Raw genomic sequence first — 55006 nt, 5'->3', positions numbered from 1 at the left:
GGGGCGAGAGAGAGAGACGGGGCGAGAGAGAGAGACGGGGCGAGAGAGAGAGACGGGGCGAGAGAGAGAGACGGGGCGAGAGAGAGAGACGGGGCAGAGAGAGAGACGGGCGAGAGAGAGAGACGGGGCGAGAGAGAGACGGGGCGAGAGAGAGAGACGGGGCGAGAGAGAGAGACGGGGCGAGAGAGAGAGACGGGGCGAGAGAGAGAGACGGGGCGAGAGAGAGAGACGGGGCGAGAGAGAGAGACGGGGCGAGAGAGAGAGACGGGGCGAGAGAGAGAGACGGGGCGAGAGAGAGAGACGGGGCGAGAGAGAGAGACGGGGCGAGAGAGAGAGACGGGGCGAGAGAGAGAGACGGGGCGAGAGAGAGAGACGGGGCGAGAGAGAGAGACGGGGCGAGAGAGAGAGACGGGGCGAGAGAGAGAGACGGGGCGAGAGAGAGAGACGGGGCGAGAGAGAGAGACGGGGCGAGAGAGAGAGACGGGGCGAGAGAGAGAGACGGGGCGAGAGAGAGAGACGGGGCGAGAGAGAGAGACGGGGCGAGAGAGAGAGACGGGGCGAGAGAGAGAGACGGGGCGAGAGAGAGAGACGGGGCGAGAGAGAGAGACGGGGCGAGAGAGAGAGACGGGGCGAGAGAGAGAGACGGGGCGAGAGAGAGAGACGGGGCGAGAGAGAGAGACGGGGCGAGAGAGAGAGACGGGGCGAGAGAGAGAGACGGGGCGAGAGAGAGAGACGGGGCGAGAGAGAGAGACGGGGCGAGAGAGAGAGACGGCGAGAGAGAGAGACGGGGCAGAGAGAACGAGAGAGAGAGACGGGGCGAGAGAGAGAGACGGGGCGAGAGAGAGAGACGGGGCGAGAGAGAGAGACGGGCGAGAGAGAGAGACGGGGCGAGAGAGAGAGACGGGGCGAGAGAGAGAGACGGGGCGAGAGAGAGAGACGGGGCGAGAGAGAGAGACGGAGCGAGAGAGAGAGACGGGCGAGAGAGAGAGACGGGCGAGAGAGAGAGACGGAGCGAGAGAGAGAGACGGAGCGAGAGAGAGAGACGGAGCGAGAGAGAGAGACGGAGCGAGAGAGAGAGACGGAGCGAGAGAGAGAGACGGAGCGAGAGAGAGAGACGGAGCGAGAGAGAGAGACGGAGCGAGAGAGAGAGACGGAGCGAGAGAGAGAGACGGAGCGAGAGAGAGAGACGGAGCGAGAGAGAGAGACGGAGCGAGAGAGAGAGACGGAGCGAGAGAGAGAGACGGAGCGAGAGAGAGAGACGGAGCGAGAGAGAGAGACGGAGCGAGAGAGAGAGACGGAGCGAGAGAGAGAGACGGAGCGAGAGAGAGAGACGGAGCGAGAGAGAGAGACGGAGCGAGAGAGAGAGACGGAGCGAGAGAGAGAGACGGAGCGAGAGAGAGAGACGGAGCGAGAGAGAGAGACGGAGCGAGAGAGAGAGACGGAGCGAGAGAGAGAGACGGAGCGAGAGAGAGAGACGGAGCGAGAGAGAGAGACGGAGCGAGAGAGAGAGACGGAGCGAGAGAGAGAGACGGAGCGAGAGAGAGAGACGGAGCGAGAGAGAGAGACGGAGCGAGAGAGAGAGACGGAGCGAGAGAGAGACGAGCGAGAGAGAAGACGGAGCGAGAGAGAGAGACGGAGCGAGAGAGAGAGACGGAGCGAGAGAGAGAGACGGAGCGAGAGAGAGAGACGGAGCGAGAGAGAGAGACGGAGCGAGAGAGAGAGACGGAGCGAGAGAGAGAGACGGAGCGAGAGAGAGAGACGGAGCGAGAGAGAGAGACGGAGCGAGAGAGAGAGACGGAGCGAGAGAGAGAGACGGAGCGAGAGAGAGAGACGGAGCGAGAGAGAGAGACGGAGCGAGAGAGAGAGACGGAGCGAGAGAGAGAGACGGAGCGAGAGAGAGAGACGGAGCGAGAGAGAGAGACGGAGCGAGAGAGAGAGACGGAGCGAGAGAGAGAGACGGAGCGAGAGAGAGAGACGGAGCGAGAGAGAGAGACGGAGCGAGAGAGAGAGACGGAGCGAGAGAGAGAGACGGAGCGAGAGAGAGAGACGGAGCGAGAGAGAGAGACGGAGCGAGAGAGAGAGACGGAGCGAGAGAGAGAGACGGAGCGAGAGAGAGAGACGGAGCGAGAGAGAGAGACGGAGCGAGAGAGAGAGACGGAGCGAGAGAGAGAGACGGAGCGAGAGAGAGAGACGGAGCGAGAGAGAGAGACGGAGCGAGAGAGAGAGACGGAGCGAGAGAGAGAGACGGAGCGAGAGAGAGACGGAGCGAGAGAGAGAGACGGAGCGAGAGAGAGAGACGGAGCGAGAGAGAGAGACGGAGCGAGAGAGAGAGACGGAGCGAGAGAGAGAGACGGAGCGAGAGAGAGAGACGGAGCGAGAGAGAGAGACGGAGCGAGAGAGAGAGACGGAGCGAGAGAGAGAGACGGAGCGAGAGAGAGAGACGGAGCGAGAGAGAGAGACGGAGCGAGAGAGAGAGACGGAGCGAGAGAGAGAGACGGAGCGAGAGAGAGAGACGGAGCGAGAGAGAGAGACGGAGCGAGAGAGAGAGACGGAGCGAGAGAGAGAGACGGAGCGAGAGAGAGAGACGGAGCGAGAGAGAGAGACGGAGCGAGAGAGAGAGACGGAGCGAGAGAGAGAGACGGAGCGAGAGAGAGAGACGGAGCGAGAGAGAGAGACGGAGCGAGAGAGAGAGACGGAGCGAGAGAGAGAGACGGAGCGAGAGAGAGAGACGGAGCGAGAGAGAGAGACGGAGCGAGAGAGAGAGACGGAGCGAGAGAGAGAGACGGAGCGAGAGAGAGACGGAGCGAGAGAGAGAGACGGAGCGAGAGAGAGAGACGGAGCGAGAGAGAGACGGAGCGAGAGAGAGAGACGGAGCGAGAGAGAGACGGAGCGAGAGAGAGACGGAGCGAGAGAGAGAGACGGAGCGAGAGAGAGACGGAGCGAGAGAGAGAGACGGAGCGAGAGAGAGAGACGGAGCGAGAGAGAGAGACGGAGCGAGAGAGAGAGACGGAGCGAGAGAGAGAGACGGAGCGAGAGAGAGAGACGGAGCGAGAGAGAGAGACGGAGCGAGAGAGAGAGACGGAGCGAGAGAGAGAGACGGAGCGAGAGAGAGAGACGGAGCGAGAGAGAGAGACGGAGCGAGAGAGAGAGACGGAGCGAGAGAGAGAGACGGAGCGAGAGAGAGACGGAGCGAGAGAGAGAATCAGAGCGAGAGAGAGAGAGACAGAGCGAGAGAGAGTCAGAGCGAGAGAGAGACAGAGCGAGAGAGAGAGACAGAGCGAGAGAGAGACAGAGCGAGAGAGAGTCAGAGCGAGAGAGAGACAGAGCGAGAGAGAGAGACAGAGCGAGAGAGAGAGACAGAGCGAGAGAGAGACAGAGCGAGAGAGAGAGACAGGGCGAGAGAGAGACAGGGCGAGAGAGAGACAGAGCGAGAGAGAGAGAGACAGAGCGAGAGAGAGAGACAGAGCGAGAGAGAGACAGAGCGAGAGAGAGACAGAGCGAGAGAGAGACAGAGCGAGAGAGGGTGTCGGCCTGAAAGGGAGAACCCGGCAATAATGGAAAGAAACATCCTCACCACGATATCGAAGTCCACCTCGCCCGGCTCTCGCTTGCGGGTTGGGTCCTTACATGGTTTGGCTCGAGGCAGTCGGCGTGGCAACTCTGAGGATAGAACACGTGCATAGTTTGTTGAAAGCGGTGTCACAGGTAGACCGGGCAGTGAAGAAGGCGTTTAGACACTGGCCTTCCTCAGTCAGAACACTGAGTATCGGAGTTGGGACATTATTGTACAAGTCCTTGGTGAGGCCACACTTGGAGTATTGTGTATAGTTTTGGTCACCCTTTCGGAAAGACACTGATAAACTGGAAACATAGAACATAGAACATAGAAAGCCACAGCACAAACAGGCCCTTCGGCCCACAAGTTGCGCCGATCACATCCCCACCTCTAGGCCTATCTATAGCCCTCAATCCCATTAAATCCCATGTACTCATCCAGAAGTCTCTTAAAAGACCCCAACGAGTTTGCCTCCACCACCACCGACGTCAGCCGATTCCACTCACCCACCACCCTCTGAGTGAAAAACTTACCCCTGACATCTCCTCTGTACCTACCCCCCAGCACCTTAAACCGGTGTCCTCTCGTAGCAACCATTTCAGCCCTTGGAAATAGCCTCTGAGAGTCTACCCTATCCAGACCTCTCAACATCTTGTAAACCTCTATCAGGTCACCTCTCATCCTTCGTCTCTCCAGGGAGAAGAGACCAAGCTCCCTCAACCTATCCTCATAAGGCATGCCCCCCAATCCAGGCAACATCCTTGTAAATCTCCTCTGCACCCTTTCAATGGCTTCAACATCTTTCCTGTAATGAGGTGACCAGAACTGCGCGCAGTACTCCAAGTGGGGTCTAACCAGGGTCCTATAAAGCTGCAGCATTATCTCCCGACTCCTAAACTCAATCCCTCGATTAATGAAGGCCAGTACGCCGTACGCCTTCTTGACCGCATCCTCCACCTGCGAGGCCGATTTAAGAGTCCTATGGACCCGGACCCCAAGGTCCTTCTGATCCTCTACACTGCTAAGAATGGTACCCTTCATATTATACTGCTGCTTTATCCCATTGGATCTGCCAAAATGGATCACCACACACTTATCCGGGTTGAAGTCCATCTGCCACTTCTCCGCCCAGTCTTGCATTCTATCTATGTCTCGCTGCAACTTCTGACATCCCTCCAAACTATCCACAACACCACCTACCTTGGTGTCGTCAGCAAACTTACCAACCCATCCCTCCACTTCCTCATCCAGGTCATTTATGAAAATGACAAACAGCAAGGGTCCCAGAACAGATCCCTGGGGCACTCCACTGGTCACTGACCTCCATGCAGAGAAAGACCCCTCCACAGCCACTCTCTGCCTTCTGCAGGCAAGCCAGTTCTGGATCCACAAGGCAACAGCCCCTTGGATCCCATGCCCTCTCACTTTCTCAAGAAGTCTTGCATGGGGGACCTTATCGAACGCCTTGCTGAAGTCCATATAGACCACATCCACCGCTCTTCCTTCGTCAATGTGTTTGGTCACATTTTCAAAGAACTCAACCAGGCTCGTAAGGCACGACCTGCCCTTGACAAAGCCGTGCTGACTACTTTTGATCATACTAAACTTCTCTAGATGATCATAAATCCTGTCTCTCAGGATCCTCTCCATCAACTTACCAACCACTGAGGTTAGACTCACCGGTCGGTAATTTCCCGGGCTGTCCCTGTTCCCTTTCTTGAATATAGGGACCACATCTGCAATCCTCCAATCCTCCGGAACCTCTCCCGTCTCCATCGACGATGCAAAGATCATCGCCAAAGGCTCCGCAATCTCCTCCCTCACCTCCCACAGTAACCTGGGGTACATCCCATCCGGTCCCGGCGACTTACCAACCTTGATGCCATTCAATAGTTCCAACACATCCTCTTTCTTTATGTCCACATGCTCGATCCTTTCTGTCCACCGCAAACCAGCAGTACAACCACCCAGATCCCTTTCCACCGTGAATACCGAGGTAAAGTATTCATTAAGCAGCTCCGCCATTTCTAACGGTTCCGCACAAACTTTTCCCCCTTCACCTTTTAAGGGTCCTATGCCTTCACATCTCATCCTTTTACTCTTGACATATTTGTAGAAAGCCTTGGGATTCTCCTTAATCTTACCCGCCAAGGCCTTCTCATGACCCCTTCTCGCTCTCCTAATTTCCTTCTTAAGCTCCTTCCTACATCCCGTATACTCCTCTAAATCCTTAACTCCTCCTAGCTCTCTGAACCTTCTGTACGCCTCTCTTTTCTTATTCACCAGGTTCATCACAACCTTCGTGCACCACGGTTCCCGTACCCTACCAACACCCCCCTGTCTCATCGGAACGTTGTCATGCAGAGCTCCAGACAAACATTCCTTGAAAATCCTCCACTTTCCTTCGGTACTTTTCCCCAAGAATGCCTCCTTCCAATTTACCCGTCTAATTTCCTCCCTGATGACACTGTATTTCCCTTTACTCCAGAGAAACACTTTCCTAGCCTGCCTGATCCTATCTCTTTCCAATGCTATCGTGAAGGAGATAGAATTATGATCGCTATCCCCAAGATGCTCACCCACCGAGAGATCCTCCACCTGTCCAGGCTCATTAGCCAGCACCAGATCAAGTACAGCCTCTCCTCTAGTAGGCTTATCCACATACTGTGTCAGGAAAGAGTGCAGAGAAGATTTCCCAGGATGTTGCCAGGACTACTGGGGCCTGAGTTATAGGGAGCGGTTGGCCAGAATGGGACTTTATTCCTTGGAACGTAGGAGAATGAGGGGTGACGTTACTGAGGTGGATAAACTCATGAGGGACAGAGATAGGATGAACGCCCGGAGACTTTTTCCCAGGGAAGGGGAATTGAAAACTAGAGGGCAGAGGTTAAAGGTGAGAGGGGAAAGATTGCAAAGGGACCTGAGGGGCAACTTCTTCACGCAGAGGGTGGTGTGAATGTGGAATGAGCTGCCAGAGACAGTGGTTGAGGCGGGTTCGACAGCAACATTTAAAAAGCATTTGGATAAGTACATGGATGGGAAAGGATTCGAGAGGGATATGGGCCAAACGCGGGCAATTGGGACTAGTTGGAGGGGCAGCATGGACTGGTTGGGCCGAAGGGCCTGTTTCCGTGCAAATGCTGGGAACTGACTGCATTCAAACAAAAGCAAGTGATGTCTTGGCAACCACGAAACCATGTTGTAAAAACTCATCTGGTTCACTAATGTCCCCTTTAGAGAGAAGGAAATCTGCCATCCTTACCCGGTCTGGCCTACCTGTGACTTCGGATCCCACATAGCAACGTGGCTGCCTCCTAACTGCCCCTCTGAAATGGCCCGAGCCAGCCAGTCAGGTTAGGGGGCAATCAGGGAGGGACAACAACTGCGGTCCCAGCCCTGCGAAGTCTACGTTCCGCGAAAGAATGAATGTTAGAAAACCTAGTGGCGAGAGCCGGTAACTGCAGTGTGACAGATAAATGTTTACATCCTGGACTGCCATTTACTTATTTCCTGGGGAACAGTTTCAGCATTACTGGCAGGAAGGAAGGCAGGAGTTTGGACAACAAATGCTACTGTGTTGAAGATGTTAAATAGGGAGGTGGAGGGACAACGATGTATTATCATCAGTCACATTATTTCATCCAACCTGCAGCTTTGGGCTCCTGTTCAGGCTGCTGACTCACACGGGACACGACAGGTTGAGTGGCCAAGATTACATATCAGGCAAGGTCAGCGTGAGCCGGTGTTGACCCCTCGCCCACCCTACTCCACCCAGTTACCCCCTCAGCTTTTATCCACAGCACTCCCTCCCCCCCCCCCCCCCAACACCCCGGGCCCGGGCTGATACTCGCAGCGGCAAATTGGCCACACGTATCCAGACTTAGAACAATGACCATGGTTGGGTTGGCTGTGTCGGGCTTTGGCATGTCCCGAGCTGGGGAAAGAAGCCATGGAACTGCAGATTTTCCATGTTTCCCGGTCTGGAGTGCTCGAGGAGGTGCTGGATATTCAGAAGAAGCATGAGTAGACCGTCGAGCCTGCTCCACCATTCAACACAATCATTAAGCTGACCTTTCTCTGCACCCTAGCTATGAGTGTACCACTACAATCTGCATCCTCTCCTTTCCTTCTCCCCTCTGTACTCAGTAAACGGGATGCTTTGTCTGGATAGTGCGCAAGACACAATACTTTCCACTGTGTTCCGATGTGACAATAATAAATCAAATTACGTCAGTGGGGATCGAGCTATCCATACGGATTAGATAATCTTTCACGGTGGGAGCGCGGGGATGGGGTTGATGTGGAGAGGTTTATAAAGAGCAGGATCTTACTCAGCAGCTTCTTTGTGGCGTTCATCGCCCTGCGTTCCTTGCGTGGCGTCTCATCGATCTGTAAATCGTCCTCGGAATCATAGTCGTACTCATCCTTGATGCAGCGTTTGACCCCCTTCAGCATGCCAAAGAGCGGCTCAAATGTCCCTGGGGCTGTCTGAAACCTCACCCCCTTGTTACTGGAGGAGGAGGAGGAGAGTTAGAGCGCTCACACAATACCGTGCTTAGCTTAGGCCCCCTTATCCGCGGGAAGATGTATCATTGTCAGAGGAAGCACGGAGGAGCTTTACCAGGATGATCCCAGGTACGGAGAGAGTGCCATATGAGGAGAGGTTGGGTGTGAACTCCTTTGGGAGTTCAGAAGGACGAGACACGATATGATTGAAGTGACCCTCAGGGGGTTTAGACAAATGTCGGGAGGTGTTTCCATTGCACCGCCCCAGCGACGGGTCTGGAGAAGAATCCCTTCAGCGGGATTTTCCAGCCACTCTCGCCCCAAGGCCAGAATTTCCCACCCGGAGTCAACGGACCTTTGCATGACCCACCCCTGCCCCCTACGATTCCCGGGGCAGGCGGGACGGAGAAATTCTGCCCGGTCTCTCAAAGGAACGTGAATCTTAGGAATTCTTTCCCCCGGGAATCTGTGGGAGCCGGGTCTGTGAGCACTATCAATGCTGGGATTGGGGAATTGAGGGCTGTGGAGAGAAGGGGTTCTGTAAAGCAAGGAGATTTCCCTCCCAGGCTAACTCACCCTATTCAGCGCCTGTTCGGAGAATTTAGCATGGCCAATGCACCCTAACCCGCACATCTTTCAGACTGTGGGAGGAAAATGGAGCACTTGGAGGAAACCCACGCAGACGCGGGGAGAACGTGCAAACTCCACACAGACAGTGACCTAAACTGGGAATCGAACCCGGGTCCCTGGCGCTGTGAGGCAGCAGTGCAAACTATTGTGCCACCGTGCCGCCCTATGGCGTGGCCACAGACGCATTGGCACGTTGAGACCTGAGGGTGTGGGGGTCTGAGCACTGGTGGGAAACTGGCAGACTTCAGGTGTGGTGGGGGGCTGGTTTGGGGAGGTTGGCCGTGTGAGTGAGGGCGTATGCGGGAGCAGGGGCGGGGGGGGGGGGGGGGGGGGGGGGGGGGGGGAGGGAGGGTTGAGGGGATGGCAGGTGAGCACAAGAGTGTACGCACGTGATGATGGATGAGTGCAAGAATGTGTGTAAAACAGAATAAGAGTGTGAGGGAAGGGTAACAGAGTGTGAAAGAGATAGTTACAGCACAGACACAACTAGCCTCAGCCAGTTTGAAGGTCAGGTAGAGCGGTGCGAACATGAACTGGCGTGGCTGCAATGCCCAAGTCCCCAGTTCAGTGAATAGGGCGGCACGGTGACACAGTGGCCAGCGACCCGGCTCTGGGTGACTGTCTGGAGTTTGCACGTTCTCCCCGTGTCTGCGTGGGTTTCCTCCGGGTGCTCCGGTTTGCTCTCTCAGTCCGAAGGTGTGCCACTTATGTGGATTGGCCGTGTTAAATTGCCCCTTAGATGTGTAGGTTAGGGGAGGTAGCGGGGCAAACAGATTACGGGAATAGCGCCTGGGGAGGAGGCTTTGTCTGGGCAGACTCAATGGGCCAAATGGCCTCTTTGTGCACTGCAGGGATTCTATGATTGTAAGTAGAGAGACACTGGGGAAAGCTACAGCACCGCTCCAGCTGGTAGCCACAGCGTGCAACTACAACCTGACAACTGATATCGGAAAACGTTCCAGGGAGAGGTTGATGTGGAAAGCATGACCAATGCTTGTGGCAATGGGCTCCCCCCCGGAGATGAGGGGAATGACCGAAGCAGCCACTTGAACTTGCCTCATGATCTTGCCGTTGGAAAGCACGAAGCGTAACTTGCTGTCATCCAGGCCGACTGAGGCATCCATTGCCAGCTCCCCCTCGAACGCCTCCACCTGCAGCTGGGAGCTGGGCACGTCGCGCTGTGAACAGGACACAGGAGAGGCGTCAGGAAGACAAAGGGAGGCCAATGGCCCTTCATTTCTTTTCCAGGCAGTGCAGGGCTCGAGCACGTGACCTCTCGTACATCCCTCCAAGGTTTCAGTAAAGGGGGGGGGGGAAGAGAGAGAGAGAGGGGGAGAGAGAGAGAGAGAGGGGGAGAGAGAGAGAGGGGGTCGGGGGGGAGAAAGAGAGAGAGGGGGTCGGGGGGGAGAAAGAGAGAGGGGGGGTCGGGGGGGAGAAAGAGAGAGAGGGGGTCGGGGGGGAGAAAGAGAGAGAGGGGGTCGGGGGGGAGAAAGAGAGAGGGGGGTCGGGGGGGAGAAAGAGAGAGAGGGGGTCGGGGGGGAGAAAGAGAGAGAGGGGGTCGGGGGGAGAAAGAGAGAGGGGGGGTCGGGGGGGAGAAAGAGAGAGAGGGGGTCGGGGGGGAGAAAGAGAGAGAGGGGGTCGGGGGGGAGAAAGAGAGGGGGTCGGGGGGGGGGGGAAGAGAGGGTCGGGGAGCGGGGCGAGGGGGAGCGGGGCGAGGGGGAGCGGGGCGAGGGGGAGCGGGGCGAGGGGGAGCGGGGCGAGGGGGAGCGGGGCGAGGGGGAGCGGGGCGAGGGGGAGCGGGGCGAGGGGGAGCGGGGCGAGGGGAGCGGGGCGAGGGGGAGCGGGGCGAGGGGGAGCGGGGCGAGGGGGAGCGGGGCGAGGGGGAGCGGGGCGAGGGGGAGCGGGGCGAGGGGAGCGGGGCGAGGGGGAGCGGGGCGAGGGGGAGCGGGGCGAGGGGGAGCGGGGCGAGGGGGAGCGGGGCGAGGGGGAGCGGGGCGAGGGGGAGCGGGGCGAGGGGGAGCGGGGCGAGGGGGAGCGGGGCGAGGGGGAGCGGGGCGAGGGGGAGCGGGGCGAGGGGGAGCGGGGCGAGGGGGAGCGGGGCGAGGGGGAGCGGGGCGAGGGGGAGCGGGGCGAGGGGGAGCGGGGCGAGGGGGAGCGGGGCGAGGGGGAGCGGGGCGAGGGGGAGCGGGGCGAGGGGGAGCGGGGCGAGGGGAGCGGGGCGAGGGGGAGCGGGGCGAGGGGGAGCGGGGCGAGGGGGAGCGGGGCGAGGGGAGCGGGGCGAGGGGGAGCGGGGCGAGGGGGAGCGGGGCGAGGGGGAGCGGGGCGAGGGGGAGCGGGGCGAGGGGGAGCGGGGCGAGGGGGAGCGGGGCGAGGGGAGCGGGGCGAGGGGGAGCGGGGCGAGGGGGAGCGGGGCGAGGGGGAGCGGGGCGAGGGGGCGGGAGGGGGAGCGGGGCGAGGGGGAGCGGGGCGAGGGGGAGCGGGGCGAGGGGGAGCGGGGCGAGGGGGAGCGGGGCGAGGGGGAGCGGGGCGAGGGGGAGCGGGGCGAGGGGGAGCGGGGCGAGGGGGAGCGGGGCGAGGGGGAGCGGGGCGAGGGGGAGCGGGGCGAGGGGGAGCGGGGCGAGGGGGAGCGGGGGAGCGGGGCGAGGGGGAGCGGGGCGAGGGGGAGCGGGGCGAGGGGGAGCGGGGCGAGGGGGAGCGGGGCGAGGGGGAGCGGGGCGAGGGGGAGCGGGGCGAGGGGGAGCGGGGCGAGGGGGAGCGGGGCGAGGGGGAGCGGGGCGAGGGGGAGCGGGGCGAGGGGGAGCGGGGCGAGGGGGAGCGGGGCGAGGGGGAGCGGGAAGAGGGGGAGCGGGAAGAGGGGGAGCGGGAAGAGGGGGAGCGGGAAGAGGGGGAGCGGGAAGAGGGGGAGCGGGGAAGAGGGGGAGCGGGAAGAGGGGGAGCGGGAAGAGGGGGAGCGGGAAGAGGGGGAGCGGGAAGAGGGGGAGCGGGAAGAGGGGGAGCGGGAAGAGGGGAGCGGGAAGAGGGGGGAGCGGGAAGAGGGGGAGCGGGAAGAGGGGGAGCGGGAAGAGGGGGAGCGGGAAGAGGGGGAGCGGGAAGAGGGGGAGCGGGAAGAGGGGGAGCGGGAAGAGGGGGAGCGGGAAGAGGGGGAGCGGGAAGAGGGGGAGCGGGAAGAGGGGGAGCGGGAAGAGGGGGAGCGGGAAGAGGGGGAGCGGAAGAGGGGAGCGGGAAGAGGGGGAGCGGGAAGAGGGGGAGCGGGAAGAGGGGAGCGGGAAGAGGGGGAGCGGGAAGAGGGGGAGCGGGAAGAGGGGGAGCGGGAAGAGGGGGAGGGGGAAGAGGGGGAGGGGGAAGAGGGGGAGGGGGACGAGTGGGAGGGGGAAGAGTGGGAGGGGGAAGTGTGGGAGGGGGAAGAGTGGGAGGGGGAAGAGTGGGAGGGGGAAGAGTGGGAGGGGGAAGAGTGGGAGGGGGAAGAGTGGGAGGGGGAAGAGTGGGAGGGGGAAGAGTGGGAGGGGGAAGAGTGGGAGGGGGAAGAGTGGGAGGGGGAAGAGTGGGAGGGGGAAGAGTGGGAGGGGGAAGAGTGGGAGGGGGAAGAGTGGGAGGGGGAAGAGTGGGAGCGAGAGGCTGGGTGGGAGTGACAATCCCTGTGACCCCACATTTCTCCACATTCAGAAGGTTACCCGAGCAGGGGAGACACTGCCCGCCGCAGGGAAACACCCTCACCTTCTCCTTTTTGGGAGACCCCAGTTTCTGCAGCGTCTGTTTGGTGTGCATCTCCAGGAGATCCAGGTCTGGTGTCAGCAATCCCACCGGCTCCTTCCCTCTCTTTCCCTTCCTCTTGCCGCTGTCCTTCGGCAGGCCTCCCTTCTTACGGCCGGGTTTCTCGTTGTTGCCGGGGGTGATGAGCGTCTGTGGGCTGCGGTGTAGGCCGAACGGCCCACCCACCTTCCCTGCGGTCTGACAAAACACAGCGGGACACTGGATAAGCTTTCAAATAGTCCCCGGCAGGCAAACAGTTAACAGAGCGGCACCGAGGGAGCACGGGACTGTGGGAGGGTCAGTGCTGAGGGAGCGCCGCACTGTGGGAGGGTCAGTGCTGAGGGAGCGTCGCACTGTGGGAGGGTCAGTGCTGAGGGAGCGCCGCACTGTGGGAGGGTCAGTGCTGAGGGAGCGTCGCACTGTGGGAGGGTCAGTGCTGAGGGAGTGCTGCACTGTGGGAGGGTCAGTGCTGAGGGAGTGCTGCACTGTGGGACGGTCAGTGCTGAGGGAGCGCCGCACTGTGGGAGGGTCAGTGCTGAGGGAGCGCCGCACTGTCGGAGGGTCAGTGCTGAGGGAGCGCCGCACTGTGGGAGGGTCAGTGCTGAGGGAGCGCCGCACTGTGGGAGTGTCAGTGCTGAGGGAGCGCCGCACTGTGGGAGGGTCAGTGCTGAGGGAGCGCCGCACTGTGGGAGGGTCAGTGCTGAGGGAGCGCCGCACTGTGGGAGGGTCAGTGCTGAGGGAGCGCCGCACTGTGGGAGGGTCAGTGCTGAGGGAGTGCTGCACTGTGGGAGGGTCAGTGCTGAGGGAGTGCCGCACTGTGGGAGGGTCAGTGCTGAGGGAGCGCCGCACTGTGGGAGGGTCAGTGCTGAGGGAGCGCCGCACTGTGGGAGGGTCAGTGCTGAGGGAGCGCCGCACTGTGGGAGGGTCAGTGCTGAGGGAGTGCTGCACTGTGGGAGGGTCAGTGCTGAGGGAGCGCCGCACTGTGGGGAGGGTCAGTGCTGAGGGAGCGCCGCACTGTGGGAGGGTCAGTGCTGAGGGAGTGCTGCACTGTGGGAGGGTCAGTGCTGAGGGAGCGCCGCACTGTGGGAGGGTCAGTGCCGAGGGAGTGCTGCACTGTGGGAGGGTCAGTGCTGAGGGAGCGCCGCACTGTGGGAGGGTCAGTGCCGAGGGAGTGGTGCACTGTGGGAGGGTCAGTGCTGAGGGAGCGCCGCACTGTGGGAGGGTCAGTGCTGAGGGAGCGCCGCACTGTGGGAGGGTCAGTGCTGAGGGAGTGCTGCACTGTGGGAGGGTCAGTGCTGAGGGAGCGCCGCACTGTGGGAGGGTCAGTGCTGAGGGAGCGCCGCACTGTGGGAGGGTCAGTGCCGAGGGAGTGCTGCACTGTGGGAGGGTCAGTGCTGAGGGAGCGCCGCACTGTGGGAGGGTCAGTGCTGAGGGAGCGCCGCACTGTGGGAGGGTCAGTGCCGAGGGAGCGCTGCACTGTGGGAGGGTCAGTGCTGAGGGAGCGCCGCACTGTGGGAGGGTCAGTGCTGAGGGAGCGCCGCACTGTGGGAGGGTCAGTGCCGAGGGAGTGCTGCACTGTGGGAGGGTCAGTGCTGAGGGAGCGCCGCACTGTGGGAGGGTCAGTGCCGAGGGAGTGCTGCACTGTGGGAGGGTCAGTGCTGAGGGAGTGCTGCACTGTGGGAGGGTCAGTGCTGAGGGAGTGCTGCACTGTGGGAGGGTCAGTGCTGAGGGAGCGCCGCACTGTGGGAGGGTCAGTGCTGAGGGAGCACCGCACTGTGGGAGGGTCAGTGCTGAAGGAGCGCCGCACTGTGGGAGGGTCAGTGCTGAGGGAGCGCCGCACTGTGGGAGGGTCAGTGCTGAGGGAGCGCCGCACTGTGGGAGGGTCAGTGCTGAGGGAGCGCCGCACTGTGGGAGGGTCAGTGCTGAGGGAGCGCCGCACTGTGGGAGGGTCAGTGCTGAGGGAGCACCGCACTGTGGGAGGGTCAGTGCTGAGGGAGTGCCGCACTGTGGGAGGGTCAGTGCTGAGCGAGTGCCGCACTGTGGGAGGGTCAGTGCTGAGGGAGCACCGCACTGTGGGAGGATCAGTGCTGAGGGAGTGCCGCACTGTGGGAGGGTCAGTGCTGAGGGAGTGCCGCACTGTGGGAGGGTCAGTGCTGAGGGAGTGCCGCACTGTGGGAGGGTCAGTGTTGAGGGAGCGCCGCACTGTGGGAGGGTCAGTGCTGAGGGAGCGCCGCACTGTGGGAGGGTCAGTGCTGAGGGAGCGCCGCACTGTGGGAGGTCAGTGCTGAGGGAGCGCCGCACTGTGGGAAGGTCAGTGCTGAGGGAGCGCCGCACTGTGGGAGGGTCAGTGCTGAGGGAGCGCCGCACTGTGGGAAGGTCAGTGCTGAGCGAGTGCCGCACTGTGGGAGGGTCAGTGCTGAGGGAGCGCCACACTGTGGGAGGGTCAGTGCTGAGGGAGCGCCGCACTGTGGGAGGGTCAGTGCTGAGGGAGTGCCGCACTGTGGGAGGGTCAGTGCTGAGGGAGTGCCGCACTATGGGAGGGTCAGTGCTGAGGGAGCGCCGCACTGTGGGAGGGTCAGTGCTGAGGGAGCGCCGCACTGTGGGAGGGTCAGTGCTGAGGGAGCGCCGCACTGTGGGAGGGTCAGTGCTGAGGGAGTGCCGCACTGTGGGAGGGTCAGTGCTGAGGGAGCGCCACACTGTGGGAGGGTCAGTGCTGAGGGAGCGCCGCACTGTGGGAGGGTCAGTGCTGAGGGTGGGTCAGTGCTGAGGGTGGGTCAGTGCTGAGGGAGGGTCAGTGCTGAGGGGGCGCCACACTGTGGGAGGGTCAGTGCTGAGGGAGCGCCGCACTGTGGGAGGGTCAGTGCTGAGGGAGCGCCGCACTGTGGGAGGGTCAGTGCTGAGGGTGCGCCGCACTGTGAGGGGGTCAGTGCAGAGGGAGCACCACACTGTGGAAGGGTCAGTGCTGAGGGAGCGCCGCACTGTGGGAGGGTCAGTGCTGAGGGAGCGCCGCACTGTGGGAGGGTCAGTGCTGAGGGAGCGCCACACTGTGGGAGGGTCAGTGATGAGGGAGCGCCCACTGTGAGGGGGTCAGTGCTGAAGGAGGGCCGCACTGTGAGGGGGTCAGTGCTGAGGGAGCGCCGCACTGTGAGGGGGTCAGTGCTGAGGGAGCGCCGCACTGTGAGGGGGGTCAGTGCTGAGGGAGCGCCGCACTGTGAGGGGGTCAGTGCTGAGGGAGCGCCGCACTGTGAGGGGTCAGTGCTGAGGGAGCGCCGCACTGTGAGGGGGTCAGTGCAGTACGGAGGGCAGTGCGGAGGGGGTGGAGCTAGTACAGGTGAAACCTTCGCCCCAGCGAAGTATGGAAAGAGTTGGAAATACAGCAGACGCACAGTGTATAACACTCACATCCACCAGGCGAATCTCTTTGGCGAGATCTTTGATGAGTTGTGCAGTCCGAATGGTCTCAGGAATTTCATCCTCGTGCTCAGAGAGAGCCTAACATACAGAAAATAAATCAGCAGGAATTAAATCATTTCGCTGTGAAAACCTCTCAACCTCACTGACATTATGAGACTAGTGGAGGCCATTCAGCCCCTCTCCATGATCTCCAAGGTAGCACGGGGACGTGGCAACTTCTTCCAAGCTGTTCCCAGCATTACCTCTAATTCTATATTTTACTCTTGTTCCATGTTTCTCAAACTACATTCTGACTGTTTTAAACAGTACATTCTGCACCCACTTCTTTCCTGCTCTGTGTCTGGTCTGCTTTGCCCTGTATCCCAATACACGTGACAATAATAAAACAAACCAAATGTACAGGAACAGGAGGAGGCCATTCAGCCCCTCTCCATCCTGATATACAGGAACAGGAGGAGGCCATTCAGCCCCTCTCCATCCTGATATACAGGAACAGGAGGAGGCCATTCAGCCCCTCTCCATCCTGATATACAGGAACAGGAGGAGGCCATTCAGCCCCTCTCCATCCTGATATACAGGAACAGGAGGAGGCCATTCAGCCCCTCTCCATCCTGATATACAGGAACAGGAGGAGGCCATTCAGCCCCTCTCCATCCTGATATACAGGAACAGGAGGAGGCCATTCAGCCCCTCTCCATCCTGATATACAGGAACAGGAGGAGGCCATTCAGCCCCTCTCCATCCTGATATACAGGAACAGGAGGAGGCCATTCAGCCCCTCTCCATCCTGATATACAGGAACAGGAGGAGGCCATTCAGCCCCTCTCCATCCTGATATACAGGAACAGGAGGAGGCCATTCAGCCCCTCTCCATCCTGATCTACAGGGACAGGAGGAGGCCATTCAGCCCCTCTCGAGCCCATTCCACCCGTGAATTCAATCCAGGCTGGTCGATATCTTCATTCCATCTCCCCGCACCCTCAATCTTGTTTTGAATTCTCCGATTGGTCCCCAGTCTCAGCAGCTTGGGAGAGGGTTGCAGATTCCTGGTGCCGTGTGTGAGAGGAAGTACTTGCTGACGCCAGCCTCTCATTTTCAGGTTATCCCCCCACTTGTTCGAGCCAGCCCCGCGCCCCCCCTCTGCTCTAACCCGCGCCGCACCCCCCCTCTGCTCCAACCCGCCCCGCACCCCCCCTCTGCTCGAACCCGCCCCGCGCCCCCCCTCTGCTCTAACCCGCCCCGCACCCCCCCTCTGCTCCAGCCCGCCCCGCACCCCCCCTCTGCTCCAGCCCGCCCCGCAACCCCCCTCTGCTCTAACCCGCCCCGCACCCCCCTCTGCGCTAACCCGCCCCGCACCCCCCCTCTGCTCTAACCCGCCCCGCGCCCCCCTCTGCTCCAGCCCGCCCCGCACCCCCCCCTGCTCTAACGCGCCCCGTGCCCCCCCCTGCTCTAACCCGCCCCGTGCCCCCCCTTGCTCTAACCCGCCCCGCGCCCCCTCCCGCTCTAACCCGCCCCATGCCCCCCCCTGCTCTAACCCGCCCCGCGCCCCCCCTCTGCTCTAACCCGCCCCGTGCCCCCCCCTCTGCTCTAACCCGCCCCGTGCCCCCCCCTCTGCTCCAGCCCGCACCGCGCCCCCCTCTGCTCCAACCCGCCCCGTGCCCCCCCTCTGCTCTAACCCGCCCCGTGCCCTCCCCTCTGCTCCAGCCCGCCCCGCGCCCCCCCTCTGCTCTAACCCGCCCCGCACCCCCCCTCTGCTCCAACCCGCCCCGCGCCCCCCCCTCTGCTCTAACCCGCCCCGCGCCCCCCCCTCTGCTCTAACCCGCCCCGCGCCCCCCCTCTGCTCCAGCCCGCCCCGCGCCCCCCCTCTGCTCCAGCCCGCCCCGCGCCCCCCCTCTGCTCTAACCCGCCCCGCGCCCCCCCTCTGCTCCAGCCCACCCCGTGCCCCCCTCTGCTCTAACCCGCCCCGCGCCCCCCCTCTGCTCTAACCCGCCCCGCGCCCCCCCTCTGCTCTAACCCGCCCCGCACCCCCCCTCTGCTCTAACCCGCCCCGCACCCCCCCTCTGCTCTAACCCGCCCCGCGCCCCGCCTCTGCTCTAACCCGCCCCGCGCCCCCCCTCTGCTCTAACCCGCCCCGCGCCCCCCCTCTGCTCTAACCCGCCCCGCGCCCCCCCTCTGCTCTAACCCGCCCCGCGCCCCCCCTCTGCTCTAACCCACCCCGCGCCCCCCTTCGGCTCTAACCCGCCCCGCGCCCCCCCCTCTGCTCTAACCCACCCCGCGCCCCCCCCTCTGCTCTAACCCACCCCGCGCCCCCCCTCTGCTCTAACCCACCCCGCGCCCCCCCTCTGCTCTAACCCACCCCGCGCCCCCCCTCTGCTCTAACCCACCCCGCGCCCCCCCTCTGCTCTAACCCACCCCGCGCCCCCCTCTGCTCTAACCTGCCCCGCACCCCCCCCTGCTCTAACCCGCCCCGCGCACCCCTCTGCTCCAGCCCGCCCCGCACCCCCCCTCTGCTCTAACCCACCCCCGCCCCCCCCTCTGCTCTAACCCACCCCGCGCCACCCCCTCTGCTCTAACCCACCCCGCGCCCCCCCTCGGCTCTAACCCGCCACGCGCCCCCCCTCTGCTCTAACCCGCCCCGCGACCCCCCTCTGCTTTAACCCACCCCGCGCCCCCCCCTCTGCTCTAACCCTCCCCGCGCCCCCCCTCTGCTCCAACCCACCCCGCACCCCCCCCCCTCTGCTCTAACCCGCCCCGCGCCACCCCTCTGCTCGAACCCGTCCCGCGCCCCCCTCTGCTCTAGCCCGCCCCGCGCCCCCCCTCTGCTCTAACCCGCCCCGCACCCCCCCCTCTGCTCTAACCCGCCCCGCGCCCCCCCTCTGCTCTAACCCGGCCCGCGCCCCCCCTCTGCTCGAACCCGGCCCGCGCCCCCCCTCTGCTCTAACCCGCCCCGTGCCCCCCCTCTGCTCTAGCCCGCCCCGCGCCCCCCTCTGCTCTAACCCGCCCCGCAACCCCCCTCTGCTCTAACCCGCCCCGCACCCCCCCTCTGCTCCAGCCCGCCCCGCGCCCCCCCTCTGCTCTAACCCGCCCCGCAACCCCCCTCTGCTCTAACCCGCCCCGCGCCCCCCCTCTGCTCCAGCCCGCCCCGCACCCCCCCTCTGCTCTAACCCGCCCGCACCCCCTCTCTGCTCTAACCCGCCCCGCCCCTCTGCTCTAACCCGCCCCGCGCCCCCCCTCTGCTCTAACCCGCCCCGCGCCCCCCCTCTGCTCCAGCCCGCCCCGCACCCCCCCTCTGCTCCAACCCGCCCCGCGCCCCCCCCTCTGCTCTAACCCGCCCCGCGCCCCCCCCTCTGCTCTAACCCGCCCCGCGCCCCCCCTCTGCTCCAGCCCGCCCCGTGCCCCCCCTCTGCTCCAGCCCGCCCCGCGCCCCCCCTCTGCTCTAACCCGCCCCGCGCCCCCCCTCTGCTCCAGCCCACCCCGTGCCACCCTCTGCTCTAACCCGCCCCGCGCCCCCCCTCTGCTCTAACCCGCCACGCGCCCCCCCTCTGCTCTAACCCGCCCCGCACCCCCCCTCTGCTCTAACCCGCCCCGCACCCCCCCTCTGCTCTAAACCGCCCCGCGCCCCCCCTCTGCTCTAACCCGCCCCGCGCCCCCCCTCTGCTCTAACCCGCCCCGCGCCCCCCCTCTGCTCTAACCCGCCCCGCGCCCCCCCTCTGCTCTAACCCACCCCGCGCCCCCCTTCGGCTCTAACCCGCCCCGCGCCCCCCCCTCTGCTCTAACCCACCCCGCGCCCCCCCCTCTGCTCTAACCCACCCCGCGCCCCCCCTCTGCTCTAACCCACCACGCGCCCCCCCTCTGCTCTAACCCACCCCGCGCCCCCCCTCTGCTCTAACCCACCCCGCGCCCCCCCTCTGCTCTAACCCACCCCGCGCCCCCCTCTGCTCTAACCTGCCCCGCACCCCCCCCTGCTCTAACCCGCCCCGCGCACCCCTCTGCTCCAGCCCGCCCCGCACCCCCCCTCTGCTCTAACCCACCCCCGCCCCCCCCTCTGCTCTAACCCACCCCGCGCCACCCCCTCTGCTCTAACCCACCCCGCGCCCCCCCTCGGCTCTAACCCGCCACGCGCCCCCCCTCTGCTCTAACCCGCCCCGCGACCCCCCTCTGCTTTAACCCACCCCGCGCCCCCCCCTCTGCTCTAACCCTCCCCGCGCCCCCCCTCTGCTCCAACCCACCCCGCACCCCCCCCTCTGCTCTAACCCGCCCCGCGCCACCCCTCTGCTCGAACCCGTCCCGCGCCCCCCTCTGCTCTAGCCCGCCCCGCGCCCCCCCTCTGCTCTAACCCGCCCCGCACCCCCCCCTCTGCTCTAACCCGCCCCGCGCCCCCCCTCGCTCTAACCCGGCCCGCGCCCCCCCTCTGCTCGAACCCGGCCCGCGCCCCCCTCTGCTCTAACCCGCCCCGTGCCCCCCCTCTGCTCTAGCCCGCCCCGCGCCCCCCTCTGCTCTAACCCGCCCCGCAACCCCCCTCTGCTCTAACCCGCCCCGCACCCCCCCTCTGCTCCAGCCCGCCCCGCGCCCCCCCTCTGCTCTAACCCGCCCCGCAACCCCCCTCTGCTCTAACCCGCCCCGCGCCCCCCCTCTGCTCCAGCCCGCCCCGCACCCCCCCTCTGCTCTAACCCGCCCGCACCCCCTCTCTGCTCTAACCCGCCCCGCCCCTCTGCTCTAACCCGCCCCGCGCCCCCCCTCTGCTCTAACCCGCCCCGCGCCCCCCCTCTGCTCCAGCCCGCCCTGCACCCCCCCTCTGCTCCAGCCCGCCCCGCGCCCCCTCTCTGCTCTAACCCGCCCCGCCCCGCCCCTCTGCTCTAACCCGCCCCGCACCCCCCCTCTGCTCCAACCCGCCCCGCGCCCCCCCTCTGCTCTAACCCGCCCCGCGCCCCCCCTCTGCTCTAACCCGCCCCGCGCCCCCCCTCTGCTCCAGCCCGCCCTGCGCCCCCTCTCTGCTCTAACCCGCCCCGCGCCCCCCCTCGGCTCTAACCCGCCCCGCGCCCCCCCTCTGCTCTAACCCGCCCCGCACCCCCCCTCTGCTCCAGCCCGCCCCGCGCCCCCCCTCTGCTCTAACCCGCCCCGCGCCCCCCCTCGGCTCTAACCCGCCCCGCGCCCCCCCCTCTGCTCTAACCCGCCCCGCGCCCCCCCTCTGCTCTAGCCCGCCCCGCGCCCCCCCTCTGCTCTAACCCGCCCCGCACCCCCCCTCTGCTCTAACCCGCCCCGCACCCCCCCTCGGCTCTAACCCGCCCCGTACCCCCCCTCTGCTCCAGCCCGCCCCGCGCCCCCCCTCTGCTCCAACCCGCCCCGCACCCCCCCTCTGCTCCAACCCGCCCCGCACCCCCCCTCTGCTCTAACCCGCCCCGTGCCCCCCTCTGCTCCAACCCGCCCTGCACCCCCCCTCTGCTCCAACCCGCCCCGCACCCCCCCTCTGCTCTAACCCGCCCCGTGCCCCCCTCTGCTCCAACCCGCCCCGTGCCCCCCTCTGCTCCAACCCGCCCCGCGCCCCCCCCTCTGCTCTAACCCGCCCCGCACCCCCACTCTGCTCTAACCCGCCCCGTGCCCCCCCTCTGCTCTAACCCGCCCCGTGCCCCCCCTCCTGCTCCAGCCCGCACCGCGCCCCCCTCTGCTCTAACCCGCCCCGTGCCCCCCCTCTGCTCTAACCCGCCCCGTGCCCCCCCCCTCTGCTCCAGCCCGCCCCGCGCCCCCCCTCTGCTCTAACCCGCCCCGCACCTCCCCTCTGCTCAAACCCGCCCCGCGCCCCCCCCTCTGCTCTAACCTGCCCCGCGCCCCCCCCTCTGCTCTAACCCGCCCCGCGCCCCCCCTCTGCTCCAGCCCGCCCCGCGCCCCCCCTCTGCTCCAGCCGGCCCCGCGCCCCCCCTCTGCTCCAACCCGCCCCGCGCCCCCCCCCTCTGCTCCAGCCCACCCCGTGCCCCCCCTCTGCTCCAACCCACCCCGCGCCTCCCCTCTGCTCTAACCCGCCCCGCGCCACCCCTCTGCTCCAGCCCACCCCGTGCCCCCCCTCTGCTCGAACCCGCCCCACGCCCCCCCTCTGCTCTAACCCGCCCCGCACCCCCCCTCTGCTCTAACCCGCCCCGCAACCCCCTCTGCTCTAACCCGCCCCGCACCCCCCCTCTGCTCTAACCCGCCCCGCACCCCCCCCCTCTGCTCTAACCCGGCCCGCGCCCCCCCCCTCTGCTCTAGCCCGCCCCGCCCTCCCCCTCTGCTCTAACCCGCCCCGCACCCCCCCTCTGCTCTAACCCGGCCCGCGCCCCCCCTCTGCTCTAGCCCGCCCCGCGCCCCCCCTCTGCTCTAACCCGCCCCGTGCCCCCCCTCTGCTCTAGCCCGCCCCGCGCCCCCCCTCTGCTCTAACCCGCCCCGCGCCCCCCCCTGCTCTAACCCGCCCCGTGCCCCCCTCTGCTCTAACCCGCCCCGCAACCCCCTCTGCTCTAACCCGCCCCGCGCCCCCTCTCTGCTCGAACCCGCCCCGCGCCCCCCCTCTGCTCCAGCCCGCCCCGCACCCCCCCTCTGCTCTAACCCGCCCCGCGCCCCCCCTCTGCTCCAGCCCGCCCCGCGCCCCCCTCTGCTCTAACCCGCCCCGCAACCCCCCTCTGCTCCAGCCCGCCCCGCGCCCCCCCCTGCTCTAACCCGCCCTACACCCCCCCTCTGCTCTAACCCGCCCCGCGCCCCCCCTCTGCTCTAACCCGCCCCGCACCCCCCCTCTGCTCTAACCCGCCCCGCGCCCCCCCTCTGCTCTAAACCCGCCCCGCACCCCCCCTCTGCTCTAACCCACCCCGTGCCCCCCCTCTGCTCTAACCCGCCCCGCACCCCCCCTCTGCTCTAACCCGCCCCGCGCCCCCCCTCTGTTCTAACCCGCCCCGCAACCCCCCTCTGCTCTAACCCGCCCCGCACCCTCCCTCTGCTCCAGCCCGCCCCGCGCCCCCCCTCTGCTCTAACCCGCCCGCAACCCCCCTCTGCTCTAACCCGCCCCGCAACCCCCCTCTGCTCTAACCCGCCCCGCGCCCCCCCTCTGCTCCAGCCCGCCCCGCAACCCCCCTCTGCTCCAGCCCGCCCCGCGCCCCCTCTCTGCTCTAACCCGCCCCGCCCCTCTGCTCTAACCCGCCCCGCACCCCCCCTCTGCTCCAACCCGCCCCGCGACCCCCTCTGCTCTAACCCGCCCCGCGCCCCCCCTCTGCTCTAACCCGCCCCGCACCCCCCCTCTGCTCCAGCCCGCCCCGCGCCCCCTCTCTGCTCTAACCCGCCCCGCCCCTCTGCTCTAACCCGCCCCGCACCCCCCCTCTGCTCCAACCCGCCCCGCGCCCCCTCTCTGCCCAACCCGCCCCGCACCCCCCCTCTGCTCCAGCCCGCCCCGCACCCCCCCTCGGCTCTAATCCGCCCCGCGCCCCCCCCTCTGCTCTAACACGCCCCGCGCCCCCCCTTTGCTCTAGCCCACCCCGCGCCCCCCCTCTGCTCTAGCCCGCCCCGCGCCCCCCCTCTGCTCTAACCCGCCCCGCACCCCCCCTCTGCTCTAACCCGCCCCGCACCCCCCTCTGCTCCAACCCGCCCCGCACCCCCCCTCTGCTCCAACCCGCCCCGCACCCCCCCTCTGCTCTAACCCGCCCCGTGCCCCCCTCTGCTCCAACTCGCCCCGCACCACCCCTCTGCTCTAACCCGCCCCGCGCGCTCCCGCTGCTCTAACCCGCCCCGCACCCCCCCTCTGCTCTAACCCACGCCGCACCTCCCCTCTGCTCTAACCCACGCCGCACCCCCCCTCTGCTCTAACCCGCCCCGCGCCCCCCTCTGCTCTAACCCGCCCCGTGCCCCCCCTCTGCTCCAACCCGCCCCGCACCCCCCCTCTGCTCTAACCCGCCCCGTGCCCCCCTCTGCTCCAACCCGCCCCGCACCCCCCCTCTGCTCTAACCCGCCCCGTGCCCCCTCTGCTCTAACCCGCCCCGCGCCCCCCCCTCTGCTCTAGCCCGCCCCGCACCCCCCCTGCTCTAACCCGCCCCGCGCCCCCCCTCTGCTCTAACCCGCCCCGCGCCCCCCCTCTGCTCTAGCCCGCCCCGCACCCCCCCTCTGCTCTCACCCGCCCCGCGCCAACCCGCCCCCCCCTGCTCTAACCCGCCCCGCGCCCCCCCCTCTGCTCTAGCCCGCCCCGCGCCCCCCCCTCTGCTCTAGCCCGCCCCGCGCCCCCCCCTCTGCTCTAACCCGCACCGCGCCCCCCCCTGCTCTAACCCGCCCCGCGCCCCCCACCTCTGCTCTAACCCACCCCGCCCCCCCTCTGCTCTAACCCGCCCCGCACCCCCCCCTCTGCTCTAACCCGCCCCGCCCCCTCTGCTCTAACCCGCCCCGTGCCCCCCCCCGCTCTCGCCCGCCCCGCACCCCCCCCTCTGCTCCAACCCGCCCCGTGCCCCCCCTCTGCTCTAACCCGCCCCGCGCCCCCCCCACTGCTCCAGCCCGCCCCGTGCCCCCCCCTCTGCTCTAGCCCACCCCGCCCCCACTGCTCTAGCCCGCCCCGCGCCCCCCCCCTCTGCTCTATCCCGCCCCGCGCCCCCCCCTCTGCTCTAACCCGCCCCGCGCCCCCCCACTGCTCCAGCCCGCCCCGTGCCCCCCCCTCTGCTCTAGCCCACCCCGCCCCCACTGCTCTAGCCCGCCCCGCGCCCCCCCCTCTGCTCTAGCCCGCCCCGCGCCCCCCCCTCTGCTCTAACCCGCCCCGCGCCCCCCCCTCTGCTCTAACCCGCCCCGCGCCCCCCCCTCTGCTCTAACCCACCCCGCCCCCCCCTCTGCTCTAACCCGCCCCGCGCCCCCCCCTCTGCTCTAACCCGCCCCGCGCCCCCCCCTCTGCTCTAACCCGCCCCGCGCCCCCCCCTCTGCTCTAACCCACCCCGCCCCCCCCTCTGCTCTAACCCGCCCCGCGCCCCCCCCTCTGCTCTAACCCGCCCCGTGCGCCCCCCACTCTGCTCTAGCCCGCCCTGCGCCCCCCAGTCTGCTCTAGCCCGCCCTGCGACCCCCCCTCTGCTCTAGCCCGCCCCGCACCCCCCCTCTGCTCTAACCCGCCCCGCGCCCCCCCCTCTGCTCTAACCCGCCCCGCGCCCCCCCCTCTGCTCTAGCCCGCCCCGCACCCCCCCCTGCTCTAACCCGCCCCGCGCCCCCCCCTCTGCTCTAACCCTCCCCGTCCCCCCTCTGCTCTAACCCGCCCCGCGCCACCCCCCTGCTCTAACCCACCCGCACCCCCCCTCTGCTCCAACCCGCCCCGCGCCCCCCCTCTGCTCTAACCCACCCCGCACCCCCCCTCTGCTCCAACCCGCCCCCCCCCCTCTGCTCCAACCCGCCCCGCGCCCCCCCTCTGCTCTAACCCACCCCGCCCCCTCTGCTCTAACCCGCCCCGTGCCCCCCCCCGCTCTCGCCCGCCCCGCGCCCCCCCCTCTGCTCTCGCCCACCCCGCGCCCCCCCTCTGCTCTAACCCACCTCGCCCCCTCTGCTCTAGCCCGCCCCGCGCCCCCCCCCCCTCTGCTCTAGCCCGCCCCGCGCCCCCCCCTCTGCTCTAACCCACCCCGCCCCCTCTGCTCTAGCCCGCCCCGTGCCCCCCCCTCTGCTCTAGCCCGCCCCGCGCCCCCCCTCTGCTCTAACCCGCCCCGCGCCCCCCCCTGCTCTAACCCGCCCCGCGCCCCCCCCTCTGCTCTAGCCCGCCCCGTGCCCCCTCCTGTGCTCTAACCCGCCCCACACCCCCCCCTGCTCTAACCCACCCCGCGCACCCCCCTCTGCTCTAGCCCGCCCCGTGCCCCCCCTGCTCTAACCCACCCCGTGCCCCCCCCTCTGCTCTAGCCCGCCCCGTGCCCCCCCCGCTCTCGCCCGCCCCGCACCCCCCTCAGCTCTAACCCGCCCGGTGCCCCCCCCGCTCTCGCCCGCCCCGCACCCCCCTCTGCTCTCGCCCGCCCCGCACCCCCCTCAGCTCTAACCCACCCCCCCCTGCTCCAACCCGCCCTGCGCCCCCCCCGCCCCGTGCCCCCCCCGCTCTAACCCGCCCCGTGCCCCCCCCCCCCCCCCCGCTCTCGCCCGCCCCGCACCCCCCTCAGCTCTAACCCACCCCGCCCCCTCTGCTCCCACACCACCTCCTGACCATCGGAGGAAATAGATTCCCTCTATTGCAATCAGCAGAAAGCCCTCAATCACATCATCCTCTTCAGCATCTGCACTTTCAGACCGTGATATAGAAATGTGGAAAATAGGAGCAGGAATGGAGTCTGCACATTCTCCTCGTGTCTGCGTGGGTTTCCTCCGGGTGCTCCGGTTTCCTCCCACAGTCCAAAGATGTGCAGGTTAGGTTGATTGGCCATGCTAAAATTGCCCCTTAGTGTCCTGGGATGCGTAGGTTAGAGGGATTAGTGCGTAAATGTGTCGGGATATGGGGGTAGGGCCTGGGTGGGATTGTGGTCAGTGCAGACTCGATGGGCCGAATGGCCTCTTTCTGGACTGTAGAGTTTCTATGATTGTATGAGTTGGCCATTCGGTCCATCGAGACTGATCCACAATTCAATATGATCATGGGTCATCCACAATCCCACTGCCGCACGGTGGCACAGTGGTTAGCACTGCTGCTTCATAGCGCCAGGGACCCGGGTTCAATTCCCAGCTCAGGTCACTGTCTGCGTGGAGTCTGCATGTTCTCCCCGTGTCTGCGTGGGTTTCCTCCGTCAGTCTGAAAGACGTGCTGGTTAGGGTGCATTGGCCGTGCTAAATTCTCCCTCAGTGTACCCGAACAGGCGCCAGAGTGTGGCCACTAGGGGATTTTCACAGTAACTTCATCGCAGTGTTAATGTAAGCCTACTTGAGACACCAATAAATAAACTTCAAATTTCAACATTATCTTTAGCACATTCCCCACATCATTTGAGTGAACATGGTCGTCCGACATTGCAACAATTTTGAAGGTCAGAGGGTCAGTGCTGAGGGAGTGCCGCGCTGTGGGAGGGTCAGTGCTGAGGGAGCGCCGCACTGTGGGAGGGTCAGTGCTGAGAGAGCGCCGCACTGTGGGAGGGTCAGTGCTGAGGGAGCGCCGCAGTGTGGGAGGGTCAGTGCTGAGGGAGCGCCGCACTGTGGGAGGGTCAGTGCTGAGGGAGCGCCGCACTGTGGGAGGGTCAGTGCTGAGGGAGCGCCGCACTGTGGGAGGGTCAGTGCTGAGGGAGCGCCGCACTGTGGGAGGGTCAGTGCTGAGGGAGCGCCGCACTGTGGGAGGGTCAGTGCTGAGGGAGCGCCGCACTGTGGGAGGGTCAGTGCTGAGGGAGCGCCGCACTGTGGGAGGGTCAGTGCTGTGGGAGGGTCAGTGCTGAGGGAGCGCCGCACTGTGGGAGGGTCAGTGCTGAGGGAGCGCTGCACTGTGCGAGGGTCAGTGCTGAGGGAGCGCCGCACTGTGGGAGGGTCAGTGCTGAAGGAGCGCCACGGCTGAGGGAGCGCCGCACTGTGGGAGGGTCAGTGCTGAGGGAGCGCCACTGCTGAGGGAGCGCCGCACAGTGGGAGGGTCAGTGCTGAGGGAGCGCCGCACTGTGGGAGGGTCAGTGCTGAGGGAGCGCCGCACTGTGGGAGGGTCAGTGCTGAGGGAGCGCCGCACTGTGGGAGGGTCAGTGCTGAGAGAGCGCCGCACTGTGGGAGGGTCAGTGCTGAGGGAGCGCCGCACTGTGGGAGGGTCAGTGCTGAGGGAGCGCCGCACTGTGGGAGGGTCAGTGCTGAGGGAGCGCCGCACTGTGGGAGGGTCAGTGCTGAGGGAGCGCCGCACTGTGGGAGGGTCAGGGCTGAGGGAGCGCCGCACTGTGGGAGGGTCAGTGCTGAGGGAGCGCCGCACTGTGGGAGGGTCAGTGCTGAGGGAGCGACGCACTGTGGGAGGGTCAGTGCTGAGGGAGCGCCGCACTGTGGGAGGGTCAGTGCTGAGGGAGCGCCGCACTGTGGGAGGGTCAGTGCTGAGGGAGCGCCGCACTGTGGGAGGGTCAGTGCTGAGGGAGCGCGGCACTGTGGGAGGGTCAGTGCTGAGGGAGCGCCGCACTGTGGGAGGGTCAGTGCTGAGGGAGCGCGGCACTGTGGGAGGGTCAGTGCTGAGGGAGCGCCGCACTGTGGGAGGGTCAGTGCTGAGGGAGCGCCGCACTGTGGGAGGGTCAGTGCTGAGGGAGCGCCGCACTGTGGGAGGGTCAGTGCTGAGGGAGCGCCGCACTGTGGGAGGGTCAGTGCTGAGGGAGTGCCGCACTGTGGGAGGGTCAGTGCTGAGGGAGCGCCGCACTGTGGGAGGGTCAGTGCTGAGAGAGCGCCGCACTGTGGGAGGGTCAGTGCTGAGGGAGCGCCGCACTGTGGGAGGGTCTGTGTTGAGGGAGCGCCGCACTGTGGGAGGGTCAGTGCTGAGGGAGCGCCGCACTGTGGGAGGGTCAGTGCTGAGGGAGCGCGGCACTGTGGGAGGGTCAGTGCTGAGGGAGCGCCGCACTGTGGGAGGGTCAGTGCTGAGGGAGCGCCGCACTGTGGGAGGGTCAGTGCTGAGGGAGCGCCGCACTGTGGGAGGGTCAGTGCTGAGGGAGCGCCGCACTGTGGGAGGGTCAGTGCTGAGGGAGTGCCGCACTGTGGGAGGGTCAGTGCTGAGGGAGCACCGCACTGTGGGAGGGTCAGTGCTGAGGGAGTGCCGCACTGTGGGAGGGTCAGTGCTGAGGGAGCACCGCACTGTGGGAGGGTCAGTGCTGAGGGAGTGCCGCACTGTGGGAGGGTCAGTGCTGAGGGAGCGCCGCACTGTGGGAGGGTCAGTGCTGAGGGAGTGCCGCACTGTGGGAGGGTCAGTGCTGAGGGAGTGCCGCACTGTGGGAGGGTCAGTGCTGAGGGAGCACCGCACTGTGGGTGGGTCAGTGCTGAGGGAGCGCCGCACTGTGGGAGGGTCAGTGCTGAGGGAGCGCCGCACTGTGGGAGGGTCAGTGCTGAGGGAGTGCCGCAGTGTGGGAGGGTCAGTGCTGAGGGAGCACCGCACTGTGGGAGGGTCAGTGCTGAGGGAGCGCCGCACTGTGGGAGGGTCAGTGCTGAGGGAGCGCCGCACTGTGGGAGGGTCAGTGCTGAGGGAGCGCCGCACTGTGGGAGGGTCAGTGCTGAGGGAGCGCCGCACTGTGGGAGGGTCAGTCTGCTGGTTATATGTCAGGAGTTTAGTGTGCACCATCTGGCTGCTGCCGTTCCTCCATCACAGCGGTGCAGTGGGGGCTTCCTGCAGCAGGGGGTGGTGTTAGGAGGGGGTGGTGTTAGGAGGGGGTGGTGTTAGGAGGGGTTGGTGTTAGGAGGGGGTGGTGTTAGGAGGGGGTGGTGTTAGGAGGGGGTGGTGTTAGGAGGGGGTGGTGTTAGGAGGGGGCGGTGTTAGGAGGGGGGGGTGTTCGGAGGGGGTACTGAGCACGGGGCCTCTATGGGGACCCTTTCCGCAGGGCGCAGCATCTTTGAGAAGCTGGAGCCAGATGCAGTGAGGTGTGGGAGATGGCAGCCAGGACTAAATCCTGGGCTCCTGAATAGCAGCTCGGAGCTCCTGATGGGGTTCAAGGTTCCCGGGTGGGAATTGGAAGCACCCCGGAGTCTGAGATGCCTCATGTGAGAGAATGAGTGTGAAAGAAGAGGTCTGCAGCCAGGAGCTGGGCAGCAGGACTAGCCGGGTGAGTGACTATGTTGAGGAGCTGAGCCCCTGGATAGGAAAGCAATTAGCAGTGATTTGCACCGTAAATAGCTTTGTTTCTTGGAGCGAAGCTTTCCCACACGGGTTGATGTAGCTTTTTTAAAGTTAAAGTTTATTTGTCACAAGTAGGCTTACATTAACACTGCAATGAAGTTACTGTGAAAATCCCCTGGTGGCCACACTCCGGTGCCTGCCCGGGTACACTGAGGGAGAATTTAGCACGGCCAATGCGCCCTAACCAGCACGTCTTTCAGACTGTGGGAGGAAACAGGAGCACCCGGAGGAAACCCACGCAGACACGGGGAGAACGCGTAGACTCGCACAGACAGTGACCCAAGCCGGGAATCGAACCCGGGCCCCTGATGCCGTGAGGCAGTCGTGCTAACCATTGTGCCAGCACGGTACCGGTGGAATAAAGAAACCTCATTTTCCTGCAGTCCATCTGGTTAAAGTGCACAGTCCTCCAGGAGCCAAACTTCAATGGCCGCGAGTAGGGTGTTTCAGTTCTCATCTACCCAATGTACTCTTCAGCTACGCTGCCTGTTTCAATCACCCACCATTGTGCTGCTTGCTTTCCTCATCCCGTGGTCCAGGAAATTCAACCCTCACTTTCAACTTCCGCCTCCCTCATGGTTTTTAAAAATTCATCCGTGGGACACGGGCGTCACTGGCTGGGCCAGCTTTTATTGTCCATCCCCAGTTGCCCCTTGGAGGGCAGTTGAGAGTCAACCACATTGCTGTGGCTCTGGAGTCACATGTAGGCCAGACCGGGTAAGGAGGGCAGATTTCCTTCCCTGAAGGAAGCAGATGGGTTTTTCCAACAATCGACAATTTTTTAGATTCTTAAGTAGATTCTTAATTCCAGATCCCGTGGCGGGATTCGAACCCAGGTACCCAGAATATTAGCTGAGTTTCTGCATTAATAGTCTAGCGATAACACCACTAGGCCATTGCCTTCCCATAACCATGTTACTGGTTGGTTTTCATTGGAGGAGTGGGGATGGTGATTTTGGGAAAGGTTTTAGACCATAAGATATAGGAGCAGAATTAGGCCATTCAGCCCATCGAGTCTGCTCCACCATTCAATCATGGCTGATAAGTTTTTCAACCCCATTCTCCTGTCTTTTCCCCGTAACCTTCTATCCCCTTACCAATCAAGAACCTCTCTATCTCTCTCTTAAAGACAGTCAACGACTTGGCCTCCACAGCCTTCTGTGGCAATGAATTCCACAGATTCACCACCCCCTGGCTGAAGAAATTCCTCCTCGTTTCAGTTCTAAAGAGTCGTCCCTTCACTCTGAGGCTGTGCCCTCGGGTCCTAGCCTCCTGCTAGTGGTGACATCTTCCCCATGTCCACTCTATCCAGGCCTTTCAGTATTCTGTAAGTCTCACTGAGATCCCCCCTCATCCCTCTAAATTCCATTGAGTACAGACCCAGAGTCTTCAAACATAGAAACTAGAAGCAGGAGGAGGCCATTCGGCCCTTCCAGCTGCTCCGCCATTCGTTGTGATCACGGCTGATCATCAAATTCAATATCCTGATCCCCCTCCCCCCCATATCCCTCGATCCCTTTAGCCCCAAGAGCTATATCTAATTTCTTCTTGAAATCACACAACGTTTTGGCCTCAGCTACTTTCTGTGGGAGTGAATTCCACACATTCACCACCCTCTGGGTGAAGAAATTTCTCCTCACCTCAGTTCCAGAAGGTTTACCCCTTATCCTCAAACTGTGACCCCCCGCTTTGACAAAGGGTCATCCAGACTCGAAACGTCAGCTCTTTTCTCTCCTTACAGATGCTGCCAGACCTGCTGAGATTTTCCAGCATTTTCTCTTTTGGTTTCAGATTTCAGCATCCGCAGTAATTTGCTTTTCTGACCCCCTCGTTCTGGACTCCCCCCACCATCGGGAACATTCTTTCTGAATCTACCGTCTAACCCTGGTAGAATTTTATAAGTTTCTATGCGATTCCCTCTCACTCTCTAAACTCCAGTGAATATAATCCTAACCGACTTAGCCTCTTAAACTCTCCTCATACATCAAGCCTTTCGTTCCTGGGATCATTCTCGTGAATGACCTCGGGATGCTCTCCAGGGCCCAGCACACCCTACCTTCGATCCAGGGCCCAACATTGCTCACGATATTAGGGGTGGCGCGGTGGACGTTACCTCCTTCTTGATCCACGACCGGAAGGCCACATTCAGCGATTTGGCGCCGTGCACGAGATAATTGGCTGGATGTCGCTGGTTCTCCCGCAGACCTGTGGGGAAGAGTTAGAGGCTGCAACACGTCTTCCCATTAATAACACACAGGGCTGAGTGAGCCTCGCATGAAAAAACGCTCCCACCCCAAGCTGCCTCGCCCGCTTACCTCTGAACGTGTCCAGCAAGTGCTTCCCGACATACCAGCAGATCGTCTCGAAGTTGGGGAACTTGAAGAGGTCGGCCGTGTTCAATCTCTTCTCGATCTCGTAGGCTCTGAGGAAAAGGAGGGAGATGCTCTCACTCGGGGCATGTACACAGGCGCAGTGCAGGTGTCTTTCTCCCTGAATGGTATTCTTCCAACTGCCACACGCACGCGTACACGCCAGGGTGAGGGGCTCATGGGCACCCTTGTCGACTGGGTGTCCCAGCTTCTGCTCAGCTCACAAAGCCGAGTCCCTCCCCCAACGGGCCTGACCGATGCAGTGAAGCTCAAACCGTGGCCACTCGACGTACCAGGACAGCTACAGCACTGGAAGCGGCCATTCGGCCCATTGTCTCTGCACAAGCAGTTCACCATTGTACCACTCTCTTGCCATCTCCCCATAGCCCTGCACCTTCTTCCTTTTCGGGTAACAGTCTAATTCCTGCCCGAATGCCTCGATTGATCCTGCCTCTGTCACTCTATCCAACAGTGCCTTTCCCATCCTAACCACTCACTGTGAGAGAAAGTTTCTCCTCATGCCTCCCTCGATTCTTTCACCAACCGTCTTCAACGCGTCATAGAATCTCTACAGTGCAGAAAGAGGCCATTCAGCCCATCAGGCCTTTATCGTCAACAATCCCACCCAGGCCCTATCCCCGTAGCCCCAATTATTTACCCTAGCTAGTCCTCTTGACACTAAGGGGCAATTTAGCAAGGCCAATCCACCTCACCCGCACATCTTTCGGACTGTGGGAGGAAACCGGAGCACCCGGAGGAAACCCACGCCAATTCCCTTTTGGTTCCCGAGCCTTCTGGCAATGGGAACAGTTTCGCCCTCCTGATTCTGTCCCGTAGCCCCAACATCCCCCTAGTGATTTTGAACCCCTCGATCAAATCGCCTCTCAACCTTCTCTCCTCCAAGAACAGTCCCAACTTCTCCAACCCCTCCGTGAAACTGAGATTGAACATGCGAATCGAGGCAGGTGGAGATGGGATCAACGGGACAGGCCGTGAGGGCAGCAATGTCAGTAGAGAGGGATGGTTCATTATGTTTTTTTATTCAGGCCTCGCTGGCTGGGCCAGCATTTATTACCCTTCCCTAGTTACCCTTGGAGGGCAGTTGAGAGTCAACCACATTGCTGTGGCTCTGGAGTCACATGTAGGCCAGACCAGGTAAGAATGGCAGACTTCCTTCCCTAAAGGACATTTTGTGAACCAGATGGGTTTTTCCGACAATCGGCAGTGGTTTCATGGCCATCAGTAGATTCTTAATTCCAGATATTTTTTATTGAATTCAAATTCTACCAGGTGCTGTAGTGGGATTTGAACCTGGGTCCCCAGAACATTAGCTGAGTTTCTGGGTTAATAGTCTAGTGATAATACCACTAGGCCATCGCCTCCCCCGTAAGTTGTGTTCCGTTATCTTGCATGAAATGCTGAAACTCTGTCCCCTGTAAAGGCAGTGCCAATATCAGAGACCAAACCGTCTGGCAGGCCATGCGTAGCAAAGGGTTGTCGTAGCGTTTCCATCGTTACGGAGGACATTCTTGTTTTCATTTCTGGAATATCAAGCTGCTTGGAATGGGCATCAACAATAACTAGGAACATAGTGCCCACAGAGGGAGCAGCGAAATCCATGTGTACCAGGCCCAAGGTCAGCCTGGACACTCCCAAGGATGCAAGTGAGCCAAAGGAGGCAATGTTTCTTGCAATTGGCATCGATCACAACGTCTGACCAGATTCTCAATATCCTTGTCAATGCCTGGACACCAAATATAACTTGTGGTGAGCATCTGCATGTTGGTCTGACCAGGGTAAGCATTGTGTAATTCCTGTAATAACATTCCTCTTGCAGGGTTTGATTTGATTTATTATTGTCACGTGTATTAGTATACAGTGAAAAGTATTGTTTCTTGCGCACTATACAGACAAAGCATACCGTTCATTGGGAAGGAAAGGAGAGGGTGCAGAATGTAGTGGTACAGTCCTAGCTAGGGTGTAGAGAAAGATCAACTTAATGCGAGGCAGGTCCATTCAAAAGTCTGACAGCAGCAGGGAAGAAGCTGTTCTTGAGTCGGTTGGTACGTGACCTCGTGGTACGTAGGGCACCGGTGTTGAGGATGATCGTGGAGGAGGTGTTGTTGCCGATCCTTACTGATTGTGGTCTGTGAGTTAGGAAGTTCAGGATCCAGTTGCAGAGGAGGGGCTGAGGCCCAGGCCACGAAATTTGGAGATGGGTTTCGTGGGAATAATGGAGTTGAAGGCTGAGCTGTAGTCAATAAATAGGTGTTTGACATCGGTGTCTTTGTTATCTGGGTGCTCCAGGGTTGAATGCAGTGTCAGGAAGGTGGCGTCTGCTATGGCCCTGTTGCGGCGGTAGGCAAACTGTAGTGGATCCAGGCAGTCTGGGAGGCTGGAATTGATTTGTGCCATGACTAGCCTTTCGAAGCACTTCATAATGATGGATGTCAGAAACACCTGACGATAGTCATTAAGCACACTGCCTGGCTTTTCCTGGTATAGGGATGATGGTCATCTTCTTGAAGCAGGCAGGGACCTCAGAGTGGTGCAAGGAGAGGTTAAAGATGTCTGCGAATAGCTCTGCCAGCTGATCCACGCAGGATCTGAGTGCTCGTCCAGGTACCACTCCGGTGCCAGTCGCTTTCTGTGGGTTGACCTTCGAGAAGACTGCTCTGACGTCTGCGATGGTGACCCCCAGATACAGGTTCGTCCGAGGCTTCTGGGGTGCAGGGTGTGCTCTCGCTGACCTCTTATTCAAAATGGGCAGAGAATGCATTGAGCTCATCAGGGAGGGGTGCATTGGTGCTGACGATTGTACATGCCTTCATCTTGGGCCTGTTATGTCTTGCAGACCTTGCCATAGTCAGTGGGAGTCTCTGTGTGGGACTCTAGCTTGGTAATGTCCCTTGGCATCTTTGATGGTTCTCTGTGGATCATATCTGGATTTCTTGTATAGGTTGACCTGGAACAGCTACTCTGGATCCCCACAGTAACACTTTGCCCTCACAGCTCCCTACAACTGCGCAGCTGGAAAGGTCTGAATTGGTCTGGCTTGTCACCCATGGGGGAACCACACGCTTTACTCTGGACAGGACTGGGTCTCTCCAAGTCCAATTGCGTATCTGCTTCAGCAAAACAGGCAGCATATCCAAGACATTGAGGGCTAATGCTCCTTCTTGTGGCACTGATAGTGGTGATATTGTTCGAGGTAGAGGAAGACGACTCAGGGCATGTGATTTTTTTAGCAGCTGTTTTATGCTGCAGTACACAGTTGTGCACTGCTGGAAGTCAAGCCCACCGCTGGATTCTGGATGACACAACAGGAGGAATAGTGACTTGTGATCGGCGATGAACCATAAACATACTGGTGGAATTTTTAAAACTCTAAATGATGGCCAGTGCTTCTTCCTCAATGTGAGAGTATTCTCTCTCGGCACCGGTTCAGGATTATGATGTAAAAGCGATGGGCCGTTCTGCGCCATCTTCCATTCTATGAGACAACATCGCCCCTATGCCAACTGGCGAAGCATCACGCGCGAGGATTCTCTCTCTCAGTGGATCGAAACAGGCTTGCAAGTCTGAAGATTGTAAAGCAAGTTTCTCTTTCTCAAAAGTGTCTTTTTGTGACTTGCTCCAGGACCAACACGGATATTCTTTTAAAAGGAGATGCAACGGTGCCAGTAATATTGATAGATTTAGTATAAACCGGCCATAGTAATTAACCATGCCCAAACTAAATTAGAGTTCTGATATGTTCCTGCTGCTTCCTTTCGAGCTTTGACTTTTTCTTCCAGATGATGTAGCCCTTTTGGCATCAACTTTAAATCCAAGGTAATTGACCTCGTGGACCTGAAAGGTACACTTCTCTCTCTTAAGTGGCATCCCTGCCTCTTTGATTCTTTTGAGCACCTCTTCAAGGTTTGTCAAATGCTCTTCTGGGGAAACTCCTGTTATTAAAACACTATAAGAAGTCTAACAACACCAGGTTAAAGTCCAACAGGTTTATTTGGTAGCAAACGCCACTAGTTTTCGGAGCGCTGCTCCTTCGTCAGGTGAGTGGGAGATCTGCTCATAAACAGCAAACAGGCCGAGGCAGCGGGAAGTGTAGACGGAGTCAATGGATGGGAGGCTGGTTTGAGTGATGGACTGGGCTTCGTTCACAACCTTTTGTAGTTCCTTGCGGTCTTGGGCAGAGCAGGAGCCCCAGACCAAGCTGTGATACATCCGGATAGGATACTTTCAATGGCGCATCTGTAAAAGTTGGTGAGAGTCGTAGCGGACATGCCAAATTTCCTTAGTCTTGTGAGAAAGTAGAGGCGTTGATGGGCTTTCTGAACCGTGGCACCGGAGCGGTAACAGAAGCACCAGTGTCCACTTCCACGCTCAGCGAGCCACCTGTTTACCAGGTACGATTACAATGGCAGCCTATTTACTCATCTTGACATTATTCAATTGATGTATCTCAGATTTCTCTTCTGAGTCATGTTCTAAGTTCTGCACTGGAACTTTTTTGTTTAAGCCGGGTTCGACTGCAGCCAAAACAGATAGAATCCCGGAATTTACATTTTCCCTGGGGATCTCCCCCGCACTGATAACATTTGTCAGGATTTTGGGGTTGTTGACCTATTTTCTTGTTCATCTGTCTGGTGCCTTGCTCAGTGAGTTTCTGCTGTCTCTTTTGCGCACTCAACTCTTCCCCCACCACTTGCTAAGGTTTTACTCCATAACTGATTCACCCCGCTGTATACTTGCCCTGTAACTCGAGAGTGCCTCTCTCTGCACTCTCAATCGCCTGAGCTATTTCCATGGCTTTCTCTGGGGGAAATCTTATCCCCCGCAGCAGCCTTTTCTGAATGTTTATGCCAGGGTATGGGGTCTGGAGGAGGAGGTTACAGACGTAATGATAGAATTTGTACGGTGCGGAAGGAGGGCAGTTGAACCACTGTGTCTGCACCGACTCTCTGACAGGGCATCTTATCCAGGCCCATCCCATAGCCCAATCCCTGTAACCCAACCACTTTCCCGCTAATCCCCTTAACCTACACATCTTGGATGTTAAGGGGCAATTTAGCATGGTCAATCCACCTAACCTGCATATCTTTGATGTGTGGGGGGAAACCGGAGCACCCGGAGGAAACCCACGCAGACACAGGGAGAACGTGCAAACTCCACACAGACAGTGACCCAAGCCGGGAATTGAACCCAGGTCCCTGGCGCTGTGAGGCAGCAGTGCTAACCACCGTGCTACCGTGCCGCCCATAAGGAGGGTTGTTGGAGCTGGATGGGATAATCACCTCTGGAGCAAAGAATGTGTTGCCCAAGATGACGGCGAGTCTCAAAGCCAGGCGAAGTTACAGTGATGGAAATCGGCTATTTCAGTGGAAGCAAAAATGGGTCCATAATGAGATTGAGGGTTTCTCTTCCCTTTATCCAGAGAGATTGGGGAGGATCATCATAGAAACTTAGAATCATAAAAACCCTACAGTGCAGAAAGAGGCCATTTGGCCCATCGAGTCTGCACCGACCACAACCCCACCCAGGCTCTACCCCCTTATCCCTACATATTTACCCACTAATCCCTCTAACCTACGCATCCCAGGACACTAAGGGGCAATTTTAGCACGGCCAATCAACCTAACCCGCACATCTTTGGACTGTGGGAGGAAACCGGAGCACCCGGAGGAAACCCACGCAGACACGAGGAGAATGTGCAAACTCCACACAGACAGTGACCTAAGCCAGGAATCGAACCCAGGTCCCTGGAGCTGTGAAGCAGCAGTGCTAACCACTGTGCTACCGTGTCGCCCTAATGTGGAAGTCACTCCCATGGGGAGTGCGGGAGGTAAACAGTATTGATGTATTTAATGGAGGAATGGGGGTGGGGGAAAAGCAGGATAAACACATGAGGGAGAAATAATTCGGAAGATTAGGGGAATTGTGGTGGGGCATGAGAAGAGGCTGGTGTGAGGCAGAATCACTGTCATGGAGCAAATGGGCCAAATGGCCTGTTCCTGCACAGGAACTGTAATTATTGTAAGCTGCTAAGGACTGTCCAACTGAATTGGCTCTTTTCAGGTCCTGATCCAGAAACATAGAAACTAGAAGCAGGAGTAGGCCATTCATTTTGATCATGGCTGATCATCAAACTCAATATCCTGATCCCCCCCTTACCCCCATATCCCTCGATCCCTTTAGCCCCAAGAGCGATATCTAATTTCTTCTTGAAATCACACAATGTTTTGGCCTCAACTACTTTCTGTGGGAGTGAATTCCACACATTCACCACCCTCTGGGTGAAGAAATTTCTCCTCACCTCAGTTCTAAAAGGTTTACCCCTTATCCTCAAACTATGGCCCCTAGTTCTGGACTCCCCCGACCATGGGGAACATTCTTTCTGAATCTACCCTGTCTAACCCTGTTAGAATTTTATAAGTTTCTATGCGATCCCCTCTCACTCTTCTAAACTCCAGTGAATATAATCCTAACCGACTTAGTCTCTCCTCATATGACAGACCTGCCATCCCAGGAATCAGCCTGGTAAACCTTCGCTGCGCTCCCTCTATAGCAAGGACATCCTTCCTCAGATAAGGAGACCAAAACTGCACACAATACTCCAGGTGTGGCCTCACCAACGCCCTATACAATTGTAGCAAAACATCCCTATCCCGATACTCAAATCCTCTCGCTATGAAGGACAACATACCATTCACCTTCTTTACTGCCTGCTGTACCTGCGCGCTTACTCTCAGCGACTGATGCACGAGGACTCCAAGGTCTCACTGAGTATCCACCTCTCTCAAATAATAATCTGCCTTCCTATTATTACGACCAAAGTGGATAACATTTATCCACATTATACTGCATCTGCCATGCAGATACCCACACACTCAGCCTGTCCAAATCAGACTGAAGCATCTCTGTATCCTCCTCACAGCTCACCCTCCCACCCAACTTTGCATCATCTGCAAATCTTCCAAATCATTAATACATAATGTGAACAGTTGGGGTCCGAGCACAGATCCCCGCGGAACCCCACTAGTTACTGACTGCCAATCAGAATAAGACCCATTTATGCCAACTCTTTGCTTCCTATCTGCTAACCAGCTTTCTATCCATCTCAAGGCATTACCCACAATCCCTACCTGCAATGTGCTTTAACTTTACATAGTAGTCTGTTATGTGAGACTTTGTCGAAAGCCTTCTGAAGTCTAAATAAACCACATCCACAGGTTCTCATTGATCAACTCTACCAGTTACATCCTCAAAACATTCCAATCGATTTGTCAAGCATGATTTCCCTTTTGTAAATCCATGCTGACTTTGTCTGATTATACCACTGCCTTCCAAATGCTGAGTTAACAGTTCGACATGAACAGTGTCCCTGCTGACTTACTTCAGTTGCATTTCGATGTTGAGACTGTGCAGGAAGTTTCCACCAAATGCAATGCAATCCGTCGGTGTGAGTACAGCATGGATCCAACCTGGAAGGAAAGAGGGAAAACAGCAATGGTTTCATCAAATTCCAGGAGTCCATCCACGCTTTTAACTCTGCTTCCATCAGCCTCCTCCCACAGTGCGGCGCCCCCTCAGCACGGACCCTCCCACAGTGCGGCGCTCCCTCAGCACTGACCCTCCCACAATGCGGCGCTCCCTCAGCACTGACCCTCCCACGGTGCGGCGCTCCCTCAGCACTGACCCTCCCACAGTGCGGCGCTCCCTCAGCACTGACCCTGCCACAGTGCAGCGCTCCCTCAGCACTGACCCTCCCACAGTGCGGCGCTCCCTCAGCACTGACCCTCCCACAGTGCGGCACTCCCACAGCACTGACCCTCCCACAGTGCGGCGCTCCCTCAGCACTGACCCTCCCACAGTGCGGTGCTCCCTCAGCACTGACCCTCCCACAGTGCAGCGCTCCCTCAGCACTGACCCTCCCACAGTGCGGCGCTCCCTCAGCACTGACCCTGCCACAGTGCAGCGCTCCCTCAGCACTGACCCTCCCACAGTGCGGCGCTCCCTCGGCACAGACCTTGCCACAGTGCGGCGCTCCCTCAGCACTGACCTCCCACAGTGCGGCGCTCCCTCAGCACTGACCCTCCCACAATGCGGCGCTCCCTCAGCACTGACCCTCCCACGGTGCGGCGCTCCCTCAGCACTGACCCTCCCACAGTGCGGCGCTCCCTCAGCACTGACCCTGCCACAGTGCAGCGCTCCCTCAGCACTGACCCTCCCACAGTGCGGCGCTCCCTCAGCACTGACCCTGCCACAGTGCAGCGCTCCCTCAGCACTGACCCTCCCACAGTGCGGCGCTCCCTCGGCACAGACCTTGCCACAGTGCGGCGCTCCCTCAGCACTGACCCTCCCACAGTGTGGCGCTTCCTCAGCACTGACCCTCCCACACTGCAGCACTCCCTCAGCACTGACCCTACCACAGTGCGGCGCTCCCTCAGCACCGACCGCCCACAGTGCAGCGCTCACTCAGCACTGACCCTCCCACAGTGCGGCGCTCTCTCGGCACAGACCCTGCCACAGTGCGGCACTCCCTCAGCACTGACCCTCCCACAGTGCGGCACTCCCTCAGCACTGACCCTCCCACATTGCGGCGCTCCCTCAGCACTGACCCTCCCACAGTGCGGCGCCCCTCAGCACTGACCCTCCCACTGTGCGGCGCTCCCTCATTACAGGCCCTCCCACAGTGCGGCGCTCCCCCAGCACTGACCCTCCCACAGTGCGGCGCTCCCTCGGCACAGACCCTGCCACAGTGCAGCGCTCCCTCGGCACTGACCCTCCCACAGTGCGGCGCTCCCTCGGCACTGACCCTCCCACAGTGCGACGCTCCCTCGGCACAGACTCTCCCACTGTGCGGCGCTCCCTCAGCACTGACACTCCCCCAGTGCGGCGCTCCCTCATTACAGGCCCTCCCACAGTGCGGCGCTCTCCTGGCAGAGACCCACCCACAGTGCCACGCTCCCTCGGCACTGACCCTGCCACAGTGCAGCGCTCCCTCAGCACTGACCCTCCCACAGTGCAGCATTCCCTCAGCACTGACCCTGCCACAGTGCGGCATTCCCTCAGCACTGACCTTCCCACAGTGCGGCGCTCCCTCAGCACTGACCCTCCCACAGTGCGGCATTACCTCAGCACTGACCCTGCCACAGTGCGGCGCTCCCTCAGCACTGACCCTCCCACAGTGCGGCGCTCCCTCAGCACTGACCCTCCCACAGTGCGGCGTTCCATCAGCACTGACCCTCCCACAGTGCGGCATTCCCTCAGCACTGACCCTGCCACAGTGCGGCGCTCCCTCAGCACTGACCCTCCCACAGTGCGGCGCTCCCTCAGCACTGGCCCTCCCACAGTGCGGCGCTCCCTCAGAACTGACCCATCCCACAGTGCGGCGCTCCCTCATCACTGACCCTCCCACAGTGCGGCGCTCCCTCAGCACTGGCCCTCCCACAGTGCGGCGCTCCCTCAGCACTGGCCCTCCCACAGTGCGGCGCTCCCTCAGAACTGACCCATCCCACAGTGCGGCGCTCCCTCAGCACTGACCCTCCCACAGTGCGGCGCTCCCTCAGCACTGACCCTGCCACAGTGCGGCGCTCCCTCAGCACTGACCCTCCCACAGTGCGGCGCTCCCTCAGCACTGGCCCTCCCACAGTGCGGCGCTCCCTCAGAACTGACCCATCCCACAGTGCGGCGCTCCCTCAGCACTGACCCTCCCACAGTGCGGCGCTCCCTCAGCACTGACCCTGCCACAGTGCGGCGTTCCCTCAGTACTGACCCTCGCACAGTGCGGTGCTCCCTCAGCCCTGACCCTCCCACAGTGTGGTGCTCCCTCAGCACTGACCCTCCCACAGTGCAGCGTTCCATCAGCACTGACCCTCCCACAGTGCGGCACTCCCTCAGCAATGACCCTCCCACAGTGCGGCGCTCCCTCGGCACAGAGCGCCACTCCCTCAGCACTGACCCACCCACAGTGCAGCGCTCCCTCGGCACAGACCCTCCCACAGTGCAGCGCTCCCTCGGCACTGACCCTCCCACAGTGCGGCGCTCTCTCGGCACAGACCCTGCCACAGTGCGGCGCTCCCTCAGCACTGACCCTCCCACAGTGCGGCGCTCCCTCAGCACTGACCCTCCCACAGTGCGACGCTCCCTCAGCACTGACCCTCCCACAGTGCGTCGCTCCCTCAGCACTGACCCTCCCACAGTGCGGCGCTCCCTCAGCACTGACCCTCCCACAGTGCGGCGCTCCCTCAGCACTGACCCTCCCACAGTGCGGCGCTCCCTCAGCACTGACCCTCCCACAGTGCGGCGGTCCCTCAGCACTGACCCTCCCACAGTGCGGCGCTCCCTCGGCACAGATCCTCCCACAGTGCGGCGCCCCTCAGCACTGACCCTCCCACTGTGCGGCGCCACCTCGGCACAGACTCTCCCACTGTGCGGCGCTCCCTCGGCACATACCCTCCCACAGTGCGCCACTCCCTCAGCACTGACACTCCCCCAGTGCGGCGCTCCCTCATTACAGGCCCTCCCACCGTGCGGCGCTCCCTCTTCACAGAACCTCCCACAGTGCGGCGCTCCCTCGGTACAGACCCTGCCACAGTGCGGCACTCCCTCGGCACAGATCCTCCCACAGTGCGGCGCTCCCTCGGCACAGACCCTCCCACAGTGCGGCGCTCCCTCAGCACTGATCCTCCCACAGTGTGGCGCTCCCTCAGCACTGACCCTCCCACAGTGCCACGCGCCCTCAGCACTGACCCTCCCACAGTGCGGCGCTCCCTCAGCACTGACCCTCCCACAGTGCGGCGCTCCCTCAGCACTGACCCTCCCACAGTGCGGCACTCCCTCAGCACTGACACTCCCCCAGTGCGGCGCTCCCTCATTACAGGCCATCCCACAGTGCGGCGCTCCCTCATCACAGACCCTCCCACAGTGCGGCGCTCTCTTGGCAGAGACCCTCCCACAGTGCCACGCTCCCTCAGCACTGACCCTGCTACAGTGCGGCGCTCCCTCAGCACTGACCCACCCACAGTGCGGCATTCCCTCAGCACTGACCCTCCCACAGTGCGGCGCTCCCTCAGCACTGACCCTCCCACAGTGCGGCATTCCCTCAGCACTGACCCTGCTACAGTGCGGCGCTCCCTCAGCACTGACCCTCCCACAGTGCGGCATTCCCTCAGCACTGACCCTGCCACAGTGCGGCGCTCCCTCAGCACTGACCCTCCCACAGTGCAGCGCTTCCTCAGCACTGACCCTCCCACAGTGCGGCGCTCCCTCAGCACTGACCCATCCCACAGTGCGGCGCTCCCTCATCACTGACCCTCCCACAGTGCGGCGCTCCCTCAGCACTGACCCTTCCACAGTGCGGCGCTCCCTCAGCACTGACCCTCCCACAGTGCGGCGCCCCTCAGCACTGACCCTCCCACTGTGCGGCGCTCCCTCGGCACAGACTCTCCCACTGTGCGGCGCTCCCTCAGCACTGACCCTCCCACAGTGCGGCGCTCCCTCAGCACTGACCCTCCCACAGTGCGGTGCTCCCTCAGCACTGACCCTCCCACAGTGCGGCGCTCCCTCAGCACTGACCCTGCCACAGTGCGGCGCTCCCTCAGCACTGACCCTCCCACAGTGCGGCGCTCCCTCAGCACTGACCCTGCCACAGTGCGGCGCTCCCTCAGCACTGACCCTGCCACAGTGCTGCGCTCCCTCAGCACTGAACCTCCCACAGTGCGGCGCTCCCTCAGCACTGACCCTCCCACAGTGCGGCGCTCCCTCAGCACTGACCCTCCCACAGTGTGGCGCTCCCTCAGCACTGACCCTCCCACAGTGCGGCGCTCCCTCAGCACTGACCCTCCCACAGTGCGGTGCTCCCTCAGCACTGACCCTCCCACAGTGCGGCGCTCCCTCAGCACTGACCCTCCCACAGTGCGGCGCTCCCTCAGCACTGACCCTCCCACAGTGCGGTGCTCCCTCAGCACTGACCCTCCCACAGTGCGGCGCTCCCTCAGCATCAATACTAGCGGACTGGATTTTTGAAGTCTTTCCTTGGATATCGGTACCGCTGGCTGTTCCAGCATTCGTTGCCCATCCCCAAATTGCCTTTGGACTGAGAGGCTTTCATTGCCATTTTAGAGGGCAGGTAACAGTCGACCACAATGCTGTGGATCTGCAGTCACATGTAGGCCAGACCGGTTCAGGAAGGCAGATTTCCTTCCCTGAAGGACATTCGTCAGCCAGATGGGTGTTTACAATAATCAACAATGGTTTCATGGTCGTTAGATTTTTAATTCAAGATTGTTAATCTGCTGTGGTGGGGTCACCCTGGGTCTTTGGGTCCAGTGACAATACCACGGTGCCACCAGCCCCCTAAATCTCCGGAGCAGCAAGCAGACAATCTCCCAGCTCAGGCAGGGAAGCGGCAGTGCCATTGCCTCACTTGAGGGTAAAGGGCCACAGAGGAGGTTCCCAAGATGCTGGAGCATTTGAGCTCTCAGGAGAGACTGGATAGTCTTGGGTTGTTTTCTCTGGAGTAGAGAAGGCTGTGGAGAGGAGGGGGGTGTATAAGATTATGAGGGATATGGACAGGGTGAGTAAGGAGCAGCTGTTCCTCTTGGTTGAGGGGTCAGTCTCGAGGGGGCAGAGTTTTAGGGTGAGGGGCAGGAGATTCAGAGGGGGTTTGAGAAAAGTCTTTTTTACTCAGAGGGTGGTGGGAATCTGGAATGCACTGCCGGGGAAGGTAGTGGAGGCTGCAAACCTTACAGCCATTCACAAAAATACTTGCCTGAACTCCTGAAATATCTCGAAATTCAAGGATATGAAAATGGGATTAGTCTGACTTTCGTGCTAGATATTGTCAGTTCAGGTTCGATGGCCAAAGGGCCTTTTCTGCACTGTGCGTCTCTATGGCTTGACGTCTTGAACATGGCAGACACCAGAGTTCAGATAACAACTGTGACCTTCCTTGGGGAAAGTGGCATGACATTTGGGCAGCACGGTGGCACAGTGGTTAGCGCTGCTGCCTCGCAGCACCAGGGACCCGGGTTCGATTCCCAGCTTGGGTCACTGTCTGTGTGGAGTCTGCACGTTCTCCCCGTCTCTGCGTGGGTTTCCTCCGGGTGCTCCGGTTTCCTCTCACACTCCAAAGATGTGCAGATTAGGTGCATTGGCCGTGCTGAATTGCCGCTTAGTGTCAGGTGGGATTGGAGGGGTAAATGCCCAGGGTCACGGGGATAGGGCCTGAGTAGGATTGTTGTAGGTGCAGGCTGGATGGGCCGAGTAGCCTCCTTCTGCACTGTCAGGATTCTATGACGTTTGTTGGAGGTTTTCCTGATGTGCCTGGCATGGGCGTGCGGGCACCAAACCGATGAGACGCTCGGTAGTGCGCAGCTCCCCTCCGATCCTGCTGAGCTCCAGCTGACCTCAGCGTCTCGGAGGACCAGGAGCCGAGCAATACGGCGATGCCCCTCACCATCGAATAGTCACAAAGGCTACCGGTTTGACCCTCCACAGTGAAGGATCGTTGGTGGCATCAGGAAGAAGCTCAGTCAGAATTCCAGTTGTACTGCAGCAACTCATCCAGGCTCCATGGCCAGCACCTGAAACCCCCCACCACCTCCAGGGTGGGAGGGGAATATACCCACCGTTCCTTCACTGCCAAAACCCTGGAACTCCCTCCCTGACAGCACGGTGGGTTACTTACACCACACGGGGACTGCGGCAGGTACCAGAAGGTGGATCACCCCAACACCCTCCCAAGGGGCAATTAGGGATGGGCAACTGGGCCTAGCCAGCCACCTTCCCGTGGAGGAATGTGAAAATAATAATAATGGGCTGGAACCAGAGTCTCCAGGCTGAGCGCACCCGGCAGCTCCTACAGCACAGTGGCTGTCCAGCTTGACTGGTAACGGGGGGGGGGGGGGTGGTGGTGGAGACTTCAACACCTTCATTAAGTCTGGGAGAAAAATATTGTCTCGGCCAATGGTGATCAGTGATGACAAAAAAACCCCCACCTTGTTGGATAATGTCCCTCCGGGGAAGGCAATCTGCCGACCTTACCCAGTCTGGCCTACACATGACTCCAGACCCCACCACACAGCAACACGGCTGACCCTGCAAACACCCTCTGGAAGGCAGCAGCGAGCACCTCGGATGTCACTGACCACATAGCGTCTTCCGTGTCTGATGAAAACAGCATGAAAAAGAGCCCCCCCCTCCGGAGATTTACCTGTCGGGATAAAGAGAGTCTGCCCCTGCTTCACTGAGCAAGTGTAGCACTTGTCCACCTGGTCTCCGTAGAACATCTCGCTCTGGTTGTTTGACGAGCTCCAGCGCTCGAACAGGGCCAGATTGGCGTTGGTGGGCCTGATCAGGTAGAAGATCTTCTCCCCCTGCGTGCAAAGAGGACACAAGAGGTGGGCTTGGCAGAGGTTAAGCATTCTGACGTGTTGTTGAGGACAGAGGTGCCTGGCTGCAGCTTTTCCCCCCGCGCCCCCCGGGGAAAACACAAGAATGCCGAATCTCAAACTTTCTCAAGGATTTATACAGCAAAGAACAGTACAGCACAGGAACAGGCCCTTCGGCCCACCAAGTCTGTGCCCACACAGTTGCCTTTCTATTATCTTGCCTCTATGTGGTCCATATCCCTCTATTCCCTGCCTATTCAAGTATCTATCCAGATGCCTCTTGAACGTAGAATCTGCTTCCACCACTTCCTCTGACAAAGCGTCCCAGGCATTCACCACCCCGTGAGAGAAAAACTTGCCCCTTACATCTCTTTTAAACTTTCCCCCTCTCACCTTCAACCTACGCCCCTGAGTAATTGGCTCTTTGACCCTGGGAAAAAGACTCTGACTATCCACTCTATCCAAGCCTGTCATAATCTTGTAAACCTCTATCAGGTCCCCCTCACCCTCCAATGCTCCAATGAAAACAATCCAAGTTTGTTCAAACTTTCTTCATAGTCCATATCCTTCAAACCCCAGGCAACATCCTGGTAAATCTTTTCTGCACCCTTTCCAATGCATCAACATCCTTCCAGTAATGCGACAACTAGAATTGTACACAATACTCCAAATGCAGCCGAACCAAAGTCTTATCCAGCTGCAGCATGATTTTCCAATTCCTGTACTCAATGCCCCGACCGATGAAGGCCAGCGTGCCATACACCTTCTTGACCACCTGAGTTGCCACCTTCAGGGAACCGTGGATCTGCACACCTAGATCCCTCTGTATGCTAATATTTCTCAGGGTTCTACCATTTACTGTAAACTTTGCTTCTGCAGTAGACCTTCCAAATTGCATCACCTCACATTTGTCCAGATTAAGTTCCATCTGCCATCTTTCGGCCCAGGTCTCCAGATGATTTATATCCTGCTGCATCCTCTGACAATCCTCCTCACTATCTGCTATTCCTCCAATTTTTGTATCATCTGCAAATTTACTAATCAGACCACCTACATTTTCCTCCAAATCATTTATATATATTACCAACGACAGAGGCCCCAGCACGGATCCTTGTGGAACACTGCCTGTCACAGCCCTCCAATTAGTAAAGTACCTTTCCACTGCTACTCTCTGCTTTCTATGCCCAATAAGAAGTCTCACAACACCAGGTTAAAGTCCAACAGGTTTATTTGGTAGCAAAAGCCACTAGCTTTCAGAACAGGCTGTCCCTTCGTCAGGTGGCTGGGAGTTCTGATTGCAAACAGAGCACAAAGACACAAACTCAATTTACATGAATAATGATTGGAATGCGAGTCTTTACAGATAATCAAGTCTTAAAGGTACAGACAATGTGAGTGGAGAGAGCATTAAGCACAGGTTAAAGAGATGTGTATTGTCTCCAGACAGGTTGTCCTGCAAGGCTCACAGGCCTGTAATTTCCCAGATTCTCTCTTCTGCCCTTCTGAAACAGAGGAACAATGTCAGCTACTCTCAATCCTCTGGTACCTCGCCTGAGACTAAAGAGGATAAAGATTTTGGTCAAGGCCTCAGCAATTTCTTCCCTCGCCTCTCTCAGTATTCTGGGATACACCCTCTCTGGCCCTGGGGACTTGTCCACCTTAATGTTTTTCAAAACCTCTAATACCTCCTCCCTTTTTATCTCAACATGTCCTAGAATGTCAACATCTCCTTTCTACACTCCCCATCCACCACATCCTTCTCCTTTGTGAATACTGATGCAAGGTACTCGTTAAGGACCTCCCCCACCTCATCTGGCTCCACACACAAATTCCCTCGAGTGGACCTACCCTTTCCTGAGTTACCCTCTTCTTCCTTATATACCCATAAAAAGCCTTGGGATTCTCCTTAATCCTGCCTGCCAAGGACATTTCATGGCCTGCTTTTTGTCCTCCCAAGTCCCTGTTTAAGCTCTTTCCTGCTGTCTTTGTATTCCTCAAGAGCCTTATCCGCTTTCAATTTCCGGAAATTTGTCTGCCCCCTCCTTGTTCACTCAGCTCACAATCTCTTTTGTCATCCATGGCTCTCGAATCTTGCCATCTTTATCCTTCATTTTTACAGGGACATAGATGTCCTGAATTGTTAACAACTGACTTTTAAAAGACTCCCACATATTGGATGTGGATTTACCCTCAAACAGCCGCCCCCAGTCTACATTCCCGAGCTCCTGCCCAATACTGTTGTAGTCAGCCTTCCCCCAGTTTAGTACTTTCACTCTGGGACGACTTCTATCCTTTTCTACAAGGATTATGAAACTTATAAACTTATAGATCACTGTTCCCGGAATGGTCGCCCACTGAGACATCAATCACCTGTCCGGCTCGTTTCCCAGAACCAGGTATACTTCAGGAGACAAGGGTGCTGATTGGACTGGCAACACGACACTCTGCCCCAGTCGTTGCCATGGAGAAAGCAACAGGGAAGAGTAGTCTCCCCAAACTTCCCAGTAATTCACAAAAGACAAAGCATTCCTTTTGTTTGCAAGTGATGAAGAATTAAACACTCTCATCCTTGATTTTGTAGCCTCTCTCCCCCTCCCTATCTATGTAACAGGAAGGGTGTACGGGCTGGAGAAGGTTACAGAGATAGGGAGGATTGTAGGGGCTGGAGGAGCTAAGATAGGGAGGGTGAGTAGGGGCTGGAGGAGGTGACAGAGATAGGGAGGGGGTGTAGAGGCTGGAGAAGGTGACAGAGATAGGGACGGGGTGTAGAGGCTGGAGGAGGTTACAGAGATAGGGAGAGAGGGAGGGGTGTAGGGGCTGGAGGAGGTTACAGAGATAGGGAGGGTGTGTAGGGGTTGGAGGAGGTGACAGAGATAGGGAGGGGGTGTAGAGGCTGGAGGAGGTTACAGAGATAGGGAGGGGGGGAGGGAGGGGTGTAGGAGCTGGAGGAGGTTACAGAGATAGGGAGGGGGTGCAGGGGGCTGGAGGGGGTTATAGAGATAGGGAGGGGGTGCAGGGGCGGGAGGGGGTATAGGGGGCGGGAGGGGGTATAGGGGGCGGGAGGGGGTATAGGGGGCGGGAGGGGGTATAGGGGGCGGGAGGGGGTATAGGGGGCGGGAGGGGGTATAGGGGGCGGGAGGGGGTATAGGGGGCGGGAGGGGGTATAGGGGGCGGGAGGGGGTTGGAGGAGGTTACAGAGATAGGGGGGGTGTAGGGGTTGGAGGAGGTTATAGAGATAGGGAGGGATGTAGGGGCTGGAGGAGGTTACAGAGATGGGAGCAGTGTAGGGGCTGGAGGAGGTTACAGAGATAGGGAGGGGGTGTAAGGGCTGGAGGAGGTTTCAGAGATAGGGAGGGGGTGTAAGGGCTGGAGGAGGTTACAGAGATAGGGAGGTGTGTAGGGGGCTGGAGGAGGTTACAGAGATAGGGAGGGTGTGTAGGGGCTGGAGGAGGTTTCAGAGATAGGGAGGGGGTGTAAGGGCTGGAGGAGGTTACAGAGATAGGGAGCGGTGTAGGGGCTAGAGGAGGTTACAGGGATAGGGAGGGGGTGTAGGGGGCTGGAGGAGGTTACAGAGATAGGGAGGGGTGTTGGGGCTGGAGGAGGTTACAGAGATAGGGAAGGTTGTATGGGAGTGGAGGAGGATGCACAGATAGAGAGGGGTGGAGGGGCTGGAGGAGGTTACAGAGATAGGGAAGGTTGTATGGGAGTGGAGGAGGATGCACAGATAGAGAGGGGTGGAGGGGCTGGAGCAGGTTACAGAGATAGGGAAGGTTGTATGGGAGTGGAGGAGGATGCACAGATAGAGAGGGGTGGAGGGGCTGGAGGAGGTTACAGAGATAGGGAAGGTTGTATGGGAGTGGAGGAGGATGCACAGATAGAGAGGGGTGGAGGGGCTGGAGGAGGTTACAGAGATAGGGAAGGTTGTATGGGAGTGGAGGAGGATGCACAGATAGAGAGGGGTGGAGGGGCTGGAGGAGGTTACAGAGATAACATCAGAACATAAGAAACCAGGATGCTGCCTGGTTTGGAGGGTAGGTCTTATGAGGAAAGGTTGAGGGAGCTAGGGCTGTTCTCTCTGGAGTGGAGGAGGCTGAGGGGAGACTTAATAGAGGTTTATAAAATGATGAAGGGGATAGATAGAGTGAACGTTCAAAGACTATTTCCTCGGGTGGATGGAGCTATTACAAGGGGGCATAACTATAGGGTTCATGGTGGGAGATATAGGAAGGATATCAGAGGTAGGTTCTTTACGCAGAGAGTGGTTGGGGTGTGGAATGGACTGCCTGCAGTGATAGTGGAGTCAGACACTTTAGGAACATTTAAGCGGTTATTGGATAGGTACATGGAACTCACCAGGATGATAGGGAGTGGGATAGCTTGATCTTGGTTTCAGATAAAGCTCGGCACAACATCGTGGGCCGAAGGGCCTGTTCTGTGCTGTACTATTCTATGTTCTATATAGGAGCAGGAGTAGGCCATCTAGCCCCTCGAGCCCCTCAATAAGATCATGGCTGATCTGAAGTGGATCAGTTCCACTTACCCGCCTGATCCCTATAACCCCTAATTCCCTTACCGATCAGGAATCCATCTATCCGTGATTTAAACATATTCAACGAGGTAGCCTCTACCACTTCAGTGGGCAGAGAATTCCAGAGATTCACCACCCTCTGAGAGAAGAAGTTCCTCCTCAACTCTGTCCTAAACTGACCCCCCTTTATTTTGAGGCTGTGCCCTCTCGTTCTAGTTTCTTTTCTAAGGGGAAAGAATCTCTCCATCTCTACCCTATCCAGCCCCTTCATTATCTTATACGTCTCTATAAGATCCCCCCTCAGCCTTCTAAATTCCAACGAATACAAACCCAATCTGCTCAGTCTCTCCTCATAATCTACACCCCTCATCTCTGGTATCAACCTGGTGAACCTTCTCTGCACTCCCTCCAAGGCCAATATATCCTTCCGCAAATAAGGGGACCAATACTGCACACAGTATTCCAGCTGCGGCCTCACCAATGCCCTGTACAGATGCAGCAAGACATCTCTGCTTTTATATTCTATCCCCCTCGCGATATAGGCCAACATCCCATTTGCCTTCTTGATCACCTGTTGCACCTGCAGACTGGGTTTTTGCGTCTCATGCACAAGGACCCCCAGGTCCCTCTGCACAGCAGCATGTTGTAATTTCTTTCCATTTAGATAATAATCCAATTGGCTATTATTTCTTCCAAAGTGAATAACTTTGCATTTGTTAATGTTATACTCCATCTGCCAGATCCTCGCCCAGTCACTCAGCCTGTCCAGGCTGGAGGAGGTTGCAGAGATAGGGAGGAGGTTGCAGAGATAGGGAGGAGTGTGCGTGAGGGTGATGGGCAGTGGGTGGACTGGTTGTGAGCACGGTACACGGTTTCGAGGGGAAGGAGGATGAGTTGAAAATGGAGGTGCTGCTTGATTGTGAGCCAGCGTGGGTCAGTAATCCCAGGAGGGGATACTGGGCAAAGGGCTCTCAGAGTGAGCTGTGTTATGGTGGAAAGCTTTGTTTTAGACCACCTTAAACAGGGCAACCTGTGGCCTGAGGGAGGGTCAGATGCAGCCCATCCGGGATCTGACTGGGACTGCCGAGACATGTTGTTGAGTGTTGCCGATGCCCAGGATTGCCAGATTGTGCTGATTGGTCTAGTTATTTTACCCACGGTGTGACTGAAGTGATTTGCACGTAAAGCAAGGGCAAGTGACATGTGTGTTGAATGCTCACAACATTGACTGGGAGAGCCGTGTAAATATGTCTTTTGTTTTTGCCATTTGAAGTTGATGACACTTCTCTTCAGTTAAAGTCTATTTATTAGTGTCAACAAGTAGGTTCACATTAACACTGCAATGAAGTTACTGTGAGAATCCCCAAGTTGCCACACTCCGGTGCCTGTTCGGGTACACGGAGGGAGAATTTAGCACGGCCAGTGCACCCTAACCAGCACGTCTTTCAGACTGTGGGAGGAAACTGGAGGAAACCCACGCAGACACGGGGAGAATGTGCAGACTCCGCACAGACAGTGACCCGAGGCCAGGAATCGAACCCGGGTCCCTGGCGCTGTGAGGCAGCAGTGTTAACCCACAGTGCCACCGACGATATATAAATGATTCAGCATTTTCTGAACCTCGTTATGAAACATTGAGCGTGTATTAAATGTATTCAATCTCATTCACAGGGTCACGGGTAGTGAACAAGCCCGATTTCAATCTCACAGCGCACTGAGATGAAGGAGGGCCGCTCAGTAGCTGAGGCTGCCCGTCACTGAGCCAGTGAAGATATCACATGTAAGAGAGTGTGTTTTGATCGGGACTGACCCCGCTCGCCCCTCCGCCCGCCAAGGCACCAACCCCAACGTTCCCCCCCCTCACAACTCGCCCATACCTTGAGAACATGGTACCAGACAGAGGTGCCCCCGAAGTCGATGTGGAAGTCCGTGTAGCTGTCCTTCACCCCCATCAGGCAGTACTTTTGGACGCTGGGCCTCTCAAAGAGCGAGGATTCCGGCCACAGGTTCTCCACCCAGGACAGTTTCCGCACCAGTTTCGGGGTCTCCACCAGATTGGACAGCCTGAAACGGGCCAATCAGACAGTGGCAAAAACAGTGGCAGAGAAAGTTTGGTGTTTGTGTACGGTGCCTCGAGTTTATCCCGGCATGGCCCTTCACCCACCATGGACTCTCTTCAAAAATTCCTACCTGGGACATGGCCTTCACTGACTGGGCAGCATTTATTACCCAGCCCCAGTTACCCCTTGGAGGGCAGTTCAGAGTCACCCACATTGCTGAGAGTCTGGAATCACACATAGGCCGGACCGGGTAAGGACGGCAGATTTCCTCCCCTAAATTAGTGACATTAGTGAGCCAGTTGGGTTTTTCCAACAGTGGTTTCATGGTCATCAGTAGATTCTTAATTCCAGATATTTTTTATTGAATTCAAATTCCACCATCTGCCGTGGCGGGATTCGAACCCGGGTCCCCAGAACATCAGCCGAATTTCTGGATTGGTAGTCCAGCAATAATACTACTAGGCCCATCACCTTCACTTGAGGGGAGGGAGTGGGGCCACGGGGGGGGCCGGAAAGGGGGTGGGGGCGGGAAGGCAGAAGTGGGGGGGGGGGCCGGAAGGGGGCGGGTGGGGCAGGGGCCAGAAAGGAGGGGGGGGCGGGATCCGGACCCGGGGGGGGGGGCCAGAAGTGGGGGGCGGCGGCCGGAAGGGGGGACCGGAAGGAGGGGGGGCGGGGGCCGGAAGGGAGGGGGGCGGGGGCCGGAAGGGAGGGGGGCGGGGGTCGGAAGGGGGGGGGGGGGAGGGGGGCCGGAAGGGGGGGGGGCGGCGGAAGGGGGGGGGGGGGCGGAAGGAGAGGGGGAGGCGGGGTCGGAAGGGGGGGGGGCTGGAGGGGGGGGGGGGGGGCTGGAAGGGGGGGGGGGGGGCGGCAGGCGCGAGTGTGATTGGGCCACTGGCCTGCTCTGTCGGGGAGAGATTGCTTCCACCGCCTCCCCAGGATGCTGCCTCAGACTGCGGAGATCCAGTTGGCCTCAGAGCCCAGGACTCTGGCGTTTGATCCCATCCCACATTTGATTAGCCCTGGTGGTGCACCTGGAATCCAATAAATGTGGACAACACAAGCGGGTCTTGGTTACGATGAGCAGTGATTGTTGTTAAAGTCCTGTCGGTTCACTAATGTCCCCCCTGCCGGGGAGGACAATCTGCCCTCCTTACCTGGTCTGGCCCAAACGTGACTCCATGGTCACAGCAATGAGCTGGACTCTGAACATAAGAACATAAGAACTAGGAGCAGGAGTAGGCCATCTGGCCCTTCGAGCCTGCCCCACCATTCAACAAGATCATGGCTGATCTGAAGCGAATCAGTTCCACTTACCCGCCTGCTCCCCATATCCCCTAATTCCCTTATCGATCAGAAAACTATCTACCCGTGATTTAAACATATTCAACGAGGAAGCCTCCACCACTTCAATGGGCAGAGAATTCCAGAGATTCACGACCCTCTGAGAGAAGAAGTTCCCCCTCAACTCTGTTCTGAACCGGCCCCCCTTATTTTGAGGCTGTGCCCTCTAGTTCTGGTTTCCCTTCTAAGTGGAAAGAATCTCTCCACCTCTACCCTATCCAGCCCCTTCATTATCTTATATGTCTCTATAAGATCACCCCTCATCCTTCTAAACTCCAACGAGTACAGACCCAATCTGTTTAATCTCTCCTCATAAGCTACACCCCTCATCTCCGGTATCAACCTGGTGAACCTTCTCTGCACTCCCTCCAAGGCCAATATATCCTTTCGCAAATAAGGGGACCAAAACTGCACACAGTACTCCAGTTGCGGCCTCACCAGTGCCTTGTACAGTTGCAGCAAGACCTCCCTGCTTTTATATTCTATCCCCTCGCGATAAAGGCCAACATTCCATTCGCCTTCTTGATCACCTGCTGCACCTGCAGACTGAGTTTTTGCGATTCGTGCACAAGGACCCCCAGGTCCCTCTGCACAGTCGCACGATGTAAATTTTCTCCATTTAAATAATATTCCAATTTACTATTATTTTCTTCCAAAGTGGATAACCTCACATTTGCTAACGTTATATTCCATC

General features: G+C 60.4%; 1 protein-coding gene across 1 annotated transcript; it reads right to left on the bottom strand.

The window, feature by feature from the left end:
* Positions 1-3203: 3203 nt before the first annotated feature.
* On the bottom strand, positions 3204-54151 carry LOC144489718 (histone lysine demethylase PHF8-like). The gene is made up of 11 exons (XM_078207569.1): positions 54126-54151; positions 52792-52978; positions 46209-46371; positions 39387-39474; positions 31937-32043; positions 31735-31826; positions 15845-15934; positions 12407-12640; positions 9749-9870; positions 7888-8066; positions 3204-3660 (listed from the first exon to the last, which is right to left on the bottom strand). The coding sequence occupies exons 1-11, from the start codon at positions 54149-54151 to the stop codon at positions 3305-3307; spliced, it is 1644 nt and encodes a 547-aa protein (XP_078063695.1). The 3' UTR covers positions 3204-3304.
* Between the last annotated feature and the right edge of the window lie 855 nt (positions 54152-55006).

Source organism: Mustelus asterias, unplaced genomic scaffold, assembly GCF_964213995.1.
Source record: "Mustelus asterias unplaced genomic scaffold, sMusAst1.hap1.1 HAP1_SCAFFOLD_2465, whole genome shotgun sequence".
Taxonomy (NCBI): Eukaryota; Metazoa; Chordata; class Chondrichthyes; order Carcharhiniformes; family Triakidae; genus Mustelus; species Mustelus asterias.
The sequence above is the reverse complement of the archived record's forward strand: the minus strand, read 5'-3'. Positions and strand labels throughout refer to the sequence as shown.

Bases quoted from the DNA above. Each gene is read 5' to 3' on its own strand.
- LOC144489718 (XM_078207569.1), bottom strand. From the start codon at position 54,151: ATGGAGTCACGTTTGGGCCAGACCAG. The intron at 39,475-46,208 runs GTAAATCTCCGG...CTTTCCTTCCAG, and splicing joins GACTCTCTTTATCCCGACAG to GTTGGATCCATGCTGTACTC. The intron at 15,935-31,734 runs GTAACGTCCACC...TCTGTATGTTAG, and splicing joins GGTCGTGGATCAAGAAGGAG to GCTCTCTCTGAGCACGAGGA.